Source organism: Bidens hawaiensis, unplaced genomic scaffold, assembly GCF_021521415.1.
Source record: "Bidens hawaiensis isolate Kalapana, Puna unplaced genomic scaffold, B.hawaiensis_p1.1 tig00039203_1, whole genome shotgun sequence".
Taxonomy (NCBI): domain Eukaryota; kingdom Viridiplantae; phylum Streptophyta; class Magnoliopsida; order Asterales; family Asteraceae; genus Bidens; species Bidens hawaiensis.
This window is the reverse complement of record NW_027505600.1, coordinates 100,095-161,535: the sequence shown is the minus strand read 5'-3', so window position 1 is coordinate 161,535 and position 61,441 is coordinate 100,095. Positions and strand designations below refer to the sequence as shown.

Sequence of the window (61,441 nt, the reverse complement as noted above, 5' to 3'; positions counted from 1 at the left end):
AACAAATATTGTTTTGTCAACTTATTTCTTTCAACAGGTATTAAGGTGCTGTTTTTTTTAAGAGAAAATATATGCAGTCTGCGGACCATATCTACAGACATCTGCAGAAGAAGAGGTGGACCAAATCTCCGTGGTTTGCAAGAAGAAGACTGTATGTTTTTTAACGCCTATAGATTTCTAACATAAACTAGTGGTGGTATACGAACTGTGGTAGTGAATGGTGGTGGTGCTGGATGGTGATAGTGGCAGTGGTGGGTGGTGGTGGACAGTGGTGGTGGTGGTGGTGGTGGTGGGTGTGAATGATGGTGGTGGCAGACGGTGGGTGGTGGTGGCGGTAGACATTGTGCGTTGGTAAGGTGTAGTGTTACCTTAGAAGATTTCAGAAGTGTATGGGCAAAGTTTGCATCAAGAAAAGCTTGCGCAAACGTTTTTTAATGAAACGTCTTCGAGAAAACAAACAATCTGCAGATGTCAATTTTTACGCGTGATCCATGCAACGCAGACAAAATAGACTGCGAAGACCTTTTTCAGAAAAAACAAACAACACATAAGTTCAATGGTAGTTATGTATATGGTGACTCACTCGGGTATTAAAAAACGTTATACTAACGCTACTCTAGTAGCCTAGTTCTAAAATAACATTTCACGTCAGCAAATATCAATTTTAGTTTGTTTTTGTCCATTACAAGTTTACAACATAATAATTACTCTATATTAATAAAGAAAATATATTTTCTTTAATATATCAATTAAATGAATATAAGTATAATAAAATGATACCTTGTCTTTTTAGTTTATAGTTTTTCAACAAATTTGTAATATTATCAAAATTAAATTTTATACTCTGTAACATATAATAATCCATAAACCATCCCAACAATATAACCAACGACACTCCAAACTTTTACATTAATTGCTACAAGAAACCTTACTCACATAACGACAGTAGATTTACATCTAATTTCCACTTGGTTACGCACACGTGGATTGTTACTCGTGAAATGAGAAACGTACCTTGATAGCAGTATTATATGAAAATCAATAAGAAGTTATATGTAAATACATGATTTTCATGTAATCGACATTATCTATGATAACGAAATTAAAAGCTAAAAGTTTTATTAGTAAAACTAGTTTTTTACCCGGCGCAAAAGCTGGCAAATTGTCATTGACGCGCAACATCGATCATGCATTTATGCATGCTTCCTGCTTGTAAGTTTAATGTATATGTTATGATGTTACCTTTTTATCTTTCGTAAGAAGTTCATGTCATAGTATAATATAATTCAACGTTCTTATGGAAAGAATTGGCCACGAACCCATTCGAATCATATTGCCAAATATTCTCTCGATCTCTCCTTTATAAGAATCGATATAGATAGCACCGCTATAATACCACTTATGGGCATTCAAGAAACAAAAAAATATATTGGTTTTTATTAGTCCCAACTATTTACTTTTGGTAGCTGCCGGGTCCCAACTAACGTATTGGCTGGTGACGGTCCCAACTTTTAATGTGTTTGTTTCCAACGGTCCGCGACTAACAGAATTCTAACGTCGCTAGTTGGAGGTCGCCGGAAAAACGTTTTTGGCTGAAAAAGCACATTTTTTTCTGAAAACACCACCTGAACACCGCCATCACCACCAATTGACTTACCACCAACCAACCACTACCATTTGAGCACCACCAACCGATTCCGACGATGGTTCTAGGGTTCCGGAGACCTCAATAATTGAGGCTTTTACTAGACTAATATTCCTAAAGGTCCGATACAAAGTTACACAAATGTTTGGGACAAAAATGTTGAGTTTTCTGGAAAAAATGTGACTTTTTCGACCAAAAACGTTTTTTTCGGTGATTTACAACTAATGTCGTTAGGATTCTATAAGCCGCGGACAATTGGGAACAAATACGTTAAAAGTTGGGACCGTCATGAGCCAATTCATTAGTTGGGACCGGTGGTGACCAAAAAATAATAGTTAGTATTAATAAAAACCAATATACCAAAAAAAAAAAGTAGCTTGAAAGATTTAAGAGAAGTAGCTGGGACAATTTTCTCTGATAAGATTTCTCAAAACAAGCAATCCTACTTATGATTACAAACTGAAACAGAAATGAAATAACCAACTAACAACATTTAGTGTGGGATCCTACCACTCCCTTTATTTCATCCACTGTTACTCTTACTTGAAAGAAGGAAATAAACAAAGACTAAAACAAACACTTAGATCACCATAAGAATATCTGCATCAACAAACTTTCATAAACCGTCATAGGTCACATCAGTTTTTAAACTTTTTCTCAAAAACTCTATTTTCTTTTACAACAACAAACATTCACAAACCACCACATCATCACCTACCTTTACAATTAGTTTATATTTAATTAGATTACTTTTAAAAAGTTTAGTTTTTATGTTTTGCATATATTTAAATGATACACTAAATTAATATTTAAAAAATAACTTAAAAAAACATTAAAACTTATAAATTTAAAAATAAAGCATTTAAGAAAATAAGAAATTTAGTTTTTGATGTATGTTATGTGTGTTTTAAAATTTATAGAACTAATTATATATTTTTAATTCTTTTAACATCTATTCATTAGTTAAAGAAAAAGTGCAAAAAGAAATAAACAATACATTATTAAAGTCTAGGGTCAATTTGCCAAACGTATATAACAATAAGGATGAATAATGCAAATTAATTAAACAAAAAGTGCAAAAAAGAAATTTGAAAAAATACAGCGTTGATATGAACCTAATTCTATTCCACAGAGCCGCCAACCATTGTGTTGAGTCTCACTTGTTCTTGAATAATCCATATTCATCTTTCAATCTAAAAATTAACAATAAGCCTTTAATTTCTTAACCTTTTGTGTTCAAGATTATATCCTTTTCAGTTTGGCCTTTGGTGAAGGGCCCACTTTGCCGTCCGTTGCAGGGTTGAAGATCCGGACCTGCACCACAACCACAGCCTTTTCATAAGGTCGTTGTTCTTGTTGTGAAGTCTGTCATTTGGCGGCCAATATCCGTTCTGGATCCCGTCAAACTGCGGCCGCCATCCGTTGTGGAGCCCGTATGACGGCGGCAGCCAATGGTTGTCTAGTCCGTCCATGATACACCCATGGGTATTGGAAATGCCGTCACATAAATTCCCATGGTTGGAAGTGCTAGCGGTTATGATGGTGGTAATTCTGATGGCAGACACCGAAGACAATGCAATGGCCATGAAGGCGAGTGCAAATAGTGCAAGTTTTGCCATTGTTGTTGTAATATTTTGTGGTGGTTGATAGTTGATTTATACTACAAGAAGTGATTTGCATGGGAAGCATGTGGAGAGTTTTAGAAACACGTGTGATGAAGAATGAAACAAGTGGATTAATATATATGTTACTATTTTGTTTTGTTTATAGTACAAGTAGTGTATTTGCATGGAAAACACGTGGAGAGGAAGCAGTTGAGACTTAAACATATGCATGCAATTTTTGTTAAGGTATATGCATGCAGTTTTGATGTTGTAGTACAAGTGCTTTGCATGGAGGGACATGGAGAAGATATTGTTGTAGGTTGATGGTTTATTAGATAGTGAGAAAAGTGACTGACTTATTTTGTTCTAACAATTAACTGTGGTTGATGGTTGCTAACGGTGAAATTTGAGCACCAACAACACTGAACTCCAGGATCTGCCACTTAGATTTTTAACTATTCTAAAAAACTGTCACTTTCTTTAACACACCAAACCTCTACAACCCCATTAAAAACATTAAAACAATATATGTAATGTGTGTGTACGTGAGGGAGAAAGAGGGCGGCCCCATCATTGTGTCCGCCTAAACATGCACGTGCAACAATAAACCCCCACCGCCGAACCTGTCTCCACAACGTGTCCCATCCTTCGTCTCCTCATCCCTGTTATGCCGCCTAGGCCAGATGACACCCACAAACATAGCGTTGTGGGTGCCCTTAGGTAGTTGCTCTATAGTACAAGAAGTGGATTTGGATATGTACTAGTGTTTTTTTTAGCATAAAAGTAATCTTGGTGGGTGGACAATAGGGATGAGATCAAGACCAATCGGTACTAATACCGATTTTTCTCATTCCTAGTGGACAACATACTTATATTGCGGTTAAACTGTGACATTTTTATTAATATTATTATAATTAGTAGTAGTTTTTTATATAACTGTTAAACTTTGATTTCATTTTTTTGCTTCATACACATGTTCTTAGAGCCGAGGGTCTCTCTGGAAGCCACCTCTTTATTCCTTTGGATAGAGGTACGGTGTGCCTACATCCCACCCTCCCCAGACCCTACCTATAGCTCTGTTGTCGGTGGGATTTTACTGGGTATGATTGATTGATTGATTGATTGATCTAGTGGACAACATACCTACTCATCTTAATTATCCGTTCGGTTATGTTAATTTGGATAATAATTATGTTATCTAAAGTTATATATTATCTTATATGAGTTTCATTTAAATTGTGGTGATTAAATTATTAATGATTTGCATATGGGGAGCAGGTGGAGAGTATTGATGTAAGTTGATGGTTGCTCGTGACACAAAAGAATGAAACTAAGTGCATGCATTAATATATGTGCCCTTTTGTCTTAGCATGCATCTTGTTGCAGGTTTATATTTTTACATAAATTCATTTGTATAATTATGCTTATTAAAATTTATAGGCATGCTATTAAAATTATATTTTTACATTTCATTAAATTGTATGTGCACGCGCATTAGGTAAATGAAGTTGCGTTAAGAAAACTTGGACAATTCATGAAATGTTTTTGCTGAACTAATACAGACGGTATGTTTCTTGCTATCTTTTTTATATGGTTATCTCTTATCATTTATAAATGCTTTTTTAGTAATAACAAATTTGAATAAGCTTATTGATAAAAAAATGACATTTTATTGGGTAAATTGTAGGTGATGAGAAGCTCTTGTGTTGAGGATTTTTAGGAGACACTGAAAAAACTTTAAAAAGTAAGAATAGCTATCAAAGAGAGCACAACTTAATTCATTAACAGGTTACAAATACAAATGGAAGTTAAAGTGAGCTCTTAAAGTTGACCCCACATAACTATGAATTAGAGATGCATTTTTTGTACCAAATTTCCTTGCCCTTGTAAGAATACATTTAGGAGATTTTGCAACTGTTTGTATCATATTAGTTGACGCATAATGAGTGCGCAACATCTATGTAAATATGAATCCTTTTAATTAAACACTTTACACATTTTAGCTCTTTTTAAAAAAATACTATTTGATTAGAACACAATGAAAAAAAAGGGGGTTAGGATACCTGAACGTTGGCGGGTTAAGCATGATATAAAATCAAATTTTAAAGTAATCACTAGATCCATTAGAGCTCATTTACGAAGATCTATTAACCAACATATACTAACCCAAACAACTCTATACAAACATAAACAAAAAAAATTAGAAATTTTTTTTTCCAGGTAAATGCATAACTTATTACCTTTAATTTTAACACTTATATATACTCACAATCATTTAAAAATAAAAACCTGAAAGTAACCCGCGGGCTAAAAACTAGTAGTAATTACTTATATGAATCATTTTCGTTCATTGATACATTGCTAATACACCATTTATTCATATAACCTTGTTTTGGCATAGCTAATAAACTTTTGAGGGGCTTTGATATTATTTTACTATAATATAAAAAAGACCTTTGGTGCCGCACTTGACGGCACCGTACTTTTTGATAGATTTTATTTTTTAGTTTGGTTACCATAATAAACGTAATTCAAACTTATCAAACGTCATTTTTTTTCCAGTTCTGGTCACATAATACACCTGAAAAAACCAACCGAGTTAACGCAAACTCGCGACGTTATTTAAAGCCCATGACCAACAATGCTTGGGTTTTACCAATGCTCAAGTTTACCGACAACCCCCCCCCCCCAACACACACACACACACAAAATTGGTCGTTGGTTCGCCTCAATTTTTATATTTTTTCGTTTTTTAGATTAGGTACCGTAATTTACGTAATCAAAACCGACCGAATTCGTGTCAAGTTAACGCCTCAATGCTCGGGACCATAACGCTTGTGTTTTACCACTGCCGGGTTTGCCAACCAAATATACATCGCCTTAAATATTTTGTTTCTTCAATGTTAATTTAACAAATTAATTTTTTGGGTTTTAACGCTCAAATTTTACCAGTGATGTCTATATCGTAACGAATGCAACCGATATCGAATTCGTATCAACTCATCGTCGTAACACGCTCGGGTCTTACCAACGCCCGTGTTTCAACGCTGGGATTTTACTAGCTGCCCGGGTAGAAAAACTAGTTTGCAATAATAATTGTACAATACGCTGATACGGCGTCATATAACTGAAACGGTTTTGTTTCCTTCGGAGCCCCATACCCGGATCCATCACGCTTTCTTTCACAGTACACTTCCATTTAATATTTTAATCAATCAAAGCATCCATTAAACTTTTTCCCGCGCTAATAAGTCAAAACCCTAACAATGGCTCCGAAATCCGATAGCTCCGAAGGTTAATTATCAATTTATCATCTCATATCTTTCAATTCCAACTCATTTCATTAATAATAAGTTTATAATAATCTGTTCGCCGTTGTGTAATTTGCAGGAATCGTGCTTAACTTCGTCAACGAGGTGGTTATTACTTATTACTTATATAAACACTGTTATGAAGGTTTTATATGTTTAATTTTATCGTAAAATGTTTAGGTTTTCGTATCGTCTGCGTTAGATCTTCGATTTGAGGTGGAAGTGATTAGTAATGTGAATTTGTGATGATATCTGTCGAAGCACGAAATGAATCTGACCTGATCCATGACGATGTTTCCACGGATTTTCGAGATGAACGAACCACGTCTTGATCTCCTTCTTCAGCTGCTTGAGACCTGCAATGGTTTTTCGGGGGTGTGGAGGTGACTGCTAAGAAATCCTGAGGATCTCTTGTTTACAGACACAAAAAAGTGGTGGTGGCTCTTATTGAGCATGACCCCTAATAAGGAGGTGGAGACCTCCTTATATAGAGAGTCTCATGGCCACCATCATGGTACCCTAATGGGCCTAGTCCAGTTAGGGTTACCTCCACAAAACCCCCTCAGCCCAATAACATTGTATTAGTCCATATAATAAAATAAGCCAAACATAATAAATTTAGGGTCGTAAAACCGGGTTTAGTACCATACCCCTACAATATCAGTTAGGTTTTCGTGTTATTTTGCTATTTTGCTGCTATATTGTTTTGAAGCTTATTTAGACACACTTTCATATTATTTTGCTGCAATGTCGTTTTAAACAATGCACGTAAACATCGGTGTCGTAAAATTTCAATTAGGCGCCGTTTAATCGATTTGATTTCACCTAATCGGCCTATACTCCGTGTTGCTAAAATCCTGACTAGGCACCGATTAAGCTAGTCCTCACTTCACTGATTAAGTTTGGGCTAGTCGGTTAATTAATCGGTCAACGGTCAAATCCGGCCAAAATTGGCGGTTTTCAGCGAGATTCCAGCCAATTTCTGGCCAAAATATGTTTGTATATGTATAAAACTGGAAGTTACATATAAAAATGTGTGCGTGTATATATAAAACTGAAAAATATACATTAAAGTCCGATCCGATTAATCTCGATTAATCGCTAGTCCCCACCCACCGCCCGACTACCAACTAGCGATTTTTACAACACTGCCTATACTTATCATTATATATCTTAACGTAGAGTTGTTTTTCTAGAATGTAAGTGACTAGTTTAAACAATGCACATGAACAGTTTCGTAAGTTCGAACGTGACAGTGTTTCTCAAGTTTGATTTAGATGATATCAGTTTAGGATGTTTCTTCGTTAAGATAAAAACTGGCTAGTGGTTGGGCTAATTGCGATCAGTCCTTATGGTATCATCATTCAGAAAACTTACTCCCAGAACTTTAAATCTTCATATATATTAACTAAATATATACAAATCACCACACTACAAGTAATATGGGCTATTAAAGCTTTAAATGAGTCGGGCAGTGACATAAATTACCAGCCCTGCATATGCTCTAGATAATTAATGCAAAAGGGTTGTGTATCTTTTCTAACCTTGGAATTGGTGAACTGGTATCTTGCAGTTTGAGTCTATTAAAATGAGTGTACAAATGTGCATACGATCCTATTATGCTGGTATTGAGAGGGGTCATTGGTTAAAGACATGATTTACTTAAAATCACTCAAAGGTGTAACAGTTTCACTTGTGTTTTTATAAGTAATACATTTGTAAATTGTATATGGTCAACTTAATTTTAAAAAGACGAGTCTGTTTTCTAGCGTCGGCATGCATTCTATTTATGTTATGAATTATTTTCTTGTCACAGTGACTTCTAAGTAATGAACATCAAAAGAATAAGTGATATAGCTACTGTTTCTTTAGGGTAGCATACGTTTAACAGCTCTAATGAAGAAAGAGTTAGTTTTGTTGCTACTGTTATTGGAGGGTATTTCGAGTTTTAACGAAAATAATCACAAAATCCCTTCCTCCAGTTGATTGGAGTTTGTTTTTGTAGTCAGTTGTACTTTATTTAAAAAAGATTTACTGTTTGTCATTCTGTTTTTAATCTCTTTCTTGCTGGTGTTGCATTTTACAGCAAAATAGACCTCTGAATTCTCAAGTGGTTGCTGATTTCTTGCAAAAGTTTAATTTGAAAAAGACTGCTGTACAAAAGGCTCTAGATAATCTTGCTGAAAGTGGAAAAATAACATTTAAAGAATACGGTAAACAGAAGATATATCTTGCTAGACAAGATCAATTCCAGATTCCAAACACCGAAGAACTTAATCAAATGAAGGAAGAAAATGCCAGATTACAAGAATTGCTTGATGAACAAAAAAAGTCAAACAGCCAACTTGATGGAGGTGCTTATTTTAAAACTATTTATTATATTATTTTTTCAATCTCATACATGATTTGTTATATGTTAACTTAATAATAATTTTTATTGTTGCAGAGATTAAGTCTCTGCAGTCAAACCTAACACTGGATGAGATACAAGCTAAAGATGTTAAGCTAAGACAGCAGGTTATTGAATTGGACTAATTATAATTTATATATATTCTTTTTGGACTAATTATAATTTATATATAATTCTATTAGGTCAAAGAATTGGAAGAAAGGTTGACTAAATTACGTGAAGGGGTAACTTTGGTAAGCCCGGAAGAACGAAAGATTGTTGAAAAAACATTCTCAGATTCAATCAGTAACTGGAGAAAGAGGAAGAGGATGTTTAAAGATGTCTGGGATACTATTACTGAAAACTCACCCAAAAATCTGAATGAGTTTAAGGTTTGTTTTATTAATATATTATTATTCTTGCAAATGCTTAGCCCTGTAAACGAACTGAACAAAAGAACGAACATGAACGCTTAAACGACCGGATTTTCTTGTTCATGTTCATTTGCTAAGAAAATGAACGTGTTCGTGTTTGTTTGTTAATATTCTAAGTGAACAGTTCATGAACAGAAACGAACACTTACCAAAAGTAAACGTATTCTCAAGTTGTAGTAAAAAAATACCATGATCATCACATCCAATAGTTCAAAAGTGAACAAAGATATCCAAATAAAGGTTTTTTAATTATAAAAGTTAAAATTGATTTTAAATTAATATTAGTAATAATGATATGCGTTAAGCTATATTCAAACGAACGAACATAAATGAATAGACATATCCGAACATGAATGAACAAGCAATACGTGCGTTCATGCTCGTTCGTTTAATTAAATGAACAAAAAGTTGTGCTCAGCTCGGTTGTTTATTAAATGAACGTACATAAACGAACTTCCCGCCGAACGGTTCACTGAACGTTCGGTTCATTTACAAGCCTACAAATGCTCGTTGTTGCAAATATTGTTATGTAATGTGATGTACTTTTGCAGGAGGAAGTTGGTATTGAATATGATGAAGATATTGGCGTGAGTTTGCAGACATACGCCACTCTAATGCCACACGGACATAAGCGTGCTAGGGGGTAGCTGCTTTCATCTCGCATGGCACGCTTATAAAGTGAGTCAGATTTATAAATTAATAGTTTCGTTACAGTTAAGTTGTTGATGATCTTGACCTTAATATTGAATTAGTCTTTGCAGTTTCTATATGTCATGTAAGTTGATTTTAGAGGTTATAGTCTTATAGAGAAGTTATAAAGCCTTTTTCAGTTATTATTTTATACAAATGGTCCCTTGGTTGTTTTTAAAAAGTTTACATTTTACAAGTTTATATATAAAGGCATGTGGATAAGTATAAAGTTTGTGAAAAAGCTGACTAGGATCATAGTAAAAGAAAGCAGCTTTCCTAGTCAAAGTTGGATACAACTAACCTGGTATACAAGTAGTTGTTTGTAGGCCTGATGTATTAATTTACAATTAATGCTAAAAACGACCCGTGTCAACTTGATACTGATTTGACCTGTTAGTCGTTACTTGGCCCGCTCAAGCCACCTAAGGGTGCGCGTGAAACCGGAAAAAACCAACATGCAATCGGAAAAACGAACCAAAGCATAAACTGATGGTTTGGTTTTATGTTCTCATAAAAACCGAACATTCAGTTCAGTTTTGGTTTTGCGTGTAATTAAAATCGAAAAAACCAAACTGAATCAAATTTATGGATTTTCATTTTTTAGTTTGAATTTTAAGTAGTGTATAAACTTTTTATAAACGGTGTACTCAAATGTTTTAGCCTAAATGTATAATAATCAATTAATTAAGTTAACAAAAAGATTTAGGTCCAAATTTAGGCTTAAATTTATTATTTTTATTATTTTGGTCAAAGAATTTTGGCCCAAAATATTCAAGCGCAGGTGACAAAACTGAACGGGTTCCAAAAACTCAAGAATCTATATTTTCGTTTAGTTTGAGTACAAAACTGACCCACACCGAACCATACCATATTGCGAAATATGTTACCCTTAAAAAAATTAAAAATGTGACTCTGTACATAATCATTACAATACATGAAACCCTCCTATCTTTCATAATAATAATCAAAATAAATAGCTAAACAGAAAATGAAATAAAACAGTCTACATAGTCATGACAAGTTCACAACACTTATAAAAGCCTATGATACAGTTTTACCGACCTAACTGGCTAACCCAGCCTCCGTAGTTTGGTGTTTGAACGGAAACTGCTTATAAGATGAGAAGTATACAGTCCTAGACGGAAACCCGGTTTCTTCTTTTTCAATCTTATACTTGCTTCCATCAAAATCCATCTTCTCGAATGACTTTATATTATTATCGTCATCCGAATAATCATCAAACTCTTCCACATTTATGTTATCGTTTGATCTTTCATCCTCGCCTTCACTTTCCTCTTCAATAATCTCCTCATTAGCTGACTTAAAATCATACCTTGAACTCGAGTCACTCGTTTCAAGATTTGACTTCACGGGCTCCGAAATTAGCCTGTTTTCAACTTTTTCTAGCAAAACCGCTTCTTCTAGTTGCAAAACAATACCGGCTTCTCTAGCAATACCTTTAAGAATCATCGTTCTGTTCTCCAAACTCAACTCCTTTGATGACAGTTTTTGTATCATCTAAAACATCATAAAAAGTTAAAAACATGTTTTATAAGTCAAAATTATATAAAAACATAATATTTTCGTGTTTCTTACCTTTTGATTAACTCCATTATAATTTCTCGACTCGATAGTGCTACCAACAAGCTCTTTTCCAAAACGAGCGTTCAAAATTGCTCGGATCTCTTTAAGCTCAGGGAACTCCCCACATCTTGGAGCCGCATATAACAGGCTCATTACAGCCTCTTTCATTTCCTCCGGACAAATACTGTAGAAAAAATATATTAAACAACATAAGACCCTACATTGAATTTAATTAGACCGAAAGTGAAAAACGAGAATTAGTACATACGTTGTATGTTCTATGATGTTGGCTCTTTGTTTTAGGAAATCGCAATAGTCATGTATCATATCATACACAACTAACGTGTTCTTGTCCTTGATCACTTGCTCAACCTGTCACGCATAGCTTAATCAGTATCAGGGGTGGTTTTGACGAAAATTTATGGGTGAACCGCTAGCTATAATTTCAGGCAACAACAAACTAGACTGGGTCGACTGGACTAGCTTAACGGTTCAGTTTTGGCGGTCTAGTTGTTTGAACGGATTTTTTAAAATTATTACTTTGTATTAAGAAATTTAAAATAATAAAGATGGTTCATGTTTCTAATATACATATGAAACTAGATATTCCAAAAATAGTATACTTGTTTATATAATAAAAGTTACATATCCGTTCCCAAGTTTTAAACCGAAGCGAACTGTTAAACCATCAAACTATGAAAACCGAACAGTTAACCAAACCGTTTGGATCATAAACATTAGGCAATCTATTCAGTTTCAACAGTTAACAAAAATTGTGTATTCGTCGTTTTCTAAATGCTAAAGAGAGAGTACCCGAAGGAGGGCTTGTTGGTGATGATTAAGGCGAAGGAGTTGAATAATATCCGAATGAGCTACGTTGAACCTAGCATGACGGTGGTTCTTGAGGATCGCTAGGCGGGAGATAGCGAGGTTTATGGCGGTTTTAAGCTTCGATGTCCGGTGAAGGAGTGCATCAAGCTTTCTTCCCATTGTGTTGTTTTCTTTGGGATGAAAACAATGAACAAGTTGATGATTATGAAACAATATGTGAGACCCTTATAAGACAATGATATATGGGTATTATTTATTAATCAAGTACCTTAAGTTTTGTCACTTGTATATTTAACCCCTTTGACTTAAATGTGTTATATACGTGTGTTGTATTTATTTGGGATTAAGCAAAGTGCATATGGTTCAAAGGGGCAATTTTGTAATTTTGGCAACTATTACAAAATCAATTATGGCGATACAACATATGACCAGGTGACCAAGTCACCTTGAAACTACATAGAAAAATTCACTTGTAGACAAGTCTTGTTTGTACTATGGTTATGACTTTGATCCTTCTATAAATGATATACTTGTTTTCTTAGGGATGAAAATGAAAGGTTGAACCACATGAGAAAATGGAAAACCAAAAACACGGGTTTTCGGGTATGAGATTAATTATAGAATTTTATGTTGATTACTTGAAACCAATCGCATTAGGGGTGTGCAAGTCTGTCGCGATAGGGTTGGTTTTGCCATATTTTAGTTTGAAGATTTTGGGGAAACAAAGAAATTTTGCCAAAGTAACGAATTTTGGTTTAAAGTGTTTTGTTACCTAATAATTAATTGATTATTACACATTGAATATAAAAAAAATATTTGTGTTACGCTATTTATTAAGTTCTTATAAGTTATTTAAAATTTGAAAATAATGAAAATCCATAAATTTGGTTTGCTTTGGTTTTTATGGTTTTAACTACATGTGAAACCGAAAGTTCAGTTTTAAGAAAACATAAACCAATTCGGTTGGACACGGTTCTGTTTTCTCAGTTTTGGATAAGTTTTCTCAATTTCCCATCTCCAAATCACATACGCATTTTTACCTCGTATTGAAACCAAATACCTTAATATTATATAGTTCTAAAAATTTAATAAAAAGTATAAGAACCAAAGGAGGTGATTTATATTTTATAAAAATGTAGACATTGTAACAACTCACATGAATACTTCATACTTGTAAGTAAAATAAATAGATAAGGGCTTGAAATATGTTAACATAAGAACATAACGATGTACAGTGATCGGGTGAGCGTTAACAAATTTTCTTATGTTAATAAGCTGATCCTCGATCAAACTATCAACTTCTCTCTAAAATCAGTAAATGTATTCGTTTACAACTTCTCGCCAAGCTTGATAGTGATCACTAATGATTTCATTCTCGAGAGGTCAACCTATAGTTTTTTCTCATTTTACAAAATTAAAGGATTACATGAGTAAGAAACATATTGGTAGCCTGGTAGGTGGTTATCTTATTTCTTGCTTTTATCCTCAATTACTGATTGATCTTAAGAAGTTAATTTGAAGATGGATAATCACTCAAGAATGCATTGTATGTATTTCGTGTTATTATGTTTGTAAGTGATAAGTTCTAGTTTTGAAAGCATGGTTGTATAAATAGACTTCAAGAGAATATAATGCTTGACATGTCCATTACGTCGAATGTCATAGTAGAACCGTGTATCGTCTCTGCTGTTTCGAGCATCACTTGATCTCAAAGTTGAACCGTGTATCGTCTAGTGGTTCTAGCATCACTTGACTATCATAATATGCATATTCAAAAACACTAAAGTTTTAACTTCTTTGAGAAGTTATTTTAAACATGTTTTCAAAGAGGGAGCTTTTTTCAAGACCTAAATAGTTAGTTTTTTATTCAAAATGTAAATGCTGAGTTTATAAAATCAAACATGTTGGAAAGCTACCTTATGGAAGATTCTTTGTTACCAATTTATATTTTATAAGACCCTCTATTAACTCTTCTATAAGTTTTATTGAAGGTACAATATATAGATTGTATAATTCTTAGTATTTTAGACTGTTGCCTTTATTTATCAAAAACACCTTCGACATATAATCTAAGGCGTCGTTTTTGGCCTAACTTCACCAGGTGCCTAGGGATGACTTTATCTCAACCCGAATTCCCTAAACCCACTTTATAGAAAAATAAAATTTATAGAACTATTAGCCAAATTTGAACAGCTTTTTTTGGTAAAATCTGTAGAACGAACCATCCTATTAGCTTGAACCACTTTAATACTGCTTGTTAATAGCTTTCATGCATCAAAATGTGTGTTATCTTTTACATTAACAGAAATAAGAAACTAAAACTCAATTAGTAAACAAGGAAACTAATAGCTTTCCAATGAAATATGAAAAGACAATTGATTCATTTACATCTATGTAAATACTATTTTTTTGTCACCCGTTTATTACTTTAATTTTCTTTATGAATTCACATCATGTGCGTCGAGCTTTGTCTATGTGAAGTAGACTATTCTCATGAGTATTGATATTTTAAAGAAATCTTATAAAAAAAAAATATAACATGTTAATGTTTTTCATTCATTTAAGGTATTGCATTCACTTTGATTTCCAAATTATCAAAATAAAAAATAAAAATAAAAAAAGAGCGCAACACCTTAAATGAAAGAAAAATATTAATGCGTTATTATTTTAACTTTATATAATATGATTCTCTTTGAAAAAATAAATAATCAAACCTTAGAATAGCCTAATTCACTTAGACAAAATACTCCACAAACATAATGAGAATTCATAAATAAAAGCAATCAAAGGATGATTAAAACAGTAGCTTTTACATACATGTAAATAATCTCAAGTGACATCTCATTAAAATTTCAATGAAAAGATAGCAAGCATGTCCTTGCTTACTAGTCGAGTGTTAGTTTCTAATTTCCATTAACGTAAAAGACACCACAAAAATTTTGATGGATGAAAGCCACTAAAAAGCAGTATTAAAGTGGTTCAAGTTAACCAAATGGTTTCTTCTACGGAATTTAAAAACGAACTAAAAACAAAATTTGCTAAGTTAACTATTATCGTGTGTTGGAGTCTTATTTAGCTAAACAGGTTTGCAGGTTCATCCAAAACTAACCGCACATGTATATAACACCAAGCCCAAACCCTCGCCATCCCTACTAACAATAAGCACTTTACAGGCACCAAACACTGAGCCGTGGATGCTAAGGGCACAGAGTGAGTGGGCAGGCACGAAAGGGAGAGATATGGAAGGAGTGGCAACCAATCAGAACCCTTCATTCATTCAGAGGAAAGGGCACTAGCCCACAACGAATGATAGCCCTCAACCATGGTTAGCCGTGGACGTTTGATTAGTAGCACTCAACCTGTATAATCACTTTAACTAAAGTGGAGGTAAAAGGCAAAACATATTACTACCAGAATATTTATTGTCAGATGAATGGCTCATAAAAAACTGACTTGATTCTAAAATTTCGGTCAAAATCAGAGCAACGAAAGTTCATAAATAAATTATATAAAAACATCACATTAAAATTAACCTTCCGCTATACGTAAAACACATTGCAACATGATCTACAACCTGATATTTTCATCGTTCGTGTACATACCTAGTGCACATTTTTTACAAGAAAAGTGCACATTTTTTCACAATAAAACCGAGTCAAATAAATCAATCATAATCAGGAAGCTGAGCATATGAACCAAAATAATAGCAGAAAACCTAAACCTCCGACAGAACAATAAATATGAACAGAGAGAAATCCGAGCTCGACTAAAAAGGTGTAAACGAGACAAGCCTGAGCTCGACTAAGCTTGAGCTCAACTAAATTCGAACTCTATTTCTAAAGCTCGAGCTCGGGTCATATTTCAAGATGAGAGATAGGTTTCTAATTTTATATATTTGGAGAAAAACCTTAAAAATCCAAAAAAGGTAAAAACTTGAAAATATACAAGGCTCGTAAAGACTAAACGAGCCTAAACGGGCTTCCCATACAAGGCTAAAGCTCGAGTTTGGTAACTAAACAAGCTTTATTTGAGGCTGGAACTCTAAAAAAGCCTACCGTCCAGGCACACAAATTACCAATTTGCCCCAATAGAAACAGTTTTTGTAAGTTATAACCATGTGGATTTTCCAGGATATAATTATAATAAAAGAACAAGTGACCAGCAAGTGCTTTAATAGTAAAATTTGAAATTTTCATATAAAATTTTTCACGTGTTAGCAAACTGGAAATGCTAGTGTTAGCACCCAGCTTCCATTTTTAATCGATTACCACAGAAAATAGCATACTTCCAGTTTGTTAACAGAGTCTAACGGGTTGAACAGGTTACACACTTGCAGATCATTAGTTGATATATGAGACGTTTATCCAGCAGCCATTTTCTTAAAAAAATGTACATAAAACTACGAGGTTTCCGAGAAAAATAATTTATTGTTCTAAAAACCTATATGTAATCAATAAATGCAAAAAACGCATACCTTTTACAAACTTCAAAACCTACTAAAAAAACATGGTATTGTTTTAAATGTTGGGATCTCTTGGGAAAAAAACACGTTAACCAAATCCAGTTTTTACCTGGTTCTTTCTAAAAGAGCCCAGACCCGACCTACCTGCTTTGCGAGCTATAGTAAACTTTAAAGGCATCTTCAATCGACTAAATCTATGAGAACCTAAAACTCGATGCAGAATGTGATAAATGGACGTTCACAATGATGAGACATCTATACTTACAAAAGTTGAAGAAGCTGACACACCTTACCCTGATGACAAGATTAGAAAACAAGGTCAGAACACATAGCTATCTCTCGTATGAAAACAACAAAAGAAGACAGAATTACTTACTGAATGTATTCATGCTTCATTGCTTCAGCACAAACGCCTCCATGCATGAACATCCAGAAGACCAGAACCATGAATCAGGTGGAACAGAGATTCGTTAGAATATAGATTTGGTAACAACCTATTTGATCTCTAAATAAGCACGCATTAAACTAAAAAAAGACACGAAACTAGCCTATCTGTATTAATATTCTACATGTCACAATAAGAAACTCCAAACAGACAAAACCAAGATACCTTCTACAGAGTGCCATTAAACATCTAAAGCACTGCCAGGTGGCGTCATAGCACTGGAAGCTTCCTGAACCAAAAAACAAATTAGACTCATAGAATCTTTAGGATATCAAACATTCACCAAAAAGATGAACGACAGATCATAGAACAAATACACTTAAAAAGTATTTTGTGCATACAAATAAAAAACAAGATGTCTACCATCATCCAGATAGTTTAAAGAAAGAGCTAATGTTCAATATACAAAGTAAAGCAAAGAAAAATAAACATGAAACAAGTTATTCCTTAATGGTCACCATCAGAAATGAGTACAAGAGAAGAAAACGCCAGATGGCGAGTTATCTTACAATAGAACAGAACACAATGCACTGCCACGAAGTCATCTGTCAACTTGGGCCATGTCAGGAAGAACTGAATCCAAACTTCTTAAACCGTCACATAACGATAAAGACAGATAAATGCTCAATGATTAGAGAATGAAACAAAATAAAGATCATAATTGATAAAAACGCAATTGTTGCGTTTCTCTCAGTCAGCATCATTATCACTTGCCCGTGATGAATGGATGACTCAGAGCCTGCTGCACAGTCAGCCTATTATCAGGATCTAATATGAATATCTTCTCTAAGAGATCCTTAAAGTTGGCTAACATCTTTGGATCCTCCCCAGGTGAGCTCATAACGATTGAACCAATGTCTTTTGCCTTCATGTTAACCAGCCTCTTTACAGTCTGGAAAATCAATTAAGCAGTACTCAGTTTATATTACCAAAAAAAGCAACATAGATAAAAAAAATATTATTTATTTATTGTATTTACCTTCTTGGTAACAGGGTCCTCTTCTATGGAAACAAAGTTGAGATCTTGATCAAAATGCTGTTCTGTGAATGCACCCTGCAATTAAAGTGGCCAAAAGAAAATTAAACACATAATATTCTTTATACAAAAACTTGTAGAAAATAAACACAAAGTACCTTGCGAAGCATCTTTTTAGGGAAAGAACCTTTAAGTTCCATGTGAAGGCGAAGCATATCATTGTTTGTAGCGCCCGGAAATAAAACTTTTCCAGTATAAAGCTCAAACAAACAGCAACCGACAGACCACATATCAACAGGATGATCATAAGTCAACCCTAAAACTGCATAATACAATGTTTAACTAGTCAAAAAACCGCATATCAGAATATAATAATAAACTGTCAAATTTATAGTGCTTACTAATTTCAGGGGCACGATAAAACCGGCTCACAAAATACGGTGTGATCTCATTCTTCCCAGCAAACATCGCGTTCCCGAAGTCACAAAGCTTTAGAACATTTTTCGCATCATAGACCTGATAAACATACTGAGTTAGAATATGCCTACAACATTAATAAAACCAGGCCTGTAAACAAACCGAACGGTAAGTAACTGTCCAGCAGGAAGCTTGTTTATGTTCGTTCATTTAATAAGCAAACAGTCATGCTACTTTTTGTTCATTTAAATAAATAGACGAAGGAACATGAACCATAGTTGTCAATAGCGAATAGCAGTCGATAGCAACGAGCTTGCCTATATGCTATGTAGTGATAGCAAAGAAATAGCGCCCACTATTTCATGTTTAGCGATAAGGTAGTAGAAAGTTTTTTAAATATAATTTGGGTTTTTATTCACAAAATCAAGTTTTTACTGTGGACTTAGCGATAAGAGTTCATGTTCATTCGTTTATTTGGTCAAAGTTAAACAAACGAAGACGGGAAAAAAAACCCATCTGTGTTTGTTTGGTGTATTTACAGGCCTAAATATAACAAAAAAAAAAAGATAGATAAAACGAAGAAAAAAAACAAATGTTCAAAAGTACTAACCAGCATGTTATCAGGCTTGATGTCAGTATGAAGGACCCCACAGTTTCTAAGATGTTTTAGAGCAATGAAGAGCTGTTTTCCATAAGCCCTTACAGCAGTTAGTTTAAGACCAATATTACGACCAAATTTCTTTAATACTTCACGAAGATTCATATGAAGAGATTCAAACACTAAACAAAGATGGTTCCGATACTTGAAACTAGAAAGAAACCGAACGCAATGTCGCCTGTCTTCCAAATCAGCACCAACTAATTTCTTCAATATCACCAACTCTTCTAACCCAGCTTTATACCTGTTTAAACCATATAAACAAAAAAATATGTTAGTACTTTAATTTGATATATATATTATGAATTTGATCATTGCTTACATTTTATCATTGTTGCGTATAATTTTTATAGCTACTTCTTCCGGATCGTTAGGTCCAGCTTTGAGATCTTTAGCACGAACCACTGTCGAAAAGACACCTTTACCGTGAGCAGCAATCACTTCATACCTGCTATCGAGTATTTCCCCAAAACGATAACCTGCAGGGAAAACATAATGCTGATTTTAGTGCTAAAATGATAAATATAATATTATAACATACGATACTTACTGTAGTAACCTTCTGCATCGTCCCAGTTATCCTGAAGACCACTTCTCTGAATTGTCAAACCGTCACCTTTCCCCTGCAAGCATAAATATTTGTAACCTTTTATTAAATGTTAATAAAATATACGCATGCGTTAAAGAAAATTGTAGCCTGAGACTTACAGTTTTCCGCACTCCAGCTAGTGATTCACCAAATATATCATCAGAGAACATGTCATTTGATCTCTCATTCTGTGTGTTTCAAAGAAACCAAAGTCATTAATTGAAACGTTTCAAAACTGTAAGGAATTCAAGAAATGTATATAACTTACTGTTTCACGTGCTCGAGGTGGAGAATCTCCAAAAATGTCATCTTCGGTCGATCTCTCGCTCTGTAACATTCATTTAAACATAAATGAGTACACGTTGAGAATTTACTTATATTGTAAGTTATAAAAATAAAAAACACACCTTTGGAGTTCCCTCTCCCAGACCACCAGTACCAGAGGTCCTCTGAATGCCAGAATCACCATTTTGTGGTGATGATCTCCCAACAGAAAACGGTGTGTCGCCAGTGTTAGTATCAGATCCTTCTCCTGACTTTACAAGCTCTTGCACATTTTCTTTAGCTGTAACATGCAATAGATATTAATGTGAAATGAATTTAAATTAAACATCAATCGTCATATTTCAACACAGGTCAAGAAAAAGACTCACCTTCATCCGCTAACTGAGGCTCTTTCTGCTCCTGCACGCGCTTGGTCTTATTAAACTTTTCAAGAACTGCTTGAATACGCCTTCTACTCTCCTCCTTTATTCTGTTCAGATCTTCTTCTTCATCATCCTCCTCAACTTGCAAACCACTACTTTCTTGATACACCTCTTCATCAACCTCCTCTCTACAAGCAAATTATATTTCAGAACATTAACTAATAAAATAAATATGTAATAAACGCAATACCTTTTAATCTTCTCAGCATCAGCATCTGCATCTACAGCTTTAGGACTATCATCTCTTTGTCGATCATATTTCCTAGGTTTATCTTTGTAGTCGGTTTCTTCATGTCTATGGTGTTTGTAATCATTGTTCCTGTCACGATCACCATCATTGTAGTTATAGCTTCTTCTATTTCTACTTTCTCCAAATCTATGTCGCGTTCCCAATCCCGGTCTCGCCTTCCCCTATCTCTCATGTCCCTGCCCCTATTTCTATCCCTCTCCTTTTCCCTTTCTCTCTCCCTATCCCTTTCCCTTTCTCTCTCCCTATCCTTTTCCCTTTCTCTCTCTTTTCTCAATCTCTCCCTCTCAAACTCTTTCAAATCCCTCTCCCTATATCTATCTCTATCCCTATCTGTATCACGACTATGTCTGCTGCGACTAGAACTACGTTCTCTGTCTTTATCCCTAACCAAATCTCGACTCCCGTGTCTATAATCTTTCATGAGTGCACTTTTTCTTTCACTGTCACCATTCCCGCTTGCTTTGCTTCTGTGATAATCAACATCCTCATTGTGTTTCTCATGTCGAGATGCCCCACGAGAAATGCTCTGAGATCGAGACCTAGAACGGGCCCTGTTATGGTCATGAGACCTAGAACGGGCCCTACTTGTAGCAACGTCGTCCCGACTTCTTTCATGCGCGTGCCTGCTCGATGAATCTTTATGAGCTTTCGGATAGTCTTCATTATGAGGTTTTTTGCGGTCTCTCGTTTCATAGTCATCATCATCATAATAACTCTTTCTGTTAGCGCTATCTTTTTTAGACTCAATTGTCATATGCCCATTATCATTATGCTCCTTAGTCTTGGAGACGTTACTCTCATCACCTACAGGCAAGCAAAGACTATGATTGGGCTCTAACATATCACCGCGAGCTTCCTGCAAAGATTAACCAATTAAGTACCAAAAGAAACCGTTAATGCAAGTATACAACGTGTTAAAAAAGTCCCATTAAGACTAAAGTTAGACAACTCACTAAGATAAAAAGAAAGTAAAAAACAAAAAACATGTCACCAGTTCTTACAAATCAGTTGAAAATCATCAGTAGTCTTCATGGTACGCCTAAATTTTAAACCGTGGCCCAGAAAATAGATGTAACTGGAGATGGAGTGCATAGCTCCTTTTCAGAATCATTTCACATTTCTGTGTGCCGGAAACATGATCTTAAAACATTTGTAAGCACCCCAAAACCAAAAACTCCATATAATACAAACAATAAGATTGAAGAAAAAAACAGAAAACCAACATTTTTGATGCAGCTGCCATTGCAAATTTTGTAAATTGCAATTGCAAACCAAACCCTAAGATATTAAACAGTAAATTTGAAATACGTATGACTGCTGAGAAACCAAAACTCTGATTTGACTCGATCAGAGAACTTAAAACAAATTTACCAAACAAAACAGGAGACAAATTACTATACTAGTACACTGCCACATCAAATCCCTATCAGTTTATCATAAACCAAGAGTAACTATAAAATAAAACAAAAACCTAATTCAACTAGAAAAAAATTGCTTTTAACAAATTTATCAAAAAAGCCCTAGTTTGACTTGATCAAATTAACTTTAACTATATAATCAAACAAACCAACAAGAAAATCACTAAATTAGTCCACTGCAACATCAAATCCTTATCAATTTCTCAGCGACTAACACTAATTGTAAAAAAAACCCTAATTCGACTCGATCAAACTATAACAAATTTATCAAAAAAACCAGTAACCAAATCACTAAATCAGTCCACTACCACATCAAATTCCTATCAATTTCTCAGCAACCAACACCAGTTACAAATAAAAAATAATAATCTATTTCGACACGAACAGTTAACTTCACCAAACTTATCAGACAAAACAGCAAGCAAGTTACTAAATTAGTCCACTACCATATCAATTCCCAAGCAATTTCTCTAATTTGACTCGACCAAATTAACTTTTAACAACACTATCAAATAAAACTGCAAGCAAATCACTAAATCAGTCCACTACCACATCAAATCCCAAGCAATTTCTCTAATTTGACTCGACCAAATTAACTTTTAACAAAACTATCAAATAATACTGCAAGCAAATCACTAAATCAGTCCACTACCACATCAAATCCCTATCAATTTCTCAACAGCCAACATAATTACAAAAAAAAACCCCTAACTCGGCTCGATCAAACTAACTTTAACAAATTTATCAGACAAACTAGGAACCAAATCACTAAATCAGTCCACTACCACATCAAATCCCTATCAATTTCTCATCAACCAAAACTAATTGCCAAAAAAACCCTAATTTGACTCAAATTTAACAAACTTATCAAGCTAACCAGCAAGAAAATCACTAAATCAGTCCACCGCCACATCAAATTCCTATAAATTTCTCAGCAACCAACACTAATTGCAAAAAAAAATAAAAAATAAAAAAAATAAAACCTAATTTGACTTGCATCAATTTAACATTTAGCAAATTTACTAAACAAATCACTAAATCAGTTCACTACCACATCAACCTCCTATCAATTCCTCAGCAACCAACACTAATTGAAAAAAAAAAACCTAAATTTCACAAATTCAATCAAATTAGGGCAAAACAAATAGCTAGGGTTTAGAAACAGACCGTTTTAATCTCTCCAGACTCCGCATCAGACTCCTGAACCTTCTTCACCACATCATCATCATCCTCCACAATCTCACCTTCCTCCATATCATCATCATCATTCACCGGCCGATTATCCGTCACCGGCAGAGGATGCATATCCTTCGTATCTTCGTTATCTTCATCCTCGTGTTTCCGGCCATGATGCCGGTGGTGACGGCGGCGGTGGTGGTGGTGATGGCGGTGCTTCCGTCGCTTCGACGGTTCTTCGGATTCGTCGTCGGATGTACGGTGGTGCTTGCGTGGTTCGAGTACCTCGGTGTCGGTTGCCATGGCGGAATTGGATAGCTAGGGTTAGGGTTTGGTGAATTGATTGGTTAATTGGAGTAGTAATAATAATAATAATAATAATAATATGGTTTTGGGGGTGAATGAATGTTATGAATCTGGTAAATGAGAAGGTTGAATCGGGTAGTGGTTATATATTGCTGCATTATTGGTATTGGTATTATTTGGCCGATGAGATAACGTGTAGTATTGGTGTGCAAAGTCGGTTCGGTTTGTTTTGGTTTGGTTTTGAGTGCTTAACCAAGTGTGCAAGAAATTGAAAAAACCGATTTGAAATCGAAACAAAAACTGACGGTTTGGTTTTATGTTTTTATAAAAGCCGAACTAACGGTTCGGTTTTGGCTTTTCATGTAATTAAAACCTAGAAAGTCGAACCGAATTCCTATATTTTTTTAGATTTTATATTAAGTAATTTATAAGAATTTAATAAATATATGTCTCAGATATTTTAGTTAAAGGTATAGTCTATAAGTTTACAATTAACAAAATTATTTATACCTATATTTATTTATTTTTGCACACTTTTTTTTCTGGCCTAAAATTTTCATACGCAAATGACAATAACTGAAGAAAAAAAAAGAAAAGAAAATCGAAACCGAACGGTTTCAAAACTCCAAAAACCGAAGTTTTTGTTTTCGTTTGGTTTTAGCCAAAAACCGCACCACGCACACCCCAAACCATAATTGTGTGTTTCCGTTATGAAAGATTGTTTGGGTTGGTTTCGATTAAGTTCGATGATTGTCAATTGTCAAATGTATTTTTGTTTTGAATTATATTTTATTTTATGCTGGAATTGGTTTTGATGGCTCAATTATGAAGTTTTGAAGTTGAAATATGTCGGTTGTAAGCTTGGTTATGGTGTTCCGAGCTCGATTATATAAAGTTGTAGCATAAACTTAAATGTTCGAAGTTGAAAATAGAGATGTAAAATTTGGAAAAAAAAAACACAAACATACAAGCTTGAGTTTGGTTTCAGTTAACGATAATCATTATGGAATGGTCGGTTAATAAGATTCACTTAATTATATTCAATTGGTTTTTAGGTTAAGGTTAATTTTCGTTAATTTTTTCGGTTAACAAATTGGTATTTTGTTATATGGTTATGGTTGGGTTTCTCTCGATTCTAAAGTTTACGTTAGGATTACTATTTTTATTAATATCACGTAATAGTTATTTTGTATATATCTAATAAAATTCTATGTTTATGGTTCGGTTATAAATATAATAAAAATGACGCCTATTAAATAATACAAGTGTACATGTATTTCTTTTATACTTGATTTATCGACAATAATCGTCAACACGATTCAACATATCTACATGCATGAATACATATTTACATCATATAATTCATATTATAAGAATTTCAATAATATTTGTAGTGATTTACAAATTGAACTTCAGGTTCTGGTTCATGCTGGATCGGCATCTCTTCAATTTCAAGGATTTCAACTCGTCGATTCATCTTTTTCCTCAACTTTATGGCAACGTCAGCCGGTTTAAACCTCCCACAAACACTAACTCGGTTTTGTTGCTTTTCTATCAAGTGCTTCTCTATTTCTTCATTGCAATGTATGAATTAGCATATAATTCAAATAAATGTTTTTATAATTAGTTCATTAAACTAATATTTACCTTTCATGTTTAAAATGTTTCCCCTCATTTTTCTGCAACATGAGTTACAATCAAGGTTAACCTTCATCACCATGCAACATATCAACAAAATTCCGACATACCAGAAAAAGAACGTTAATTAGTCTGTTGTTTCTATTTTCTAAAGCCGAATGACAAAATTAGACATGTTTGTAAGAAAATTGATGCTTGCCTGTCCTTCCATCACGTCTCAAGAATCGTTCGGTGTTAGCCCCCAACGTTGATAACAAGAATGATTTATGTATGCAGGAAAGCTTTCATAAATTGATAGCTTTTGTAATATTAAACTTTATATATGCATGTGTGTGTGCACGCGTACGTGTAAGGATTGTCGTGTTTGCATGGATTTAGAAAGGTTTTTAAGGTTGAATACAAAGGATGGAAAACTTGAGTAGAAGAAAGATGAGTAGGTTAAGTCACCTTTCACAACACTTTAGGCCTTACTTTTGGACTGCTTGATGTCATGTTAGGGAAAAGGTATATATGTTACTTTGTTTGAACATTATTTGTGTACATGGAATTCATGTTTCTTATTGATTATGTAATACCTATTTTTCTTTAATAAATAAAGAACATTTAAATATTCTTTGGAATGCTACGTAACCTTTGCACAAAACCTGAAAATAAATTAGATTTAATCTGAAAATAAATTAGATTTTCTTTTTGAAGATGCATAGTCTCAATTTAAAAATGATACTTATTTAAACCACAAAACTATAAAAGTATATACACAGCTAATGTAAAAATATGAAATTATTTCATATTTCGGCTCGGAAATATGAAGTGTGGATTAGTAAAATAATGGTAAACTTAGATTTCGGAAAGAGAAATATGAAAATAAGTATTTTGAAATTTAGCCCGACCACCAGGTCTCGTTCACGGTCCAATTGGCCAGACCGATTCAGAAAACATCACTTACAAGTTTATCATACGGTTTTCGTGTCATCACTTCCATTGATTTTGTATCTATATATAAAAGTTAAGTTACCTCAATCTTTATTTCACTGTTCAAAATCACCTCAAAATATCCGTAAAATGAGAAAAAAAAAATAAGAATGGAAGTACAACATGGTAGAAACCAAACAATGCCACCCCTGCAAACCAAATTTCTTAACTGCATTGACCATTGACCCGAATGACGTATCGTTATGCAAAAGCTGTAACATTTTACAATGTCAAGCTATCGGGTTCTTGAACGATCTTTGCAAAGGTTTTAAGGAAGGCAGCCAAGTCAGCTCCATATACAATTCTGTGATCAGCGGTTACATTAACCTGCAAAATAGTTTGCACAACATAGGTTGTTATTATTATTATTATTATTATTATTATTATTATTATTATTATTGTAGGAATAACTAAAGAACAAACCTGAAATTCAAGTATGATGCTAAATCATTTTATAAAAAGGTATTTTAGTCGCATAAAAATATGTTTTTTTCACCTCTAGTTTTTGACTATTTGATACTACTCTTTTATTGTTCTTATAATCTAAATTCAATGATTTTGACAAACGCACAGGCATTGCAAAGGTATATATGAATATATACACAATGCAAGGTAATTTGATTTATGAAAAAAACTTGACAAAGAATCAAAGGTACAGAAATAAAAATAAATAAATAGTAGCAAATTAGCAACTCGAAAATTCTATATTCATGATATACCGTACTGACAATGTACGGTACGGTCAAGTTAACTCAAAATGAAAGGATTTAAACTTGAGTGTCACCAAGTTCAAAGATACCTACAACAAGTTTTAAAGTTCCTCAGGTGTGTTTTTCGATGCCAGAGACACAAATTTGGTACTTCTATAAATGAGTTAAGCGAAGTGCATTTATAATGCCGGTAAACATTTAAGGTCCCTTTAGGTTTAATTAGGCCTGCCAATCTTGACCCGCATGTTTAATTTTGGGTTAATTTGGACTGTTAATATAAATAAATGGGCTGTTTGGGGACTGGGGTTAAGTTGTATTCTAAAGGGGTTAAAATGGGCATGATTAAATACGAAAAAAAGTTCATCAATGGGTCAAGATAAGTTTTCCATTCATCGTTGTGGATCTATGAACTAGGAAAAAAGACCTATATGAAGGATTTGACGATAAACATCAGCTCAAGTTTTTGCATAAAAAGTGAGGAAAGAAAATTGGTATAAAATTATGGAAGAAACACCCACGGTTAAAAATTCCTTCGGGTCAGTCATGTTCTCGTTAAGTGGATTATTACACAAACAGAAGCATCAATCTCTATCGTTCTTTCTTTAATTCATAAAAATTTGAGTTCTTTAAGCTAAATCTACAATTTTAAAGATTAATAAATCATTTAAGATATAAAAAACTCACCAGCATTTGATTTTTCACACTGAAATATCCATCTTTATCAGCAACAGGAGTAGGCTTTGAAGCTCCAACAGCCATAATAGCCCCCTAGAACAACAAATAAACACTTCCATAAGACCATATCTAACTTGCAGAATTAAATATTAACAAAATCATGTCATTTGTTAGCACATGCCTGTCCAGGAGGTAGAATAGCATCAAAGCGATCCACACCAAACATGCCTAAGTTTGAGAGAGTAAAAGTCCCTGCAACCCGAACCACATAACTCAATACCAGTTTGTCCATAAGTTTTTATAAACAAAACAAGATCCAAACTTGTTACCTGAGTTGTACTCATGGGGCTGAAGCTGCTTAGATCTTGCTTTCTCCACAAGCTCCTTCCATTTCTCGGATAACAGGTAAAGATCCAACTACAACAGAATACAAGAAACTCATTACAATCAAACGACAAAATCAAGAACCAAACTTTAAGACAGCTGATGTACTAACATGATAAAATAAAAATATCAAGATTCAATCAACAAGAATGCACTCAAAAGCATCACACATCCACAAACCTTGTCAGCATCTTGGAGAACAGGGGTGATCAAACCGCCATTGATAGCCACAGCCACAGCAATATTAATGCTGCTGTTATAAGTAAAGCTCTTTCCATCTTTGCAGTTTGCGTTTACCACAGGGTGCTGAACAAGTGCCATTGCAGCAGCCTTTGCTAGCAATGCAGTCATGGTAACACCCTTCGACTTAACCTAAACATCCACCACATGAAATACACAATTCAATTAGGATCGACAATTTCTAACATAGAGCTATTAACACAACACAAAAACGACACACGATTAAACAACTTTGGGTTTAAGCTTAACAAGTTTTGTGCGTTAAACAAGTTGAAGCGTCTAAGATACGGTTAAATTCATGTCCAAGCAGCTTAAACACCTTTTACCCTGTTAACGACCTGCTTATATTTTGAATTATTATAAAAAATATAAAATATATGGCATAAACCTTGGTTACCTTACGACATGTTAAGGATTATGTATTGGTCACGGCCTTTATGAACTTTTGCCAACTTTGGTTTCAGTTTCATTACATATGTTATATTAAGCGTGTCCCTAACTAGGTCCCTAAACAGCACATGTCGTGTAACCTCTTTCTAAACAGGTTCTTCACGTTTACAAAAAACGACACGATTACTTATCATTTCATGCTCATGTTTGACCTGTTAATCAGCTGTTATAGTGTTACGCTAGCCTTGCGTTTAATCAAACTACCAAATAATACAAGTATGACTATATAAGCATAACAATATACATTAGTTTAGATCTTCACCTTCGCATATAGAGCATCAAGCGCGTCCGTCAAAACAGGGTACCCAACCCTAAACGTCGGCACCGACAAGCTCTCGATCATATTCTTCGACACCGCAGCCTGCATCGTCGTAAACGGCACTATCGTCGCCCCCGGTATTTCCGCAAACACAGGCCCAGATTTCACCGAACCAGCCGCAGCAGGAGCAACAGCAACCACCGGAGGAGCAGCCACACTTTTAACCGGCTTAGCAATTCCCGCAGCAGCCTCCACATCATCCGGAGTAATCCTCCCAAACGGCCCAGTCCCAACCACCTTATTAATATCCACCTTATGCTGTTTCGCCAATTTCTTCGCATAAGGCGTCAAAACAGCCTTCCTCGGTCCATTAACCGCAGCCGGAGCCGGTGTAGGAGCATCAGCAGCTGGAACCGAAGCCGGAGCCGAATTAGCACCAGAACTAGCAGCTTTAGCCTTGGCTTCTTCAATTTCGGCTTCGGTTTCAGCCAACAGTCCAATCGGCGCGCCGACAGGAGCCGACTCGCCTTCGGGGACAACAATAGCAGCCAATATCCCATCATAAAACGTTTCAACATCCATATCAGCCTTATCCGATTCCACAACCACAACAGACTCGCCTTTGGACAACACATCGCCTTCGGACTTAATCCACGAGACGATTTTGCCCTCGGTCATTGTAGAGCTCAGTGCCGGCATGAATATCTCTCGGATTTTGGCTTTAACTGTTGATGATCTGCTTGTGGTTTTAACTGTTATGGATCGGGTTGTGGTGAATCGGACGGTGGAGATTGATGAACAGAATGAGAGTGGTGAAGACATTGTGTTGTTGCAGCAGATTGATTGATTGTGTGTGAATTGTGTATATATATATATGTATATATGTTTGTGTGTGTGTGTGTGTGAGTGAGGCGGAGAAGACAAGAGTGTGAAGTTGAATTGGGGACTCTGTAATTATCGCCCAGGTATTTGCCATGTCACCAAAGAAAGTTGGTCTAACCCGTAACTAACCTCTTCGGGTTGCTTCATGGATCTACGGGTCAAAATTTCATGATGGAGCAAGAGCATCATAATAAGAAGATTTTTTTTTTATTATTGTAATTGTAGTTGGTTTAGGGTGTCCTATTATATTTGTAGGTGGGTTGTTTACTTTTTTATAAAACCAGTTAACTTTTAAGCTTTTAATTTTAAATTTTAAAATTCTAAATTATCATTAATTCAAGACATTAAACTCTAAAATGTCTAAACTTTCAATTTGAAAATGTATGAAACTCAAGGTTAACAAGAAAACACACATGCACATATATATATATAACAAGCAACTAGAGTTTAAATTTAAACTTTGAAGTCAACAAGAAAGAGATAAATTTTAATAACTTTACAAAATAGCGTATTTTTTTATATATACATAATGTGTGTGTGTGTAATTAATAAATAAAAATAATTCAACCAAAACAAACCAAATCGAGCGAGGCTTTGCTCGTGCTTGGCTTGTTTTCAAGCCAAACGACTCATTTCCAAATCGAGCTGAAATTGAACGAACAATTTTCGAGCGAATGACAAGTAGCTTGGACAGTCCTAGTATTCAGTTTTTTAATAAAACTTTATAGACTTATATGATATGTGAAAAGCATAACACCACATGTCTAATGTCTTCTTCCATAATACTACGAGCAGATCTTGGCTCGACATGATTTGGTTCATAAATAGCCTATTATAAAACAAGATTTCGACTGATAGAGACTCGTAAAGTGGGTTAGTCTTCAAGAGAGTAAATTCAATAAGTTGGTCAAGCTCCAAAGGAAAAGAACATGAACATTTGCAACAATTTACTCGGCTCTCTATTCCAACTGCAAATAATAATACAAAGAAGCAAACTACTACTAACATGAAGTTAGAAAGTTAGGAAATAATGTAAACATGGGCAATTACATGGGTAATGTACGAGGATAAAACATGCATAAAGATCGGTAGTGATACACATCATATCAGCCTTAAAGTTCATAAAACAACTCCATGGGCCAATAAAACGAAGATATGGTTTTAAGCCTATACGGGCTATACCTAGTTAAGGCCTCCAAATTAAAAAAAAAACATTTATTGATATATTTAATCGTGGATTAGAGACAAATATGTATATTGATTTGGTTAAAAGGGTCACAAAATTTTATTTCGATTTAGGCCTTCAAAATCATTAAGCAGGTCATGTCCCTAAATAAAACATCATTTTCGAAACACAAGTTTTGGACGAACGGTTTTAAATGGAAACGAGGTTTGGATTAAAGGCATAGGTGTAGTATAACTGCATAAGGCCTACAACAAATGGGCAAATGTGATAGATCAGGTATGCCGCTTTGGCTCACCTTATGCAAATGAAACATGTGGCAAAGTTATAGGGCACTAACTATCAAACACCCGTGTCCTAATACAATGGCATACACCGATTTACAACTTGTTACTCAACGTACAAGGATAACATCATATTGACTACATAACACAAGAGTTCAAGACACTTGTATGATATAAATACCCGCTCTTACCAATCGAAAAGCTTGCGCGCACACACACAATATATTGCTAATTCTCCACATAGTTTATCTTCTTTCAAACACAAATTTCCTTTCACGTCAGAGTGTAACTAGACATATAATTCTCTTTTGTTCGTGAAAAGACTAGCGGTGTTTTGTTTTATAGTTTAATCCTCACATTTTGTAGGCCTTGGTACTAATCGGTTCATAGCAAAATCACACCGTTTAAACCTCTTGGTGGAGATCTTTGTAACAACAATTTACATTTTTTATTATAATAAATTTAGATAATATGCTACTAGTTCAAAGATATACAAGTATATTATCATGATTGACTGCACCTACGTTATTGATACTGATAACTTCCTTAGAACATATTTTATGATGGACTAAACACGCAAAGTACCTATTGTAAGGTTATGTGTAGTGGGGCTATAAATATGGATGACGAGGGCGAGAACACCGCCCCCTTGGGAGATAAGAGGGGGCGACACAAACATGTCGCATGCATGTGTTATGGTGATGATTACGTGGCGATCTATTATTGGTGGGAGGGACGATGTTTAATTACAACACCGCCCTCAAAACTACATATCGCTCATTTTTGCCACGTGTCAAAAATCATCCTATTTCATAGCTCCTCAACTATAAGACTACCTGTAGTGGGAGACGGGGCGAGAACCCCCCCCCACCCCCCCACCCCGGCGAAATGTGGGGCGATAAAGAGGGGGGAAGGGAACCTTTTGTCGCCGGTGAATGTGTGTGTGAATATCTATAATATATATAAACGAAAACATAAAAATCTTACGTGTCGCGATGTGGTCACTCTCCCTTTTTTTGGAGTCACCGGATTTGCTTGATTATCAAATGAAGGCTTCTCATGCATTTGACCCGAATTCACGGGTATAGGTCTTATCAAACCCAGATATTCCTTAAACGGGTTATAACACGTTATAACACCTCATTAAATTAAAAATCAATCTCACCAAATATTTGATATAAAAGTCCTATAACGTAAGGATACTAAAAATTAATATATGGTTAATTTAAAAAAGATATATATTATTTATAGTTATAAAATCAATTCTATAGTAAAAAAAATAAACGAGTTTTGGGTCTTATCAAACTCATATAGCTTTTAAACCGGGTTATAACATCTCATTTATTTGTGAAACAATTTATCATCAAACCATAAGTATATTATTAACTTTCATACAATAAAAAAAATTCAAAAAATAAATAAATATTAAAACCAAATAATATAAAACAACCTCTGTAATACGGGGGATAAAAACTAGTTATTACTATATATGTTTGTGTGTGGTATATATATATTAGCCTATAACACCATTACACGGTTTACACCCAAAAAACAAATTCATACTCTTTGCTGACTGGACGTCACGGGTCGCAATTCGTCCAATTTATAGCCCCTCCACTACACATAGCCTAAGCAACTAGGAATATGTCATCGCAAAAATGAATGCCTTTGATTGGATTTAGTAACGAATCAAATCAAAGTCCAAACAAAGTGCATAAGTGTGAGTTGATAAGACAAAATTCCAAAAATGTGAGTGGATACTGAAATTTTGTATTTTTTACTTAAGACAAAAACACTAGTAATTCCCATCCATAATCGTTGATTTTGATTTATAAAGATTGACTTAGTGGTTGCTAAGGACCTCATTGGTTGACACTAAGAGTATGCCTTAGCCTTACTATCCCTTACTAAACTCTTTAATCTACTTTTAAGTTTTAAACTTTAGGCATATGATATCAAGGCATCAGACTGCCAAGCGAACCAAAAATAAATGTTGATGCAAAATTGCAAATATTTCAAATGATCCTATATAGTGCATTTCTACCAAACTTCCCAAAAAAATTGAGCCTCATTTCTTTAAGATATATCACATCATTACACGTAGAAACTGGACCCCAGTATGAAAAAACTAAGTTAGAGTTGCATCGATGTCGTATCAATCTATCACAAGTCTTTGTCGTCTTGAAAGTAGATCCTCAAACTATACCGTTTAAAGACTAAAAGATCAATAGACAACTCAAATCACACTTTAAAATCAAATAATAAACAGTTACCGGTTATTCACCATCCCATAAAACAAAAAGGTGCTCATATTGTGACAGCGATAGACCATGTTACCTCAATCACACGCGTATAAGAAACAAAACATAGTATAAGCAATTAGAAGCAATAACCAAAGCCAAAAATACATGCGGGTAGTGATTCTTTTCTTGAACATACATGGAGAGAGATTCAAAGTATTCCAAATGTTGATACAAAATCTAGCTAGTTAGTTCTAACACAGTTTATCTAACCCAAGTAGAGAATGGGTAATATACAAAAAGAATAATAACAAACGCACCTTGAAAGCATAAATAAACATAGAGATCTTGTATAACTACATCACCAATCCAATGTGATCCCCTTTTAAGTGTAAACTAGAATTTTTACCCGCGCTTCGCGGCGGTGGAAACATTCGATCATGGCTTTGGAAACGATCAAGTAATGAACGTATCCGTGCGTTGCAGTACTCGAACTCATGGTTCCTTCATCTGTAGCTTACCGTCGCAAGTATATGAAACTAAAATACTGAACTCCAAATTTTAAAATAGCATATTGCAATAAGATACAACCATAGGGCAACAGTCAACCTACCATCAAGTTATAAACCTGATGTCCTACTCACTGCAACTAATACAACAAAAACACAAAAGTAGCATTATGCAAACCTATTATGAATTTCAGTTGGAAAGATACAACATGAATTTGTACAAAAATCATGAAAAATCAAAGGTAACTGAAGCACACGTGAGTGCATGAACTAAACAACACCGTTATAGTCGTCCACCTCCACACCTTCCAATACTCCGCCTTGGCGTCCACCACCTCTCGAAAGCCAAGTTTTTATGCCGCCATGAACCACATAGTGGTATCGTCTGTGTTGCTGTACAAAGTGTCGGAAGTTGTGGTCGTCTAAAATTGACCACATATGGGTCGTTATCAGGCATAGGGTTTGGAAGTTTACCTTAGCCGTTGCGATCCACACGAAAAAGGACATGCATCTTAACTGTACTTGCAAAAACAAACACTAAATCAACAATTGCAAAAGGCCAATAAAGATAAGCAACCTTGTAATTGATGTAGGCCATTTAGATAAATCAGTGAAGATAAAATTGCATCCAAAAGTGTAAGGATTGAAAGAGTATAGATTTAAGAAAATATAAACCAAAATTTTGTTATTCAATATGCATAACTTTGCTTGCCTCTTCCAAACAGTATGGATCAATATTCATGTAATCAATGCAGTTTTAAATCTCGTCAAACTACATCAACCATTCAATCTAAAAGTTAACGTTAACACAAAGCAAGCATATTTAGTATCAAACCCTCATCAATGAGCTACAGTAGACACTGCCAGTTTGTATTGTTGTAAAACAAAATTCAATAAAAAGTAATTAACTAAATAAAGGACATCAAATTAAACAAACCTGAGAAACGTGCAAAAACCACTTAAACAGAACTATCATGGAATTATGAAGTAAAAAAAATATGTCATATACTAAAAACGAAATAAGCCCGAAGCACCTACAAATACATGCAATATTACCTAAAATATGGTTACTTTACACCAATGCAAAAAAAAAAAAAAAGAAATATACCTAAGGCCTCTACATCTACAAAATTGAAACTTGACGAACAAAAGAAAACAGCAGGCGGCATTTGGTCGAACACCTGGTGTGCAGCCCAAAAAAGAGTATATAAAACTTGCACCATAAATTGGCAATTTGGAAAGCATACCCCTACCCCAAGTGAAGAGGAAACATGAACAACCCCAATTAATACGCATCATATGAAACACAAAATCAAAATTAGAGCTTTGCAAAACTAACCCCTTATTGTTGATTTCAGATAGTGCTCTGATTCTTGTTTTCCTAAAATGGATTTAGAAAAATCGTGCCTTACCCAGGCCTCTCGCTCGGAGTTCGACGCCGCCAGTTGCCACCGTCTTCTTCATGATCGTCTTCCTGGTGGTGAGAGGGAATTGCTCACGATTAGCACCACCACGTTCAACGTCAAGGTTATACCTCCGTCATTCTCTCACTCTTCGAACCTTCTGTATCTATCCTTTTCTCTCTCTATATATATGTGGTGTGTGTGAAGGAACAGAAAAGTTCATAAATAAACATGCGTGAAGGAAATAGAGTAAACACGTATGAATACACGTACAGAACTCTAAGCATAATAATTCTAGGTCGTTACGTCTAACCACCTATCTTAATTGTCATAACTCTGCTACCAATCTGTCACACCCCGACCAAAGGCGGCGGAACATGCCGGGGTGCAACGATTGCTCATAAGCGCATGACACTATTTAAAGAGACAATATTTAACAAACTCATTTCATTTCACAACATATTCATAAGTCAAATACAACAAAATATAGCAAATCAAATATTGTTCATTTTTGCTAATATCCTAACGGTATTTGTGACGTTTTCTTCACCGAACTCCAAAATCAACCTAGATGCAAACCTGTAACATTTCATAAAATAAAGTTTATCAACACAAAGGTTGGTGAGAAATTCATAAGTTTGAACAATATATATATAGTATAAAAAGCCACAAAACTAGTATACAAAACCATAAATAATAGCTATAAACTTGGATAAATAGTTATCGCTAACAAGTTAGCGACACCCAACTATAAGGGGTTGCCAAATAGTTTAGGATTTTATAGTTATCGTTAATTGAATTACGTTAACGACACCTTGCCATGAGGGGTTGCCAAATGGTCTAGGATTTATAGTTCCACCATCCAAAAACGATAAACACATAGGAAAATAAGCATAGAACACCAAATCGAACAATTATTCAAGTAAAGTATATAACAACGTTTGTGGTTTAAGACCCTAGTATAAAACATTTAGTTTAGATAAGATGAAATGTCACCCCCAAAATAAAAGATAGAAAACGGGGTATGAAGTTACTCACATTCAAGTATAATACTTGATCGGTAAAAGATGAATAACCGGATGGATGAAGTTTAACGAGCAAGGCCTAAATGACAATAAAATCTTGGATTTAGAATGGTTGTCTTGAAGATCTTTAAATAAAATAATTGTTGCAAAAAGTAAACAATTAAAGTTCAAGGTTTAAAATGTAACTATTTAAGAATTTATAATAACAATCCTTTAAAAATGTAAGTTTGCTCGAAACCGGGTTAAAGTATCTAACCTTAATATTTACTTAACCAATGTTAAGTAATAAGGTGGGAAAAATGCTAAAATGCAAGTTCCTTTGGGACAAAGATACTAAAACGGATTTTTAACGAGTGTTCGGGTTGTCGATTCGGGTCTTGACAAATGGTCAAACCAAAAGTCAACTTTCCAACATATTAATTGTTATGAGATAATTCACTAAAATATACTAACACTTAACCAAGTATGTAGATCTATTGTTTATAACTAACAACGCACGTTAAGCGAGTGTTCGGTTTTGTCGGTCCAAACTATGTGATGAGATCAAGTTGGATCCAACAATTCCAAGTACTTAAGAAAATAATTAAAATCAGTTTGTAAACTATTTTTAAAGAAATATACAAGTCTTGATAGCTAAAAACACACTTGTGTGTCTTAAGCGAGTAAAAGTCGGTATAGTTCGGTTTGGTTCAGTCTCCATCTCACAAATAGTTCATAGATGGTTTCTACATGCCCAAATATCATAGAACTTGTATATTGGTTTATAAATGAAGAAAACTTAAATTTTACAACTAAAAAGTTAACTACAAGTCTTTTAAGCAAAAGTTTTGGTTTAGTTCGGTTTCCATCTCCCAACGAGTTCATAGATGGATTCCATATGCTTAATATAAAAGAACTTGTAAAAATGATTTTTGAAACTCAAATCTAGCAATAAACAAGTTTAAACAACTATTTTAACAAAACTAGTAAACAAAAGTTCGGTTTCCGGTTTTGACTAGTTTCGGTTAAACCGAGGTTAGTCTTATACAAACCCACACCATGAAACTTGTAAATAAGATGAACAAACTAAAAAGGGTTAGAAGTTAGTCATAAGTGATATGTATAATAAATTATGTGTGTGTAAATATATATCAAGAACACGAAGTCCTCCATGAAGCCTTGCTTTATGACATTCGAAACTTAACCAATCGGAGTCGGCGAAGTAACAAATAAAGGAAACAAGGGGTGTGTATTATATATATGTTGTACCACCATATTCAAGTGTTAGTAATATTAGACGAACAAGTTAAAATGAAAGACTATAGTTAGTTGACCTTAAGAAATCAAAGTAACAAAATGTTAAAGATGAATACTTGGATTTGAGAGAGATTTTGGAGAAGATGAACAACCAAAATGGTGTATGGAGCCTTGCTTTTATAATGGTAAGAGTATGGTTCATACAAATAGGGTAAAGATGCATGTGATGGTTGAAATGGTCAAACAAGTTTTTGGTAAATGGCAATAATAGTCCCCAAAGTTTGGTTTAAGTCATTTTAAGGAGTTTTAAGGACCAAAAAGAATGTTTTCAAGACCCAACAAGTGTAAAACAATATTGTAACATAAAATCCATCATTTTGATTATATCATAAGCTTTGATTTACAAAATGGGTCGGTTTACATGATAAACGAATACAAAAAAGAATACAAACGAGACCCGAAATTGACGAATGTCACAGCTGCCACGTGTTGCCACGTGGAGCGGCGCCTGCCACGTGTCGACACGTGGCAGGTCTACGCTGTGCGTCAGCAGACATATATCGCGGTACGCGATAGGTCTGTTGAAGGACCCATCGCGTACCGCGATGGGAGCCAATTTGAAGTCTATAAATAGCGGCCAAGGGCAGCTCATTTCTGCACACCAAAACAGCTCTCACCTCTCTCTCTCTCTCTAATACCTCGAAATTCGTGCCTAGTTTCCTCGATAAGCGTGCCCCGATCATTTGTTTGTATACAACGTTTCCTCGAAGTGTGTGCCACCCTCCACCCACATACAACCAAGATGGTGTTTGTTCTCGAAGTTCGTGCCATTGTGTGTTAAAGATTTGGCATTCCTCGATTTACGTATCGAGAAAAGTAAAGCGGCGTCGGAGTGCTGCTCAAGTCCCTAGAGTTTCGATACGCCACTAAGGTTAGGCGTAATAATGAATTCAATATAATTCAATATTATATTAAAGGCTTAGGCCTTAAGTCGAGGTTATACTCGATGCCTCGATAAAAGAAATACAAACATAACAAAGAAATGAATGAAAGAATGAGTATTAAATATTGTGGTTACATATATATGTGTGTAAGTATATATATATATATATATATATATATATTCTTTGTTATGAAAATATTATTTAATGAATAAAGAGTATTCTTAAATAATAAAAGAAAAAGATTACGTTTCTTAGAGAAGAAGAAACGTCGGGTTTTTATTATAAACTAAAGGTTTATAATTTACTTTTAAACTAAAAGTTTTTAAGTAAAAGAAAATGAACTAAAGGTTCATCGAGGATTGAGATAAGACTAAAGGTCTTAAGCCGGATCGTGTATGCGACTAGCAAATATTTATACTCGTACTATAGGTGCGAGATAAAGAAAGGGAAAGACCCTTGGACGGTGAGTGAAACCGATCCTAAAGAGACAAGGTGATACGCCCCCAAACTTTTAAACTTGTTTTCAAATGAGTCAAACTTGTTATATGAATCCCTTGTTGTGCAGCAAGTGCTACATTCCCTTGATTTCTGGGTTGATTTTGATTGTTTCTATTAGGGTTATTGGGAATAGTTTGAGGCATCTGGTTTATTTGGTAGTTCTGGTTCTGGGGCACAACTTGCTGATTATTCATTTGTGGCTGCTGGTAGTTGTTTAAATTGGGATTGTTATTGTTTCTTGGCTGGTTCCGTTGGTATTGCAGCTGATTTCTTGGATGTTGGTTCTGGTATTGATTAACTTGGAAGTTCCTAGGCTGGTTGTATTCTCTAGCAAAGTGTCCAGGTTGCTGGAAATTGTAACAAATTGCATTAGACTTATCAAAACCAATCCAGTCATTTGGACCAGACACTAGAGATCTTCGTTTACAAGGAACTACGTGTTCCTAAAACCGTTATAACTATGGGTATAAACCTAGCCCTCAGGCTGTGGTATACGTATGTCTGGATCCTTACATAGGTGGTATTATGCGATGTATGGGCATGATCGCACCACCCTTGGTCGTAGGACGCTCTCCTACAGGGAGTACGACCTTATGTGTATATTTACAAGTACTTGACTAAGTCGAACGCTGCAGTGTTTGCTGAGGTGACCTAGAGTAGAGGCTCTAGTTTATAATGTGTTATATGACTCTGTTATTCCTAAGCCACGTTGGGCCGAGGCAGGCGTAGTCTCGAGGAGTAATAAAGTAAAAAAAATTATTTTACGTCAGCGTGTTCACCAACATTCATTGCTGACGTATTTTATTACATTTTGCAGGTGAACAAAGTTAGAGCTTGGAATGACGAAGTACTATGATATCCGATGGCTCGGATTTATTTTGTAAGAATTTAATATGGTGGTTTTTAAACATAAACAAGTAATCTTTTGTTAATAACTCTAAACGGGTGTTTAATAATCCCGTCTTTTGATTATTATATAAAAGTTATCTTTTGATCCTTAAAGTTTTATAAGTCACAAATAAACGTAACTCTGATTTATTTACAATATTGGTACCAACTGATGGGTCACGCTCCTAGGCTAAGACGGGGGTGTGACAGGTTGGTATCAGAGCCATCGATCTTAGCGAATTGGGTATCATAAAAAAATACCCAAGCTTCGATCCAAGTATAGGAAATAATTGTTTATGTGTTTTAAGGATAAGATAGGCTGGTAACCTTTCTTTCCCTCTCTACATTCTAAACCACCCATAATATTAGATGTCATTTAATGGTTGGTTAATTTGTATATGTTTTAGTTCGTTTATTATTTAGTTTTAACTGTTTATTCTAGAACTATCGATACTTCATACGTGTATTATTGGATTTCAGGTTATTGAATGATAAATACGCTAAATTGGGACTTGCACGAGCATGGGATGAAGTCTTGGGATGATCGGAGAGTAAACGAAAGCTAATCAATGTGGAGAATTGAGCCTCAGCATGTTATGCAAGCGTTGGATTGGAAACAAGACGAAAATATGGAATTTTAGGTCTCAGCGTAAGTTACTCTGGTCCTGGCGTAACTTACTCCAGGACCTGACACAAAGGGCGTAAGCAAATTAAAAAACATTGGTGTTTGGCGTAGGAAAACAAGACCCGGCGTAGCTTACGCCGGGTGGGGAGTAACTTACGCCGGGTACTGACATGTGACGCGAACTTACGAGTTTTTTAGGGTATAAAAAGGAATAATAAACCCTAACTCGGGGAGAACTTCTCTTGGCCGTTTTGGAACATCTTGGGACGATTTTAGGAGCTAGGAAACACCATTCAACATCATTCAATCGATGCTTAACAGATTTCAACCAAGAATTGAAGATCTAATGGCTACCATGAGAGGCTAATCCTCTTCGAATCATATCCGGGATGTAAAGTTTGTATTGCTTTCAGTTTTCTCATGTGACTAAGAACGTTTATGTATAATTGTTTATGGTTAATCTATGATTATTGATGTTTGGTATTTCTGTGTGTTCAATCGGTTTAGGTTTACGTTGATCTGAACGATTAGTTACCAGTTACTATAATAATTGATCATAGGGTTGTTTGATTAGGTTGAATACGACAAAGCATATAATTGCCCTTAACTGAGTCACACTGGCATGGACTGTTTGATAACCAGTGCCGTGTGTAAAGCGATTATTGTTGCCTAAGGTTTTATCGAGTGTTCCGACTGAAGATGAGGATGAGGGTGAAGAGAATAATGGAATCGAGGGTTTTCGGGCAGCTGATGATGAGGTTGATCGATGGGTTAAGAGAAATCGGGAGGTTGAACCCGAGAACGAGGTTGGTGAACCGGAAATTGAGGGTGATAACAATTATGAAGATGAGGTGGAGAAACCGGTTAATCAAAGACGGACTGAACCCGTTAACAGACACCGAAGGGATCGAGAAAGGGTAAATCGGGCGGAACGGCCCGACAGAGTTCGTGGTATTCCGGTTAACCGGGGAGGTATGGGAAACCCCGGGGGGCAAAGGAGAAATTACATAGCCCCGGCTCATGGTGTTAACAGTCGGTTCAGACCGGCTATCTCAGACGGAGCATCCCCGTTGGTCCCACAGGAACGAGCGCAGGGACAGCAAACTTTTAAGTCCGGGCCATCTTACATCAACATCGTTCCTCACTTCAACGGGATGGCTTCGGAAGACCCGCATTCACACTTAGCCGATTTTTCGGCTATTTGCGGGTCTATTGGTGATGGTATGTTCGATCAAGATGAAGTCCGGTTGCGGTTATTACAGTTCTCGTTAAAAGAAAAAGCGAAAGTGTGGTTTAACTCGTTACCAACACACAGTATCAGAAACTGGGCCGAGATGCAACAAGTCTTCCTAAACGAGTTTTTTTCACAGTCGAAGACTACCGAGGCCCGTTCAGACATTCGTCACTTTTCACAGTTGCCAGGTGAGCTATTCCATGAAGCTTTTACCAGGTATAAGGATATGATCAAAAAATGCCCACATCACCAAATCGAACTGTGGGAACTGGTAAAGTGCTTTGTTGATGGTTTGACATACGAGGACCGAAAGCATCTTAAGGCCTCGTGTAATAGTCAGTTGTTGAATCAGCCTGAGGAAGATGATTGGGAATTTTTAGAGTTCATGTGTGAAGATTCCAAGGCAGAAGCAGCAGCTGAAAGACGAAGACGTGGTAATTCATCCAGATCAGTTAAGTCAGTCACGAGTGAGTCTGAAAGAATTGCTGAGTTAGAACGCGAATTGGCTGGGTACAGAAAGGGTAAGAAGAAAGAGGTCGGGAAAGTTGGTGTTAAATTCCCAGTATGTGAAGATTGTGGTGAACTCGGGCACAAAGCAGAAAATTGCCCCGAGTTTTATGATGACGAGGAGGATGATACCGAGGAAGTCAGTTATGCTTACGGGGATTTCAAAGGCCAATGGTTCAATTCGAACACATATCACCCGGGCCTGAGGAACCACCCGAATTTTCGTTACGGGAACGCGTCTTCTCAGTTGAACCCGAACTTTCAGGGATCGAGCCAGAACAGATCGCAGGGTAATTACCGTCAGAGCGGTTATCAGCAGGGTTCGAGTAATCAGAATCGGGGGTATAACAGAGACGGTAACCGGGGTGAAAATTTTTCGGGTAATCAGGATCAGCATAAACGGTCCTCGGGTAATTCGGACGAGTCAGTACACTCAAAGTTGGATACGTTATCGAAACCTATGACTGATCAAAAGGCTGAGACAAAACAACAGTTCGAGTTACGGGATAAATCGTTAGAGGCAATGATGAAGCAAGTTGGTCAGCTCGCTTCAGACATGGCGAAATTACAAAAGAATGCGGGCCAACTTCCGAGCGACACCACAGTCAACCTGAATCATCACAGTTCCAGTTTGAAAAAGCACGTCAATCAGGTAAGTATTTTACGTAATGGTAAGAAGTATGATAATAAGGTTGGGGGTCCACCACCTTTGGTTGATGGGGTGGTGGAAGAGATTGATGAAAATCTCGCCAGTGTTGACGAGCCGGAACCGATTGAATTAAATAAACCTAACAAAAGTGAAACTAAAAATAATAAATCGGTTCCGAAGGATGACACCAACAACTCTAAGGATAAGGAAAAGGTGAAAACTGTTCCATATCCCGATGCTTTGTTGGCGCCATCAAAGGCGAAGATGGCATCAAAACGAGGCCCACAACAAGAAGAAATGTGGGAAACGTTTAAACAAGTCAAAATTAACATTCCTCTTTTAGATGCCATAAAACAAATTCCCACCTTTGCTAAGTATTTAAAAGAATCGTGCACGCAGAAAAGGAGTCATAAGATTCCTAAACAGATTGATTTTACCGATAATGTGAGTGCAATTCTTTCGAGTGCTCTTCCACCCAAGCTACAAGACCCGGGAACGCCCATTATACCCATTCAAGTGGATGATTTTAAAATGAATCGGGCGCTTCTAGATCTTGGAGCTAGCATCAGTATTCTCCCGGGCAGTTTATACGACCAGTAAGATTTTGGCCCGCTTCGTGCGGCTGCCACCACAGTTGTCTTGGCTGACCAGACACCGAAACTGCCCCGAGGAATATTGACTGACGTTATCGTCAAGGTGGAAGACTTTTACTTTCCAGTTGACTTTTTAGTACTCGATTATGTTTCGGGTGAAAGGACTAAACAGCCTACGGGTATCCTCGGTAGACCATTTTTGGCTATCGTAAATGCAAACATTAATTGTAGAAATGGTACTGTTGACATGGCATTCGGTAACCATAAGCTGAGAATTAATGTTTTCACACGTGAAGATAATTCTTCGGTCGATGACGAGTGTTTTATGGCTGATGTCATTGACGAGTGCATTCCGCTATACGACTCTGTCGTTAGTTCGGATGGCACAGCGGAGACGTGTTTTTTGTTTGACAGGTTACAGGTGGAAACAGATAAGTTGCTGGTAGAGGAAGAGAAACAAATGGAGATCGCAGCTGTGCGAGGAGACCGTCCACCATGGTCAGTTCATGTGGAACCGCTTCCCGAGAATATTGATACTGGGTTGAAGCCGTCAATGTTGGAAGCACCGAAAGTCGAGCTGAAAGAGCTCCCAAAGCATTTAAAATATGCTTTTCTTGGTATGGATAATACATTGCATGTTATTATAGCTTCGAACTTATCTGTTGAACAGGAAAATGCTTTGATGGAGGTGCTGGTTGCGAATAAAGAAGCGATCGGGTGGACGATAGCGGACTTGAAGGGAATCAGTCCCTCAATTGTGATGCACAAAATTTTAACAGATTCGGCTGTCAAACCCGCGCATGATGCTCAGCGGAGGTTGAACCCGAATATGAGGGAAGTGGTGAAGAAGGAGGTGCTGAAATGGTTAGATGCTGGCATTATCTTTGCCATATCAGACAGCACGTGGGTGAGCCCGACACAGACAGTACCGAAAAAGACGGGCATCCAGGTCGTCAAGGACGACTCAGGTAACGAGGTCGCCACCTGGCCGGTAACCGGGTGGCGCATTTGTATTGATTATCGTAAACTGAACGCGACAACATCAAAAGATCACTTTCCGCTTCCGTTTATCGATTAAATTGTCGAAAAGCTATCTGGTCAAAAATTTTATTGCTTTTTAGACGGGTATTCCGGGTATAACTAGATAGCTATTCATCCTGAAGATCAGGAAAAGACCACGTTTACGTGCCCGTATGGCACACTCGCATTTAGGAGAATGCCATTCGGGTTATGTACGCCCCCGCCACCTTTCAGAGGTGCATGATGAGTATCTTTTCAGATATGGTGGGGGAATCTTTGGAAATTTTCATGGATGATTTTTCGATTTTTGGCACATCTTTCGAGTCATGTTTAAACCAACTTGAAAGAGTTTTAATAAGATGTGTCGAAATGAACTTGGTTCTTAGCTGCGAAAAGAGCCATTTCATGGTCCAAGAGGGAATTGTATTGGGCCATGTTGTTTCGAGTCGAGGGATCGAGGTGGACTGGGCTAAGGTCCAAGTTATTTCCACTTTACCTCATCCCACCAATGTAAAAGGCATTAGATCATTTCTAGGGCATGCCTGGTTTTATAGACGGTTTATTAAGGTTTTAGTGACATTACCAAACCCTTACGTAATTTATTACTTAAGGATGCCCCGTTTGAATTTAATGATGAATGTGCTAAGGCCTTTGACATTTTGAAGTTGAAATTAGTTGAAGCCCCGATCTTGCAATCACCTGATTGGAGTTTACCTTTTGAAATAATGTGTGATGCAAGTGATTATGCGGTCGAGGCTGTTTTGGGTCAACTGGTTAACAAGAAACCCATTGCTATATACTATGCAAGTAAAACCCTCTCGGAATGCTCAATTAAATTATACCACAACCGAGAAGGAGTTACTACCAGTAGTATATGCTCTTGATTTAGAGATTTGGGACAAGAAAAGGAGTGAAAATGTTGTTGCAGATCACTTGTCCCGAATTATGGTGGAAAATGGGAACACTGATGGGCCCATTAACGAATCCTTCCCGGATGAGCATATCCTAGCAGTTTCACAAAATCCTTGGTTTGCTCACATTGTTAATTTTAAAGTTGCAGGTGATTTACCAGAGCATTGGCCAAGGAGAAAGAAGAAACAGTTGATGTCCCAAGCTAAACAGTACATCTGGGACGATCCGGATTTGTTTAAAATTGGTGCAGATCATATGATCAGACGATGCATACCCGAGGAGGATGTCAGATCGGTGTTGGAACACGCGCATTCGTCTGCGTGTGGTGGTCATTTCAGTGGCTAGAAAACCGCTCGAAAAGTTTTAACGAGTGGTTTCTTTTGGCCTTCATTGTTTAAGGATGCTCACGAGTTCGCGACACACTGTTTAAAGTGTCAACAACTCCGGAGTATTTCTAAGCGGGACGAGATACCCTTGAACCCGATCCTAGTTGTTGACATTTTTGATATCTGGGGGATCGATTTCATGGGCCCGTTTCCGAATTCACACGGTAATTTGTATATCCTAGTGGCCGTCGATTACGTTTCTAAATGGGTTGAAGCGATAGCCACTAGGACAAATGATCACATAGTCGTTTGCAATTTCGTTCAAAGTAACATTTTTTCGATATTTGGAGTCCCTCGAACCATCATAAGTGATGGGGGATCTCATTTTAAGAATTTTAAATTCGGAAAATTGCTTAAACGATATGGTGTTTATCATAGGATTGCAACTCCTTACCATCCACAAACGAGTGGACAAGTTGAGGTTTCCAATAGGCAAATTAAACAGATTTTACAGAAAACTGTTTGGACGGACCGAAAGGATTGGTCAACTAAGTTGACCGATGCCTTATGGGCCTACCGAACAGCTTATAAAACGCCAATTGGAACCACTCCTTATAGACTTGTGTATGTAAAGGATTGCCATTTACCGGTTGAAATTGCACAAAGGGCGTTTTGGGCTACTAAACAGGTCAATATGGATTATGATGATGCAGGTAAAGCGAGAAAATTGGCTTTGTGCGAGATCGAGGAGTTGAGAGACGAGGTATACGATTATGCGTCCGCTTATAAGGCGGAAATAAAGAAAGTTCATGATGCTAATATCCGGTTGAAGAATTTTGAAGTTGGTCAACGAGTATGGTTGTACAACACGAGGATGAAGCTCTTCCCGGGTTGAAAAGCAAGTGGACGGGCCCGTATTTGATTTAAGGGCTGGAAATCATGGTTAGTACAAGATTGAAGACTTTGATGATCACTTGAGGCAAGTGGTAAATGGCTATAGATTGAAGCCATACTTGGAGATGGAGTACATTCATAACATGGGTAAGGAATCAGTGAGTTTCATTGTAACCTCACCCGTTTATGAAGACACTTGATGGTCAATTACATGTGTTTCCAGGTTCGTGTATATTTTGTTGTATTTGGAACTTTGTGGGTGTAGTTCACTATAAACCCTCACGAGACCCCACTCGTCCTCCCGGGCTATCGGGGGGTTTACAGGGCTTGTTTCATACGCTAAATGCAATCGTGATTCCTACGAAAGTGAGTTAGGTCTTTTAACGTTTTTAACTAATTTAACAGAATTTCTTATGAAACACTTAATTTGGCTCGGTAATTGTTTTAATAAACATAACATACAAATCATTTTCATAACTCTTAAAAGACCTATGTCTTACACTTGTGAGAAGCTTGCTTCTACACATCTCGAAATTTTGCAGGTTCGGTTGTCAGTGTGGTACTTGGATGAGACGAGAGTATACGAGTGTTTATGAGAGTTCACGAGCCGACTGGTCTTTCTCCAGTCCCGTTAATATCAGGTGATTTCAGTTTCATAATTTATTTTGTTTTTATTACTTTAAACGTTAAAAGTGTAATTGTATAATTGTTAGTAGAACCGCCACATTTGAGCCCCAAATTTTTAAAATTGCTTAATAGTTAAAAACTCAATTTCAACCCCGTCCCTCAAATGTTTATTAATCGTTTTGTCTATTTTAATTTTGAGGACAATGTTAAGTATTCTTACATTGAGGACAATGTAAACCTCAAGTGTGGGGATGGGGGAAATTTGAAAAAATTTAGCCCGATAGTACCTCGAAGAGTGTTCAGAAACCAAAGTTGTTAACTGTTAATTATTGCCATTAATGCCAAGTCATAGGTTTCTGGTCATGGTTGGTTTTTCAGCGTCTCATTAGTCTTACTCACAAATGTTTTATTACGAGAAGTTGAAAATTGGGTCGTTTAGGCGGGGATAACGAGTCATGGGGACATGTACACATGTTTATATCGTCAACCCTATTCCTCCGGTACGTGTGTGAGTTGACCCAAATATATATAATACACATATAATATATAGTACACATATGTCATTTGAGTGCTTTCACTGATGTTCATGGATTACGAGATCACAGTTGGCAAAATGCAAAAGTGATAGAGGCAACTAGGTTAAGCCTCGTCTGGATGAGCGTGAGTGTGGGTATTGGGGGGTTGGGGCCTCATTATTACACATATGAGGTGAGGTTAATGTGAGGGGCGGGGGGTTGGGTCCCTTAGAAAACATTTCTTGGACTTATTTTTCGTTTGTTTAACCCCGACATTATGTTACGAGACGATACGGCTTACCAGGCTTATTTGTATTTGTTCTTGTTTGTGTATTTATATTTATTCCATTATTAAGCATCACGTTATTATGCTTAAAAAATTGAAAAGAAAGCCAAAAAGATGTTTGTTATTATTCAGTTACGCAATTAGAAGTTCGTTTATGGTAAAAAAAAAGGAAAAAAAAAAGAAGAAGATGAAATCAGTATGTTGTTATTTTGCTTGGTTAGATGTATATAATCAGTCAGTTAGTTGTATAGTAGTTTCGTTTATTTAGATGTTTTGTAATAAGCCGGGTCGGATCGTTTGAGCTACTTAAATATTTCCCTTCCATACCCTTACACCTGGCCCCGTTACAACCCTTTTAAAGACCTTTTGATTTGCATTTGTGCTAAAGCAGCTTGATGGATTAATATGTACTTATGAGTGATGTTGAGAGCTGAGTGATACTGGCACATCTTTTGCTAGTCCATATATTAAACCGAGAGGAGAGATGTTATATTACGATTGGTATGAGCATGTGTGCCTTAACCGGAAACAAAGTACACATGTCTAAGCGGCTCTATTGTTTTTATTATAGCATTTAACTGTATTTGTGATATGTCAATCTAAAAACAGTGTCAGTCTGGGAAACTGGGTATGACCTTAAACCTTACTAGTATTAATGACGATAATCTACATACCTATGATGGAGGTTGATGTTTGCTTTAGAGTTTTGCTTGAGGGCAAGCAAAAGATAAGTGTGCGGATGTGATGGTCGGTTAATTTGTATATGTTTTAGTTCGTTTATTATTTAGTTTTAACTGTTTATTCTAGAACTATCGATACTTCATACATGTATTATTGGATTTCAGGTTATTGAATGATAAATACGCTAAATTGGGACTTGTACGAGCATGGGATGAAGTCTTGGGATGATCGGAGAGTAAACGGAAGCTAATCAATGTGGAGAATTGAGCCTCAGCATGTTATGCAAGCGTTGGATTGGAAACAAGACGAAAATATGGAATTTTAGGTCTCAGCGTAAGTTACTCTGGTCCTGGCGTAACTTACTCTAGGACCTGACACAAAGGGCGTAAGCAAATTAAAAAACATTGATGTTTGGCGTAGGAAAACAAGACCCGGCGTAGCTTACGCCGGGTGGGGAGTAACTTACGCCGGGTACTGACATGTGACGCGAACTTACGAGTTTTTTAGGGTATAAAAAGGAATAATAAACCCTAACTTGGGGAGAACTTCTCTTGGCCGTTTTGGAATATCCTGGGACGATTTTGGGAGCTAGGAAACACCATTCAACATCATTCAATCGATGCTTAACGGATTTCAACCAAGAATTGAAGATCTAATGGCTACCATGAGAGGCTAATCCTCTTCGAATCATATCCGGGATGTAAAGTTTGTATTGCTTTCAGTTTTCTCATGTGACTAAGAACGTTTATGTAAATTGTTTATGGTTAATCTATGATTATTGATGTTTGGTATTTCTGTGTGTTCAATCGGTTTAGGTTTACGTTGATCTGAACGATTAGTTACCAGTTACTATAATAATTGATCAAAGGGTTGTTTGATTAGGTTGAATACGACAAAGCATATAATTGCCCTTAACTGCGTCACACTGGCATGGACTGTTTGATAACCAGTGTCGTGTGTAAAGCGATTATTGTTGCCTAAGGTTTTGTCTAGTTGATCAGTCTGTAGTTAACCGTTAATGATTAATCTGTTAGGTTGCATGAGATTACTGTTAGTTACATACTTGAATTCCCGGGTGTGATTTGATTTTGTTAACTGATTGAAACTTGTTCATTTGCTAATTACTTAATTCTAAACTAAACTAATTGCTTGTGTGATCAGCACTAAAAACCAGTCACTTCATAATTAGAAATCTGTTACACGAATACATTGACCACATACTCCTTGTGATACGATACCCTACTTACTCTAACTTTTACACGAATATATAAAAGTTATCTTTTGATCCTTAAAGTTTTATAAGTCTTCCGCAAATAAACGTAACTCTGATTTATTTACAATATTGGTACCAACTGATGGGTCACGCTCGTAGGCCTAAGACGGGGGTGTGACAGGTTGGTATCAAAGCCATCGATCTTAGCGAATTGGGTATCATAAAACAATACCCAAGCTTCGATCAAAGTATAGGAAATAATTGTTTATGTGTTTTAAGGATAAGATAGGCTGGTAACCTTTCTTTCATTCTCTACATTCTAAACCACCTATAATATTATATGTCATTCAAAGCTCACATTGAAGACTTTGTGTGCAAGGCAAAGGAGGCTGGAATTGCCGAACCCTACCCCGAAGACAACATGAGCGAGGGTTATTATGAAGCATACTTCAACCAAGATGTGGAACACGACTTGACCAAACCTGTGTACTACCCCGGAAGCAGGCACTACCCAATAGATGTTCCCGATAGTCCACCGAAACAAGGAATTGAGCCACCAAGACACTCAAGCTACCGTCCATCGACAATACCGATGTATAATCCCTCTGAAATACCGATGAACCATCCAACAGAGATCCCCACTTACCAACCCTCGGAGATACCACAATACTATCCAACCGGATACCTACCAAACTCTCCACCATCCTCCGAGTGGATGAAATATCTCTCGGAACAACAAGAATGGCATACCGGAAGCTCCACTTTCAAAGAAGTTAGTTCCCTACCAAACAACGGTGAAGGACCGTCCCGTAGACCCAAGATGAGGATAATGATGCCTTCGGAGACCTTCCAAATGCCACCAATAAACGATGAAACCACACAACCCATGGAAGAAGAAGAACCAGAAGAAGAGGAACCGAAAGAGGAAGAAGAACCAGAATAGGAGGAAGATCCCGAAGAGGAAGAAGGACCCGAGGAAGAAACTGAGAAAGAACCGGAAGAAGAGCATCCTGATAACCTTCATGAGATGTCAAGCCCAATGGAAGGATCACTCACTTCCCAAAACGCAAGCTATGGCTCTGTGGATCCATATGTCCAGCATCTTGAGAAACTTAGGAAACAAGCTTCATCAAGCTTCCCACCATTCCAAGGAGAAATTCCATCAATTCAAGAGTAAGCCGACGAGATCCGTGAGCAGAACCAAGCTGCCAATACCTACCTCTACCTTTCATCCGACATGGATTATATTCCGTATCCAGAGCCTAGGAATCACTATGAGATGGTGACCCTGGGTTACCGCGACCCACCTCGTTTAGAATTTCTTATCTTGGTCACATATATATTATATATAAGTATTTATATTTTATAAAAAGTTTAAAAATTAACCCCAAAATGATTAAAACCTCTGATTAAAGTAAAACAACGATTTATTATTAGAAACATTTGTGTCCATGGATCGATACTTGGTTCTTACCAATACTATTCTACATATACGATAGGTACACTTGCCTGTTTTGTGTGTGTTTAGTCTTTGTAGAAATCACTTTTATAAAATTAAAACACGATCTTGTGCTAAAGCAACTCATTCCATCATTTTATATTTTATACCACACGCACGCACGCATCATGTATTATAAAATATATATATCCTTGAGATATATATATATATATATATATATAAATGTGAAATAAATAAACGTGTGTTTAATAAAAGAAATGTTGTTAAAATTTTCAGACCAAATTGAAAAGAAAAGAAAATGTCTGAACAAAGTAACAACAATGAAAACGCTCGAAAAGAGAAAGAAATGAGAGATAAGGGGAAAGGCCCCGAGAACGAGCGAGAGGAAGAAATTCCCGAAAAATATATGAACAAAATTCAAAAGATGATTAGGAAAGTTGTTAGGGAAGAATTAGAGTTTAGATCTCAATCTAGACATTCCCGAACTGTTAACCCTTCCGTTCATCCCTCGAAATCCGTGAAATCCCGTCCGAAACCCTCTCATGAAGAGGAAAGTTTTCATGAGTCTAACGCCGACGGTGGAGTTAGACGTGAGTTCAAGAAACTCAAGATAAGTGGGTGTTCATTTAAAGATTTCAAATACTATGGACCGAAAGAGTTCCATGGTGACAAAGGGGCCATCACAACCGTGAGATGGCTCGAGGAGATGGAAACTATTGTGATCACGAGTAAATGTTCTGAAGAGGAAAAGATTCAATATTCCGCCCTAATGTTCAAGGGGGAAGCGCACGAGTGGTGGAATGCGCTGTTGATGAGTAAGGGAAGGGATGTGATGTATGGCCTGACGTGGGAAGAGTTTAAGGCCATGGTGATGGAAAAATTTTGTCCTATGCACGAGACTTACCAAATCCAAACGAAATTCCTTAATCATAAGGTCGTAGGGACAAATCTCTGAGAATACAATACCAAGTTTCTTGAGTATTGCCGTCTAGTTCCCCAGCTGGTTAACCCTGAGTCCAGCAAAGTAACTCGATATATTTGGGGACTGCCGCGGGAAATCTGCGACATGGTGAGGTCGCACTTGCCTCAAACCGCTGACTCTGCAATGGAGTTGGCCGGTTATTTGATGGGCGGCATGGTCCGCAACAAAGAATAGGACAAGAAGGTTGTACCAACGACTGCTCAAGGAAAGGCTGGAGGAAGTTCCAACTTTAGAAGCAAGGGTGTAAACCGAAACAATTCCACGCCATGCAAGACCTGTAGGAGGTATCACAAGGGTCGATGCAATTTCGCCCCGTCTCCTAAAGTCTGTGAGTCTTGTAATCGTACGGGACATGACGCTGATAATTGTTGGAAAAATAAGATGACTTGCTTTAATTGCAAGGAAATGGGCCATTTAAGTTTCGAGTGCCTAAAGAACAAACCTGCTGCTGGTGGTGCGGGTGGAAGTGGTCAGAATAAGAAAGGAAACGCTCGAGTCTTCGTGCTCGACATAAAAGGGGCCGCTGACATGCTGGAAACCATTACCTGTACGTTTCTAGTCAACGACACCTACGCTAGAGTTTTGTTTGATTCGGGTGCCAATTTAAGTTTTATAGATTATAGTTTCTGTAGTCAATTAAACGAACCACTAACAAAACTAAATAAAACTCTAAGCGTCGAGACTGCTAATGGCGAAATCGTTATGATCTCCGAAGCCCTTGAAAACGGAAAAATACTTCTAGTTGGTTATATTCTGCCTATTTGTTTGTTACCCATGAGTATGGCTGGTTTTGATATTGTACTTGGTATGGATTGGTTATCCAATAACCATGCCCGTATCATCTGCAATAGCAAAACTGTTGAACTTCAAGCCCCTGATAAGCGAACGATTCGAATTGAAGGGGACAAAGACGCTGTCCAAGTTAGCATAATTTCTATGATTAGGGCTAACAAATGTTTGAATCAAGGATGCCTCGCATTCATGGCTTATATCACTGAAGAATCAAAGCCAAAAGAAATCAAAGACGTTCCTATTGTTTCTAATTTTTCTGATGTCTTTCCTGATGAACTTCCTGGAATCCCTCCCGATCGTGAGGTAGAGTTTAGGATTGATCTTATTCCTGGTACTGCTCCAATCGCCAAAGCTCCATATCGCTTAGCGCCAACCGAGATGAAGGAGTTAAAGAAACAACTCGATGAGCTTCTTGAGAAAGGTTTCATTCGACCGAGTTCGTCGCCTTGGGGAGCGCCAATTCTATTTGTCAAGAAGAAGGATGGTTCTATGCGACTGTGTATTTATCGTGCATTAAACAAAGTCACAATCAAGAACCGATATCCACTCCCTCGTATTGATGATCTTTTCGACCAACTTCAAGGTGCTAGCTTCTTCTCTAAAATTGATCTTCGTTCTAGCTATCACCAACTCAAAGTCCAATCCGAATATATTCCAAAGACCGCGTTTCGAACAAGGTATGGACATTATGAGTTCACGGTCATGCCGTTCGGACTTACTAATGCCCCCAGCTGCGTTCATGGACATGATGAACCGTATATGCAAACCTTACTTGGATAAATTTGTTATTGTATTCATCGAAGATATACTTATTTACTCTAAGTCTAAGGCTGATCATGAAATTCATCTTCGAACGTTACTTGAAATTCTTAGAACCGAGAAGTTGTACGCTAAGTTCTCAAAATGCGAGTTCTGGTTGCACGAGGTGCAATTTCTTGGTCACGTCATTAATGTTAACGGTATTCAAGTGGACCCCGCTAAGATTGAAGCTATCTCTAAGTGGGAAATTCCGAAGTCGCCAACCGAGATCCGAAGTTTCTTAGGATTGGCCGGCTATTACCATAGGTTCATCGAGAATTTTTCTCGAATCGTTGTTCCCTTAACTTCCTTAACTCGTAAGAATATCAAGTATGAATGGGGACGAAGCAACAAGAGGCGTTTGATATACTTAAACAAAAACTTACCCAAGCACATATCTTGGCTTTGCCAGAAGGTACTGAGGATTTTGTAGTCTTTAGTGACGCGTCTCACTCGGGTTTGGGATGCGTACTAATGCAACGCAAGAAAGTAATCGCTTATGCCTCTCGTCAACTTAAAGTACATGAGAAGAACTATACGACTCACGATATAGAGTTAGGCGCCATAATCTTTGCACTAAAGATATGGAGGCACTATCTCTATTGAGTGAAATTTACCGTGTACACTGATCATAAGAGTTTGAAACATATCTTTGATCAAAAGGAGCTCAACATGCGCCAACAGCGATGGATGGAAACGCTTAACGACTATGATTGCGAAATTATTTATCATGAAAGTAAAGCCAATGTTGTGGTTGATGCCCTAAGTCATAAAGAGCATGAAAAACCAAAAAGATTCCGAGCATTATGCCTAGAACTTCAAATTGATCTTTTCGAACAAATCAAATCAACTCAAACTCAAGCGATCAATGAAAACCAAATCTCCGATGAAAAGCGTAATGGCACCATTGACTCGTTAGTCAAAGGTGACGATGGTATCCTTAGACTCGGTAATAGGATTTGGGTACCAATCATTGGAGGGATGCGTGAGAAAATTTTGAGCGAAGCTCATAAGTCGAAATACATGATGCATCCCGGAAGTGATAAGATGTACCACAATCTCAAAGCCAACTATTGGTGGAATGGGATGAAAAGGGATGTCGCTTCGCATGTTGCGAAATGTTAACTTGCTTACAAGTCAAGGCTGAACATCAAAAGCCTTCGGGCTTGCTTCAGCAACCCGAACTTCCCGTTTGGATGTGGGAGTTAATCACTATGGATTTTATTACTAAACTCCCGAAAACGACTCGACAACACAATGCAATATGGGTAATTGTGGATCGCTTAACGAAGTCCGCACACTTCATACCCATTAATGAGTCATACTCAATGGATAGACTAGCGCGTATTTATGTAAACAATATCGTTGCCTTGCATGGAGAACCGCTATCTATCATTTCTGATCGAGACAGTCGTTTTACGTCTCAATTCTGGAAAAGTTTCCAACAAGCTCTTGGTACGAAGTTAAACCTGAGCACTGCCTATCATCCGCAAACCGATGGGCAAAGTGAAAGAACGATTCAAACATTGGAAGATATGCTCCGCGCTTGTGTGATCGACTTAGGTGGAAGTTGGGACGACCACTTACCCCTAATGGAATTCTAATACAATAATAGCTATCACACAAGTATTAAGCCGCACCATTCGAGGCATTATATGGTCAAAAGTGTAGAACGCCCGTGTGCTGGTCTGAAACCGGAGACAATCAGTTATCTGGACCTGAGATAGTCCAAGAAACCACCGATAAAATACTTCAAATCCGAGAACGACTTAAACGGCGCGTGATCGTCAAAAGAGTTACGCTGATGTCCGCCGTAAGCCGTTAGAATTTAATGTCGGTGATAATGTGTTATTGAAAGTTTCGCCTTGGAAAGGCGTTATTCGCTTCGGTAAGAAAGGAAAGTTAATTCCTCGATTCGTTGGACCTTCTGAGGTACTTGAACGAATCGGCAATGTTGCATACCGATTGCGATTGCCCGATGAAATGCAAGGAATACATGATGTATTCCATGTTTCGAATCTGCGTAAGTGTTTAACTGATGAATCGTTGGCTATGTCATTAAAAGACGTTGAAATTAATGAGAACTTAAAATTTTTTGAACGTCCAATCAAAATTGAAGATTCGAAAACAAAGAAATCAAAGAGACGAACTTTGAAAATTGTGAAAGTTAAATGAGACTCGCGTAGAGGGCCCGAATATACTTGGGAACTCGAATCGGAAATGAGAAAGAAATACCCCCAACTATTCTTGTAAAGCAATCTCGAGGACGAGATTTGTTTCAAGGTGGGGAGGAAGTAACAACGTGAAAATTTTGAGTTCAAAGTATCAACTTTCCAAAGTCTAGGGACTAAAATTGCCAAATTCCAAACTTGAGGGTTAAAAATGAAAATCAGATTTCTTGTCCTATCGCGCTACGCGATGGACAAAAGGAAAAGCCCATCGCGTACCGTGATGGAGCTTCTGACACGTTGTGACATGTGTGCCACGTGTCACCACGTGGCAACACAGCTGCCACGTGTTGCCACGTGGAGCGGCGCCTGCCACGTGGCAGGTCTACGCTGTGCGTCAGCAGACCTATATCGCGGTACGCGATAGGTCGGCCGAAGGACCCATCGCGTACCGCGATGGGAGCCAATTTGAAGTCTATAAATAGCGGCCAAGGGTAGCTCATTTCTGCACACCAAAACAACTCTCACCTCTCTTTACTCTCTCTCTAGAATACCTCGAAATTCGTGCCTCATTTCCTCGATAAGCGTGCCCCGATCCTGTGTTTGTATACAACGTTTCCTCTAAGTGTGTTCCACCCTCCACCCACATACAACCAAGATGGTGTTTGTTCTCGAAGTTCGTGCCATTGTGTGTTGAAGATTTGGCGTTCCTCGATTTACGTATCGAGAAAAGTAAAGCGGCGTCGGAGTGCTGCTCAAGTCCCTAGAGTTTCGATACGCCACTAAGGTTAGGCGTAATAATGAATTCAATATAATTCAATATTATATTAAAGGCTTAGGCCTTAAGTCGAGGTTATACTCGATGCCTCGATAAAAGAAATACAAACATAACAAAGAAATGAATGAAAGAAAGAGTATTGAATATTGTGGTTACATATATATGTGTGTAAGTATATATGTATATATTCTTTGTTATGAAAATATTATTTAATGAATAAAGAGTATTCTTAAATAATAAAAGAAAAAGATTACGTTTCTTAGAGAAGAAGAAACGTCGGGTTTTTATTATAAACTAAAGGTTTATAGTTTACTTTTAAACTAAAGGTTTTTAAGTAAAAGAAAATGAACTAAAGGTTAATCGAGGATTGAGATAAGACTAAAGGTCTTAAGCCGGATCGTGTATCTGACTAACAAATATTTATACTCGTACTATAGGTGTGAGATAAAGAAAGGGAAAGACCCTTGGACGATGAGTGAAGCCGATCCTAAAGAGACAAGGTGAATACGCCCCCAAACTTTTAAACTTGTTTTCAAATGAGTTAAACTTGTTATATGAAATTGTTTACAAGGAACTACGTGTTCCTAAAACCGTTATAACTATGGGTATAAACCTAGCCCTCAGGCTGTGGTATACGTATGTCTTGATCCTTACATAGGTGGTACTATGTGATGTATGGGCATGATCGCACCACCCTTGGTCGTAGGACGCTCTCCTGCAGGGAGTACGACCTTATGTGTATATTTACAAGTACTTGACTAAGTCGAACGCTGCGGTGTTTGCTGAGGTGACCTAGAGTAGAGGCTCTAGTTTATAATGTGTTATTTGACTTTGTTATTCCTAAGCCACGTTGGGCCGAGGTAGGCGTAGTCTCGAGGAGTAATAAAGTAAAAGAAATTATTTTGCGTCAGCGTGTTCACCAGCATTCGTTGCTGACGTATTTTCTTACATTTTGCAGGTGAACAAAGTTAGAGCTTGGAATGACGAGTACTATGATATCCGATGGCTCGGATTTATTTTGTAACAATTTAATATGGTGGTTTGTAAATTTAAACAAGTAATCTTTTGTTAATAACTCTAAACGGGTGTTTAATAATCCCGTCTTTTGTTTATATATATAAAAGTTATCTTTTGATCCTTAAAGTTTTATAAGTCTTCCGCAAATAAACGTAACTCTGATTTATTTACAATAATGGTACCAACTGATGGGTCACGCTCCTAGGCTTAAGACGGGGGTGTGACAGCCAGGTAGTGATAGTGGTGGTGGCGGTTATGGTCGGGTGGCGACGGTGACAATGGTTGTTGTTGTTATGTCGACGATGGTGGCGGTGGTAGCTTTTGTGGTAAGGTGGTGGTGGTGTAGGTGGTGATGACGACGATGGCGGTCAGGTGGTGGTGGTGGTTGCGGCAACGGTGGTGGCGGCGGAGGTGGTGGGTGGTGGCGGTGGCGGTGGTGGTCAGATGATGGTGGTGGCTATGGTAGTGGTGGTGGTGGCGGTGGCGGTGGTTGTTGTTAGATGATGGTGTTGTTGATAAAGTAGGTTGAATGAGGAATGGAATGAAAAAAAAAAGAAGGGGGGTGGGAAGGAATGGTTTTGATGGAATGAGATTCCATGTGTAATGGATGATTCCATTCCATTGTGCAACCAAACACCTCTTATTTCATTCCCACGTAATGAATCATTCCATTCCGCCTGTCATTACTTCATAACAAACCCTATCTTAAGCTCTCTCTCTAATTTTCCTCATTTCTCTAGCCGAACCAAGATAGAAAACCGACCCCGATCCAAGGTAATAATAGTATGATGTTATATGAACTTAAACCCGTTAAATATGGTCACGAAACGACGAGACGACACCGTTAAACCGTTTAAGTAACGAGATCCGGATGGAATCGGGTATAAACCGAACCTAAGATGAGCTTAGGGATCACCCTAGTTCAGATCTGGATCGAACGGGGCGAAAAACGGTGAAAAACGAGGCAAAACTCGTTTTTCCGGCGAAACCGCTTTTTTCTGGCGACGGTGCCGGAAAGGCGGGGCCGGAAAAATGGTACGAGGTTAGAAGAATGTCAGAGAATGTTCTGACATTCTCTGACCTAACCCTAGTTCGTTAACGGGGAATTAACGAACTAAAGGTAATTCGCTAGAGGATTCGTTAAAGAAAGCATAACAAAATAGCTTTAGTTCGTACCCAATTCGTTAAGGGAAAAAGATAACGAATTACCCTTGATTCGTTATAATCATTCGTTAAAGAGATAACGAATTAGATGGACTGATTCGTTACATGGACTGGTTCGCTATGGACTGATTCGTTAAGGGTCCAGTTCGTTAGAGGGTTCAATTCGTTACAAGAACCAGTTCGTTATGTTAGGCCAATTCGTTAAGAACCAAGTAGCGAACTAGAAGTTTGATAAATGACATAACAGTCCCTGGACTTATAAAAGAATGGATTAATTACAAAAAAGTCCTCGAACTTTTAAGTTAGCAAGTTTAATAATTATTCAAAATCATAATGGAAAATGTGTTAAGACATTTAATGAAAATAAAGTTTTTCCAAGCTGACCTGGAAGCTTAACCCCAGCCAGGGGCTCTGCCCCTTGGACCTCGCTAGGGGCTGCCGCCCCTAGAACCTCGTTGCCAGGGGCGCTGCCCCCGGACCCCCGTTCGTTGTGGGTTATAATTAAACTAGAAACGCAATATAGATAGTGATAGAAAATTGATATGTGTAATTGTTATACAGTTAGTCGTGCACAGCTAAAGAAGGAAATAACTATTAACGGTGAACGTAACCGCGTTCAGGTGAGTTTCTAGCCCCATTCATTGTTATGTTTTCGGGGCTGTGTGTATACTCGATGTGAATAGTTAACACACTTATCCTAAGTGATAAGTGTATGCCATTGTGATTATGTGAAAAGTATAGATGATTGCTTGACGGTATGTGAACGATCTTCGGATATTGCATGTTCTGTCAAGTTATACCTATGGATGTGAATGTTATGTATAACGCATGAATGATATGTATGTATGTTATGAATGAATGTAAGAGGTTTCCAGGTACAGAAGAAAGGGACTGAGCCCTAATAATACTCAAGGCAGAAAGAGACTGAACCCTAATGATACTCAAGGCAGAATGGGACTGAGCCCTAATTATACTCAAGGCAGAAAGGGATTGAGCCCTAATAATACTCAAGGCAGAAAAAGGGACCGAGCCCTAATAATACTCGAGGCAGTAGGGCGTAATGCTCTTTAAAACGTATAAGTATGTAAAGTATTGATAGATGTAAAGTATGAAAGGAAAGGATAAAAGAAAGAAAGAAAGAAAGAATGTATATACTTATATATGTACGAAAGTATATAATATGTATCTTCGGATGCGTATGTATGAGTAAGTGAAAGTATTGTATGTTACTTAATTAACTAGAACTCACTCAGCATAGCTGACTTTTAGTATGCACGCAGGTGAGTAGAATGAGACAGCTCGCTTGATGAGGACACATGACATGGAATTGAAGATACTGGCATCTCAAGGAAATGTTATGATGTTTTAAAGACTATGTTTTATTTTTAAATGACTATGAATGTTTGATAAAACGAGATTTGGAAGTTATGTAATATATTATGGTTGAAGTTATTATGTTCCACGAAAGTTTTAATTAACTCTGATATTTAGAACTGCGTTTATGAGTAAATCCAACACCATATGTAGGGCACCGGTAACGGGGCCTTACAGACCGGATGTCAATTTTGTTTTTTGTTTTGTTTATGTTTTAGTTCCCGTATCGTAACGAGCGCGACGAAACCGATCGAATTTGAGTAGACTCAACGCGTTTTATTTAGTTCCGGTACCGTAACAAACGTAACGAACACCGACCGAATGCTGATTTTGTTCTGGTAGCGTAAAGAGCGTGACATAAACCAACTGAATTCGTGTAGACTCACTGCCTCAAAGCCCGGGATCGACAACGGAGTCAGGTTTTACCAACGCCCGTGTTTACCGACAGACACCACCTCATTAGTCCACCTCAAATTTTATTATTTTTATTTTGGTTTTAAATCGGGTACAATAAC

General features: G+C 36.8%; 3 protein-coding genes, 2 long non-coding RNA genes and 1 pseudogene across 6 annotated transcripts; 1 reads left to right on the top strand and 5 right to left on the bottom strand.

Annotated features, from left to right (window-relative positions):
• The first annotated feature begins 6,515 nt into the window (after positions 1-6,515).
• Positions 6,516-10,232, top strand: LOC143614218 (homologous-pairing protein 2 homolog). Its single transcript, XM_077087717.1, has 6 exons — positions 6,516-6,543; positions 6,640-6,665; positions 8,647-8,914; positions 9,007-9,077; positions 9,153-9,341; positions 9,935-10,232. Exons 1-6 carry the CDS (start codon positions 6,516-6,518, stop codon positions 10,028-10,030), a joined length of 678 nt encoding a protein of 225 aa, XP_076943832.1. The 3' UTR covers positions 10,031-10,232.
• Positions 10,233-10,973: 741 nt separating this feature from the next.
• LOC143614209 (vacuolar protein sorting-associated protein IST1-like) lies at positions 10,974-13,099 on the bottom strand. The gene is made up of 4 exons (XM_077087711.1): positions 12,471-13,099; positions 11,926-12,029; positions 11,670-11,841; positions 10,974-11,591 (listed from the first exon to the last, which is right to left on the bottom strand). The coding sequence occupies exons 1-4, from the start codon at positions 12,645-12,647 to the stop codon at positions 11,136-11,138; spliced, it is 909 nt and encodes a 302-aa protein (XP_076943826.1). The 5' UTR covers positions 12,648-13,099; the 3' UTR covers positions 10,974-11,135.
• Positions 13,100-17,817: 4,718 nt separating this feature from the next.
• Positions 17,818-23,998, bottom strand: LOC143614208 (uncharacterized; annotated as a pseudogene). Its single transcript, XR_013150254.1, has 13 exons — positions 23,578-23,998; positions 20,933-21,848; positions 20,689-20,870; positions 20,443-20,600; positions 20,304-20,363; positions 20,155-20,223; positions 19,997-20,069; positions 19,769-19,925; positions 19,399-19,690; positions 18,773-18,887; positions 18,530-18,693; positions 18,375-18,449; positions 17,818-18,287 (listed from the first exon to the last, which is right to left on the bottom strand). The product of XR_013150254.1 is annotated as an uncharacterized LOC143614208 (transcript).
• Positions 23,999-25,239: 1,241 nt separating this feature from the next.
• LOC143614214 (uncharacterized) lies at positions 25,240-25,727 on the bottom strand. Its single transcript, XR_013150258.1, has 2 exons — positions 25,540-25,727; positions 25,240-25,464 (listed from the first exon to the last, which is right to left on the bottom strand). It is a non-coding gene; the product is annotated as an uncharacterized LOC143614214 (long non-coding RNA).
• A 730-nt stretch (positions 25,728-26,457) lies between these two features.
• On the bottom strand, positions 26,458-30,208 carry LOC143614207 (dihydrolipoyllysine-residue acetyltransferase component 4 of pyruvate dehydrogenase complex, chloroplastic-like). The gene is made up of 6 exons (XM_077087709.1): positions 29,224-30,208; positions 28,452-28,643; positions 28,217-28,304; positions 28,069-28,139; positions 27,897-27,980; positions 26,458-26,829 (listed from the first exon to the last, which is right to left on the bottom strand). The coding sequence occupies exons 1-6, from the start codon at positions 30,040-30,042 to the stop codon at positions 26,725-26,727; spliced, it is 1,359 nt and encodes a 452-aa protein (XP_076943824.1). The 5' UTR covers positions 30,043-30,208; the 3' UTR covers positions 26,458-26,724.
• Positions 30,209-34,368: 4,160 nt separating this feature from the next.
• Positions 34,369-35,713, bottom strand: LOC143614210 (uncharacterized). Its single transcript, XR_013150255.1, has 2 exons — positions 35,500-35,713; positions 34,369-34,834 (listed from the first exon to the last, which is right to left on the bottom strand). It is a non-coding gene; the product is annotated as an uncharacterized LOC143614210 (long non-coding RNA).
• Positions 35,714-61,441: the final 25,728 nt, after the last annotated feature.

Excerpts from the sequence above, each read along its gene's own strand:
- LOC143614218 (XM_077087717.1), top strand. The coding sequence starts at position 6,516 with ATGGCTCCGAAATCCGATAGCTCCGAAG. Across the intron at positions 6,666-8,646 it reads TGCTTAACTTCGTCAACGAG|CAAAATAGACCTCTGAATTC; the intron begins GTGGTTATTACT and ends TGCATTTTACAG. Across the intron at positions 8,915-9,006 it reads AAACAGCCAACTTGATGGAG|AGATTAAGTCTCTGCAGTCA; the intron begins GTGCTTATTTTA and ends TTATTGTTGCAG.
- LOC143614209 (XM_077087711.1), bottom strand. The coding sequence starts at position 12,647 with ATGGGAAGAAAGCTTGATGCACTCCTTCACCGGACATCGAAGCTTAAA. Across the intron at positions 11,842-11,925 it reads AACATCATAGAACATACAAC|TATTTGTCCGGAGGAAATGA; the intron begins GTATGTACTAAT and ends TTTTTTCTACAG. Across the intron at positions 11,592-11,669 it reads ATAATGGAGTTAATCAAAAG|ATGATACAAAAACTGTCATC; the intron begins GTAAGAAACACG and ends ATGATGTTTTAG.
- LOC143614207 (XM_077087709.1), bottom strand. The coding sequence starts at position 30,042 with ATGTCTTCACCACTCTCATTCTGTTCATCAATCTCCACCGTCCGATTC. Across the intron at positions 28,644-29,223 it reads TTGATGCTCTATATGCGAAG|GTTAAGTCGAAGGGTGTTAC; the intron begins GTGAAGATCTAA and ends GTGGATGTTTAG. Across the intron at positions 28,305-28,451 it reads TTCTCCAAGATGCTGACAAG|TTGGATCTTTACCTGTTATC; the intron begins GTTTGTGGATGT and ends ATTCTGTTGTAG.